We start from the raw sequence: 72,089 nt of genomic DNA, 5'->3' as shown, positions 1-72,089 counted from the left end.
TTTACAAATAAATCTGAAAAGGCAGATACATGATTTAATGACCAGTGCTATGTGACTGTAGTTCTTACTAGTGAAATTTTAGAGGTGGGATGTCATTTCTGCCTGGTAGATTGAACCTGATTTTATGGGGAAGAACATTTCCCTCTAACAGGGGGTGTGGGGGGAATGTTAAAACAACAAAAGAATAGCTGAGATTCTGGACCCATTATGGTTTTCTAAAATTATTTTTATTATTATTATTTTTTAAGCCAAGTAAATTTATCTGTTTTACAGAAATGGAAATAATTTTAATAACTTTGTGTTTGAAGAACACGACAACATTAAAGTTTATAATTTCAAATAAGCAGACATATGGTTCATTCTGAAGTTTAAATCTCTTCTAATAAACATAGACCTATATATTTCAAATCCTTTTGTATGTTTTCATGTGGCCTTTGGAGATTAGAATAAGGTTTAAGATAATTAAAATCAGTGTAGAAGGAGTAAAGAATTAGGACTTTGCGCCACATGGTTGCCTATATTGTGTTGGTTGGCAACATATGGCAATATACTCAGTTGGGCTGTCATGTGCCTAGGTAACACTTGCTCTTCCAAGGTCAGCTCTGCTGTTTTTGCCGAACATTGTCATGGTCAAACATATCTGTGATTATCTCCCAGGCCCTGCCCTGTAAGTTGGAATGCAGATATACTATACTGTAACTCTTGGTGCATAAGATTTCTTAGGACTACTTCTCAATTCTTTCCTGTTTGTATGGATCTTTGTACTTTTCATGTTCATTTAATATTCAGCCTACACAGGGCTGTAATAATATTATTTAATAGATAAGAACAAAGGCTCAGGTTGCATAGCTGCAGGGTGAAATATGGAAACTGTCACACCCAGGTCTGTTTGAATACAGAATCTGAACTTATAACTCCAGTACTATCTTTATGCATTGAGAAAAATTACTTTCAAACACTATTTTAAACAACTAAAGTTAGTTCTTAAAAAAATAGACATTTAAAAATAATAACAAATATATTTAAAAAAAATAACATTTGTTTCTCTTAACACTCTCCCCAGACTTTCTACCCATGGAAGAAGACCTTAGGGAAGGCTAGGGTGGGAAGTGCACATCAGCACCACTGAAAGTGGTGAGGGTTGTATCTTAAGCAGGAAGAATAGCCATGCAGGAACATCCAGCTATAGAGGCAGGCCAGTCCTCTTGAAGAACCACCAAAGGTGTATGCCAGAGGGGCAGACAGCAAGATTGGTGAGGTTTGAAGTAGGAGAGGCACTGGGGAAATAGATCATGGAAGTTCTATATTGTGGAATAGGATACCCAGATACATGCTCTGGAGAGATTGTGTAAGTGTAAATATCTCTGTTATTTCCTCTGATGAAGGGGTGAGATGAGACCAGAGCATTTCCTTCTCTATTCTAACTATTCCTGGGCCCAGGCCTGGAGGCTGCTAGTCTCTGTACAATCTAATCTTCTGTAAACCTACACCTTGAAGGTTTCAGCTTTTAGCCTCCATCTGTTAACCTAAGCCTAGAATGTTTCAGCTTCCCAGATTTACTGCTAAATACTCACACTTTCCAGCTCTTTCTGAATTCTGGCTGGCTGTTTAACTCAGTTGTTCTGGCTTAAACTCCTTTCCAAGTTGACTGGTTCAAAGTGGCTTCTCTAAACTTCTGACTGAATTGTTTTGCTTGGAAAGACTCTCTGAACTCTCTGAACTGAAGAACTGCTCTGATCTGACCTGAGCTCAACTGCAGTCAATCAAACTGCACCAAACTGACTGGAAGGGACTGAATTGTACTGAACTGCCTCTCTCCCTCACTATTCTCTTTCCTGTCTGCTCTCATGAGTGTTGGGCATAGCTTATCTCTGATTCATTCTGTCAAATATTTCTCTGATTCATCACTTTGTGTGTCTCTCAATTCATTTGGGATCAAAGGTATGCACTAAAGGTATGTCTATATTCCAGCCAGAGGGATTAAAGGTGTGTGTCATATATGTATTCCAGCCAGATCATATTTTTGGATGTGATCCCTTGTCAGAGCAGCCATTTGCTGGATTGAAATTTCTCTATAAGTTCTCATTGATTAGGCTATGCTGCCATTGGTTAAATTGTGCAGCCATTGCTTAGACTGGATGGTCTTTGGATAGGCTGTTGTTATGGAGAAGTAAAGAAAAGAATGAAGGCCAATAGCAAAGGTGCAGTACAGATACAGTCTCAGTTAACCCACTCAGTTAACCAAACTTTAAATGGCCTGTTTCATGGTGATTCTGATTAGAATAAGGCATTTGGATCTCCACATATTCTTATGTTATCTTGGGAAGAATAGTTTGAAGATGGTGATGGTTGTGATCTATCTTCATTCACAACTGCCTAGTGATAAAATCATTCCAAACTTATCTGGGCAGATCATCCACAACATTTCAGGCTTCTGAAAACATTTTGGCTCTTTCCTCTGCTGAAATGGAGAATTACTCAATGGTTCTAAAGTAGAGGGGTAGACTAATATTATTGCTTGTCAGGATTGCTCATCCTGGTTTTCTGAGAATTGGATGTCAGACAATCTGGGAGCTTTAGTATCCATGAAGCAGAGGATAGCAGGACATGGGGAGGGTGAGATTGGCCAGCTCTATCTGTACCCTGAAACAATAGGCAGCAGGTAGAGTGTAGAATATGAGCAAGGAAGGGCTGACTGAAGTTTTCCTGTGAGCTATGAGGACATAAACTCAGCCATTTGTTCAGAGATACCAAGTCCTCTCACAGAGCAAGAGAAATTAAAAGGACAGATTCACTGGCATTAGGTGTCAAACAGGCACATTTTCAGATTTTCTTTGAAGTTATGTTCCCTTCCTCAAGTGTAGTAATATATATGGATTCTGAAAAATATGAGTTTAATGCCACAGGCTTCTAGAATCTGTCTTTAGAGCTGCAAATTCCTTTAAATTATCTGAGCAGAATCCAGAGGTCTGAATATCACAAGCCTGGTAGCAAGGATATTGGTATAATAAGTGGAGGGTAAACCCCCCCCCCCAAAAAAAAACCCCAAACTCACCCAACTCTTATGTTAAAAATGTGTTTGAATATCATTGTGAAAGTTATTTTTAAATAGAGCATATAAAGTGTCCTTTCAAAGACTGTTGGGACCAAACCAACCATATGGTTCTTTAAAGTTCTTCTTTCTCTTGTGTCACCCTGTCAAACACAACTGTTCCATATCCATTGTCTCATTCTGTTTATAGCTTTCACTTGAGAATTCTTACACCACCCCCGCACAGGATGCTTCTTTCCTTTCCTTTTATTCTCTGTGTTGTTTCTCTCTCTTTCTTTCTTTCTTTCTTTCTTTCTTTCTTTCTTTCTTTCTTTCTTTCTTTCTTTCTTTCTTTCTTTCTTTCTTTCTTTCTTCCTTCCTTCCTTCCTTCCTTCCTGTCTTCCTCCCTCCATCCCTTCCTCCCTTTCCTTCTTTCTTTCTCTGCATCTTCTCTGTTTTTCTAGATTTAATTTCACATCAATTCAGTTTCAAAAGATGCAACTTGATGAGGCCTTTTCTACCACACAACCCTTCTTTTAAAAGTGGGTAGAAATTGATTTTTTGGCTTCAATATAAACAACTCACTTGTGAAATTTTGCTCCTTTGCATTTGGCTTTTAGACAAGTAAGACCATATTTTAAAAAACCTTGATGCAATTTTTGCAGCAGCTTTCCAGATTTCCAATTAAATGGACTTCTGGCCATCAAGATTTTAATACAGGGGTTGGTAGAATAATTATTACCCAGAGATGACAAACCAACATATAAGTAATGTTCTTACACACTTTAAAATGACACACTGATAATTATAGAAGTGGCTTCCCAGATGCTACCAACTTTAAATACTACATGAAAATCTGGTTTTAGAATTTAATGATACATGTTTTGTACCTTTTTTTTTTTTTTTGCTAGAATACTGAAAACATTTGATATTCATGCTCTATTTTCTCTCTTTTTGTGGTGATTACAAATGGGTGGCATTGAACAACCTCTTAACATTTTCAGCAAATAGAGTGAATTTATTGTTTTAGAAAGTAGAACATTTCTTGTTTTGTGGTTTTCTTTAAAGCCTGAAATCACAGGAAGAGGGCATTTATGAGGATGCCCTATTTTAGAGACTATGTCTAACTGACTTTAAGCAGTTGCATTTACATATAAGCAAGTAATTTCCAAATAGCCCTTAGAAGTGAAATGCACCCACTGGGTGGGATTTAGATACAAGAAGAGATTTGCATGTAGTAATGAAAGACTCTGTTGAGGAGCCTCTCACTCAGGCCTCGGGACAATAGCGGACACCCAAGAACTCACAAGAGACCAAGCTTGATGCAAACCACATGAGGCTTTATTTGGGGAAAGCCAGAGCTCTGGGGACGACTCATATCTCGCACAGGGGTAGAGGAGTCGACCACGAGGGGGAAGGGGTCTCAGTTTTTATAGGCCCTCAGAGGGGAAAGGAGGAGAGGGGAGTAGAGGATTTCCAGATCTAAACAATGTCTATTCTCAAGAAATGGGTATGGGAGGGGTACAAGGAAAGAGTCTGGTGCAGGTGTAGCAACTCAGGATTGGCCGGACTGTGGTTGCTGGGGAGATTTTCTGACTCTTCCCCAGCAACCAATATCACAAACACCTGTCAATGGGCTTCATCAGTGGGCACACACCTGGGTTCAAGGAACGGTCAAAACATTGGCAGACACACGGGTTCAAGGAGTGGCCAGAGCATTGTGCACCTCGATTTTTCTAAATCAGTGAAGCTAGTTCTGCTAACAGTGAAATCTATTTTGTCAATTTTAGGGCTTCTGTGACCTTTTACATTCTGTCAGGATCTTTCAGTAGCTTTGAAAATAAAACTGGGGGTGGTGGTGGTGGTGGTGGTGGTGGTGGAGAGATTGCTCAGCAGTTAAGAGCACTGACTGATCTTCCAGAGGTCCTGAGTTCAAATCCCAGCAACCACATGGTGGCTCACAACCATCTGTAATGAAATCTGATGCCCTCTTCTGGAGAGTCTGAAGAAAGCTACATTATACTTCCATAAATAAATAAAAATTAAAAAAAAAAAGAAAAGAAAAGAAAACTGGGCTTGGGGTTGGAAAACCCCACACCTAAACCCATGTTCAGTAATCTACAACAGCAGGCCATGTCATCATTAACCACCAAAATAAGATACATTTCCATTGTCACATAGGGAGTCATATATCACCCCTATGCACATGTGCTATTCCCCCTTATAAAATAACAGTGCCTTCTCTTCTTGCCTTTTTTCTCTTTCCACTGTCACTTAGAAGCATCTTTTGCATACTGTCCCCCTACACCCCACTAATAAATTTCTCTCTTGAGATCTGTTGCATGGTATGACTCTATGGTGTCTGCAACTTAAATCATAATAGTTGAGCTCATGTGTGAGCCACTTCTACAGTTCCAAGCTTTGCAGAGTATGTATAAGGAACCAAGGCCACACATGTGCACACACACCCATGTACAGGCAAAAATGTCTGTGGTTTTACATTTCTATTGCCTGATCTTATAGTGATTTTGTTTCCTGTGACTGCCTTATAACTTGCCTAAAAGTGTATATAATTGACAATGCTCATCTCCTGTTATATTAACTTTCTTAATCATACCAATAAACTCACTTGTCCGACTTACTTAAAATGGCTTGTCTTTCTATGAAATCCAATCAAGCTTCAGAATTTGCACTGACCGACCATCAAGGAATTTTAAGGGTTCATTAAAAAATGAAAACAGATGTCCAGGGTGTTTATGATGGCAGAAAAATAATTAGAAAAAATATTGGACACTGGTTGCCTAGCAATAACTACTAAAACTATTGCTTGGATATTTGAAAATATGTAGCCGGGTGTGGTGGTGCATGCCTTTAATCCCAGCACTTGGGAGGCAGAGGCAGGCAGATTTCTAAGTTTGAGGCCAGCCTGGTCTACAAAGTGAGTTCCAGGACATCCAGGGCTATACAGAGAAATCCTGTCTCTAAAATCCAAAAAACAAAAAACAAAACAAACAAAAAAATACCCAAAACTATAGCAAGATGCTATTTCATAATGTCACAAACAAAAGATGAAGGTGTTGGAAAATTATGCAGTTGGCAGCTGTTAGACCCTGTGGTTTAAACTTTGAATTTTCCTTTTTTTACCCCTCTCATTTAAATTATGAGTCAACTTCTTACCTTCACTTTAAATTTTATTTTGGGTGTGTGTTGTGATTTAATTTGTTCTTCCTCATGTAGTACTATGATTTGATTTGTTTCTTATCTCTTTCTGTGTTTCTTTTGTTGCTAGAGTGTAATTTGTAATTGGAAAGGTTGTTTCTTTGTCACAAACCACCATAACTAAGTCCCAAGGATAAACCATAAAAATTAAAAAATGTCCTTTGGAGAAGGGTGCAGAGAGGAGAGAGAGGCTGCAGGCGTGATCTGCTACAGAGTTGGGATGGGACTGGGAATTGGACTTGGAAAAGAGAAGGGAGCAGATTGTCTCTCCTCTCTGCACCCTTCTCCAGCTACTGATACACACATATTCTCACAACCTTTTCCCACACTCATCCTGTTATCCAAGCCCTGATGCCAGCAGTCATTCTCTGAGAATCCCAGCCAAATCTGCTCATCACCCCCTTCTCCAAATTCAATTCTGCAGTCTCGTCCCCAGATCTTTAGCAGACTACCTGTTGTAGCCTCTTTTCACTCTCTTCCCTTAGTGAACCTAGTGGAACATTTGTTTCCTCCTCTCTTGTGAACCCACTCAGTCCCACCTTATAGCTCATCCCATGCCCATTTAAATTCTAATACCTCAGAAATACATTTTATTCAGAACTTTCAGTAGCCACATATAGTAAGATCTTAGGAGAATTCCCTATCAGGCAACAGCCAACACACCCTTCTAAGAACCAGAGAGGGAAACAGAAAACAAGGAGATACCCACCAATAAAGACAAGAGCAGATATCAGCACCTAAAATTACAATGATTCCAAACCCAAATGTGGAGATGCTAGCATAAAAAATTAATAAGATCCAGGAATATATCTCTACTAGAACCCAGCAAACCCACCACAACAAGACTTGAGGATTGTAACATAGCTAAAGCACAAGAAAAAGACCTTGAACTAGCCTTTATGAATATGAAAGAGGTTCTTTTTTTTTTTCTTTTTTTTTGAGACAGGGTTTCTCTGTATAGCCCTGGCTGTCCTGGAACTCACTTTGTAGACCAGGCTGGCCTCAAACTCAGAAATCCGCCTGCCTCTGCCTTTGAGTGCTGGGATTAAAGGCATGCACCATGATGCTTGGTTATGAGAGAGGTTCTTAAAGAAGAAATGAATAAATCTTTTAGAGAAATCTATGAAAAAGCAAACAAACAATAAAAATAAATGGAGAAAACAGTTTATGATCTGAAAGTAAAGATAGAATCAGTAAAGAAAACCCAAACTTGAGGAAATCTGAAAATGAAAAAATTAAGAACTTGATCAGGAACCTTAGAGGAAAGCTTTACCAACAAATTCAAGAGATGCAAAAGAGAATCTCAGGTGCTGAAGACACAATAGAAGAAATGGATTCCTTGGTAAAGAAAATGCTAAATTAAAAAATCTTGTCATAAAACAAGCTCAGAAAACAGGGGACACTATGAAAAGGCCAAGTATAAAAATAATAGGAATAGAAGAATGTGAAGTAACCTAGGTCAAAGATACAGAAAATATCTTCAACCAAACCATAAAAGAAAATTTTCCTATCCTAAAGAAGGAGATATTTATCAAAGTTCAAGAAACACACAGAACACCAAATAGATTAGACCAAAAAGAAAGCCTCATTGCCACAAAATGATCAAAACACTAAATGCACAGAACAGAAAAATCTTAAGAGGTGCAAGGGAAAAGACTTAGTAATATAAAGGCAGACCGAATAGAATAACTCCTGATTTCTCAATGGAGAGTCTAAATGCTAGAAGGGTCTGAAAAGATGTTCTACAAATTCTAAAAGACCACAGATGCCAGCTCAGAATACTATCTTCAACAAAACTTTCAAATACAAAAGATGGAAATAATAAGATATTAGATGATTTAAAAATTTTAAAGGAATATCCATCTATAAACCCAGTCCTACAGAAGGTGCTACAAACGTTCAATATCCTTAGTCATGAGGCAAATGCAAATCAAAACTACTTTGAGATTTCATCTTACTTCCCTCAGATGGATAAAATAAATAACACAAATGATATCTCATGCTGGCAAGGACATGGGATAAGGGAAACACTTGCCCATTCTTGGTAGAACAGCAAACTTGTACTGCCACAGTGGAAACCAGTGTGGTGGTTCCTCAGGATGATGGGGATCGATCTACTTCAAGATGCAGTTATATCACCCTTTGGTATATACCCAAAAGGAGCTTCATCCTACCACAGAGACACTCAGCATGTCCATTGCTGCTCTATAAACAATAGCTAGAAATTGGAAACAATCTAGATGTCCCTCAACAGATGAATGGATAAAGAAAATGATTAAAAAATCCACACACACATCATGAGAACCACAGGTAAATTCATGGAACTAGAAAAAAATATGACCCGGAGTAAGAAAACCCAGACTAAAAATTACATGCATGTTATATATTTGTTTATATATGGATATTAGTTGTTAATGAGTGATAAAAATTACAACCACAGAAGTTAGAGTAAGGTAATAGGGTGCACAGATAGATCTATGTAGAAAAAGGAAATATAATAGATAGTTATGGATGGATGATGGGGGTACTAGAACAAAAAGACCAAGTGGGAGTGGTCGGTGCACAAGGCAGGGAATATGAGAAGAGACAGCTAAAATTAGGGGTCATTTGAAGGGCAGTTTGGAAACCTTAAATAGTAAATGCTTCCTAGAATATTCTTAAAATATATAAAAATATTTGAAGGAGTTATAAATAAAATTGCCAAATAACGAAGAAGACAAAGCCCCAACTGGGCATCTCTTGTCACCAAATGAAGCTTCCAGTATCGGTACTGGGTTACATCTAATTGAATTATTGGTCAAAGGAACCCCCAAGGAATTACCAAACAATCCAGCTGTTGCCAAAACTATAGGTTGCTCTCCAGAAGCTGATGGCAAGACCCTATTGCCAAAGACAACATAGACATAACTCATTGAAGGTGGGGAGGTTGAGCTATGTATAGAGTCTTTACTCCTATGTGCTAGCATCTTTGGTACAGGAAGGCATTCTGCATACCACCTAAGGGAAAACATGAATACAATCCCAGACATAAACCTTTTGATTTATAATGGTGTCCTACCTGCAAGATGTGCTACTGCAGTGGTGGCACAAAGCTTTGGGATTAAACGACCAATCTCTGATTTGAGTTAAGGCTTACTCCATGAAATAGAACCGATACCAGACACTGCTTAAGTGACCAAGAACATAAGACCAGATAGCCCAAGGACCTAGGAGAAAGCCAAATACTATTGTCCTACTAAAGAAATTTATCAATAAAATAATTCATAATGACATTTTTCTATACTCATAGATTAATGTTCAGTTATCATCATAGAAGTTTCCTCCAGTAGCAGATGAAAACATGTACAGGGACTTAGAGCTAGACAATAAACAGAGTTAAGAGACCTTTGAATACTAATCCCTAACTTGGGTGCCCCCATCAAATTCCTTCCCTCAGTGCTCAGGGAACCCTGTGGAAGAGGAGACAGAAAAATTGTAAGAGCAAGAAGGAATGGAGGGCACCAAGGAAACAAGATCCTATTAATCAAGAGGATCAATGCACATATGAAGTCAGAGACTGAAGAAGCACGCACTGGGCCTGCAACTGTTTGCATCAGATGGCGTCCTAGAGCAGAAAGGAGAAGGGCACACATGTTTCCATCCCTAATCCAGAAGCTAACCATTTGCAAGTGAAAAATTAGTTTTCTCCAAAGGAATATCATGGGGGAAACAAACTATTATTTTTTATTGTTAAATAAATAAATAAACGAATAATTTATTTTTATTAGATATTTTCTTTATTTACATTTCTTTTTCTTTTTTAAATTTAGTTTTATTTATAATTCATTTTTTACACTCCATATTCCATTCCCATCCCTCCCCATCCTCCCTCAAACTGCTCCTCATCCCACACCTCCTTCCCACCAGACCCCCTTCTCCCTTAATTTACATTTCAAATGTTATCCCTTTTCCTGGTTTCCCCTCCTAAAGCCCCTTATCCCCTTTCCCCTCACTCTGCTCACCAATCCACCCACTCCCATTTTCTGGCCCTGGCATTCCCCTACACTGGGGCATCGAGCCTTCACAGGACCAAGGGCCTCTCCTCCCATTGATGTCTGAAGAGGCCATCCTCTGCTACATATGGGTCTGCTACATACAGACATGGGCCCCTCCATGTGTACTCTTCGGTTGATGGTTTAGTCCCTGGGAACTCTGGGGGTACTGGTTGGTTCATATTGTTGTTCCTCTTATGGGGCTGCAAACACCTTTAGCTCCGTAGGTCCTTTCTCTAGCTCCGCCACTGGTGACTCTGTACTCAGTCCAATGGTTGGCTGAGAGCATTCACTTGTGTTTTTGTCAGGCACTAGCAGAGCCTCTCAGGAGACAGCTATATCAGGCTCCTGTCAGCAAGCACTTGTTAGCATTCATAATAGTACACTTACTCACTTTACATACCACTCACTGCCCCCCCTCCCGGTCTCCCCCTCCCACAATCCTTCCCCTCCCCCTCCCATTATCCTCTGAGCAGGTGGGGATCCCCCTAGATAGCACTCCCCCCCCGCCCCCCCCCCCCCCCGCACACCCTGGCAAGTCAATTTTTTGCAAGGCTAGGCACTTCCGAGGCACTTGAGGTCAGACAAAGCAGCCCAGCTAGTAGAACATATCCCACGCACAGACAACAGCTTTTGAGATAGCTCCATCTCCAGTTGTTCAGGACCTACATGAAGACCAAGCTGCACATCTGCTTCATATGAGCGGGGAGGCCTAGGTTCACCCTGTGTATGTTTTTTTGGTTGGTGGTTCTGAGAAATAAACTACTCTTAAGAATATGCGGCATTCCCAGCAACAGTTGGCCAACAGAAAAGAAACTCAACAGCATCTTTGAAGGTTCTTTGTTTCATAATGTACTGTCAGTTATTAAAATTTTATTGTATTTCTATTTTTTATTTAATTTATTTATAATTCTTAACTTTATCCATGTTTCTTTCTCTTTTTATCTTATATGTTCTTTATGTATATATTATGACTCACAGTTTAATGCTTTTATAGGATTTCTGAGTGTTCAGAGGGTCTTGGAGCCTTATGCCTTTTCTAGTTCTCTTTTATTTGATTGCTTTGTTCTGTTTCAATTCGTTTTTGTCTTATTTTCATTTTATTATTATTCCTTAGAAGCCTGTTTATTTTCTAATGAGAGACAGAAAGGAGATGAATCTGAATGGGAGAAGTGGGGAGGAACTACAGGAAGTACAGGAATATATTATGTGAAAAAAGAATCAATTTTTAATAAAAGAACAAAAAAGAAACAAAATAATATAAAAAAACACAAGTAATGCTTCTGCCCACCTGCTGTTAAGGGGGAAAGTACAGTTTGCTACTAGTAAATTATTAACATTTTAACCCAAAGATTAACCCTAGTGTTTCTGTGACTAATAGGTGATTTATTTAAGAATTAGAAGAATGTCAAACAGGGTTTTACAGTTACACACTGGAGAGAGGAGTGAGAAAAAATTCCATGAGATATCTTTGGGTTAAGGGAGCAAAGACAAAAGGCTTCTTGGAACAGGCTCCACTCCATTTTTAAAGAGAAGTAACTGAAGGAGACTGAAAGGTGATTACAAGAATGCCAAATAATAAATATAACTAACTCTCACTTTTCTTGTCGTTCAGCTTTTATTCTTTAGAGGGCTGTCTCATTGTTGTCATTCATTCACCCATCTGTTCATTTACTACTCATTTGTTAATTTATCACTTATTAAAAACCCACAATGTGTCACCCAAAGGCTGCAGACACAGAAGGGGAAAAAGTAGTCAGGGATCATTCTCTGGGAGACTTAGATGATTAGAAATCGACTGAGACAGAAATGCCAGTGGCAGAGGAAGGGGAGGAGTGGAAGCAAGGAGGACCCTAACAGCAGGATACAATGTACTCCACAGACAGGGAAGAGTAAAAGTGACTGAGCAGCAACTCATAGTTGGGCAAAGAAGGTGAAGGTCAAGGGCAGAAAGGAGAAAGGATAGATTTCAGTGCAGGATCAGTGTGTGCTGTGCTGTAGAAGCAGAGGAGAGTACCATGCTTAAATCACTCACTGGAAAAATTATCACTTCTGCTAACTCATGCTGAATAGTATCTGTCATCAGTGGAATACCCACTGCTTTAGGGTGTTGGTTAGAGATTACCCACATAGTATGTCACAGATTCTTTCCAATATCCCTAAAGGCATTTGTTCAATTTACATGGAAAGGCATTGAGACCCAGTAGATATGGCCGTCTTTCCCAAGATTACACAGATGTCATCACTGGGATGGGAACTTTGGCCTCTGCAGTCATGGAGCCTGTGTTCTTTCAGGCTTTTTCTTTTCTTCAGAGCCTTTGAGCTCTGTAAGAAAATCCAGAATTTGAATTACATTCCTATTAATAGGCTATCAGTTTTGTGGGTATTGTGTTTGCCTCCTGAGCACAAACTAGCTTAAATTAGATACTTCTGAGACATACCTGGAAGGACAAGTCCTTATTCATAAAAGCATGATTATAACAGGTGTATAGACCTACCAAAGTGTCCAAATGGAAAATATACTTCTGGTTTTAAGAAATATTAGATACAGGTTGGAATAATCAATTTAAAGACACATGGTGATAATGCAGCCATTGAAAGAAATAATATTTTTGTATAAAGGAGGCTCTAAGAATGAATGGAAGTGAAAGGTGGCTGGGAAAGAGTGATGTGAATGCAGTGTACAGTGACCTTAGATGGCATTTTATCAGAGAAGGCCAGTGAGGTGGAGCTGAACTTTAAAACATCACCTGATATGTTAGTGAATGATGTTAGTGTTTGTTGCCTGGTTGCAAGGCGGGGACACTCACTGAATCAGCAGAGCAGAACAGAGCTGTGGGGTGAGGTGAGGACAGCAGCTCTTGGAAACCACCTTCTAGTCAAGGATAAAGACAGAGGTGCCCGGAAGAGCAGACAAGAACCTGTTGCAGTGAAATGGTTTACATGGAAAGGACACCCAGGGTCTGTTAGCCTGAGAGCCATCTGATGTCAGGAGCCGTTTTTTGGTTTTTGTTTTTTTGTTTTCATTGAAAGTCAACTTCACTTGCTGCTTGAAACCCTCTGACATGTGACAGTCACTAGTTAGTGCAGCAGTGGGTGGCTCTGTATGTTTTCATGATATCAGAGAAGCAGATTTTGGGGGATGGTGCTAATATTTATGCAGAGTGTGGCCAGGCCAGGTAGCAATAAAATGTTCTAGTCTTGAGAGTGAAAGAGGAAAAACTGAACTTTTCCTGAACTCTCTTACCCCTCCCATCCAGAGATTGTTCCCGGAACACACCTGAACTTTTTACCCCAGAGTACTCTTCACCCCAGAAGTCCGACCCCCTCCCAAATGAAAACTGTTCCAGGAACATTTTTTAGATAAGGGTCTCCTGGAACGAACAAACCTAGTCCTACCCCTCCTAACTGAAGATTGTTCCAAGAACATTTTTGAGATAGGGGCCTCCTGGTACTACCCCAGAATGTTCCAATAGATCGGGTACATTGCCAAAATATAGGACACGACCCCTTGGTTATGTAAAGCCCCTTGGCAGGACCCCTTAGTGACGTAAATTTGTACTTTCTCCACCCTGTTCCCCCCTTGCCCTTTTCTTATAAAAGCCTGTGAAAATTTGGGCTGGGTGCCGATTCTCCTCTGCACCATGCCTGGTGTATGAGATTCGACCCCAGAGTCTCTGGTATATGTGCTTTTTATGTGCTTTCTTGTCGTTGCTGTATTAAATCTTACTCTCTATACATCTTAAGTTCGGTCTCAGTGTCTTCTTGGGTGCGCGGCTGTCCCGAGGCTTGAGTGAGTGTCTCCCTTTGGGAGTCTTAGAGTCTTTCATTAGGAGAGATTTTATTAAAAGATTTACTTATTTTATATATGTGAGTACACTGTTGCTGTCTTTAGACACACCAGAAGGGGGCATTGGATCTCATTACAGATGGTTGTGAGCCACCATGTTGTCTCTAGGAATTGATCTCAGGCCCTCTGGAAGAGCAGTCATTTTTCTTAACCACCGAGCCATCTTGAGGATCTGAGAGGAGAGGTTTTTTTTTGTTTTGTTTTGTTTGTTTGATTTTGTTTTTTGTTTGGTTTATAGAAAGTATATTTATTATAGCATTTGAATGGATAATCTTTCTTCTTTTTCTTGGATATTTTCTTTATTTACATTTCAAATGTTTTCCCCTTTCCAGGTCTTCCCTTCAGAAGTCCTCCTATCCCATTCCCCTCCCCCTGCCTCTATGTAGGTGCTCCCCCACCTACCCACTCCTATCCTCCTGCTGTGGCATTCCTCTACATTGGGGCATTGCACACCTTCAGTACCGAGGTCCTCTCCTCCCACTAATGTCCAACAAAGCCATCTTCTGCCACATATGTGGCCAGTGCCATGTGTCCCTCCATGTGTATTCTTTGATTGGTGATCCAGACCCAGGCGTCTTGGAGGGGGGGGGGGCTGGCATGTTGACACCATTGTTCCCTCCATGGGGCTGCAAAGCCTTTCAGCTCCTTCAGTCTCTTCTCTACCTCCTCCATCGGGGACCTCCAAGCTCAGTCCAATAGTTGACTGCAAGTTTCCTCCTCTGTTGTCAGACTCTGGCAGAACCTCTCAGGAGACAGCCATATCAGGCTTCTATCAGCAAGCACTTTCCATTCTACAAGTTGTCCCCCTTCCTGATCTCCATTCCTTGAATTCATCATTCCATCTCCCCATTCCCTTTCCACCTCTTAGAAGGTGCTCTTCCACCTGCTCACCCACCCTCACCTCACTTCCATCACCATCCCTCTTCCCTGGGGCATCCAGTTTCCACAGGATGAAGTGCTTCCTTGAGGAGAGACTTTTTTTTTTAAGCTGCTGGTGTGAAATGGCTATGTTGGATACTTAGCACTTCCAAGACAGGATAGGAGGAACATGAAATTTCTGACAATATTCTTTTTTCCTTTTGAAATTTTTTTATGTGTTTGCCCCTATGTGTGTGTGTGCACCACAGTGTTTTTAAGATGTATTTATTTTATGTATATGTATATACAGCATATATATATATATATATATATATATATATATATATATATGCTGTCTTCATGCACACTAGAAGAAGAGGGCATCAGATTCCATTACAGATGGCTGAGAGACACCATGTCGTTGCTGAGAATTGAACTCAGGATCACTGGAAGAGCAGCTAGTGTTCTTAACCTGCTGAACCATCTCTCCAGCCTGACAATACTCTTTTTTTTAAAAAAATTTTAATATTTTTTATTACGTATTTTCCTCAATTACATTTCCAATGCTATCCCAAAAGTCCCCCATACCCTCCCCCCCACTTCCCTACCCACCCATTCCCAGTTTTTGGCCCTGGCGTTCCCCTGTACTGGGGCATATAAACTTTGCAAGTCCAATGGGCCTCTCTTTCCAGTGATGGCCGACTAGGCCATCTTTTGATACATATGCAGCTAGAGTCAAGAGCTCCGGGGTACTGGTTAGTTCATTATGTTGTTCCACCTATAGGGTTGCAGATTCCTTTAGCTCCTTGGGTACTTTCTCTAGCTCCTCCATTGGGAGCCCTGTGATCCATCCAATAGCTGACTGTGAGCATCCACTTCTGTGTTTGCTAGGCCTCGGCATAGTCTCACAAGAGACAGCTATATCAGGGTCCTTTCAGAAAAATATTGCTAGTGTATGCAATGTTATCAGCGTTTGGAAGCTGATTATGGGGTGGATCCCTGGATATGGCAGTCTCTAGATGGTCCATCCTTTCATCACAGCTCCAAACTTTGTCTCTGTAACTCCTTCCAAGGGTGTTTTGTTCCCAATTCTAAGAAGGGGCAAAGTGTCCACACTTTGGTCTTCATTCTTCTTGAGTTTTATGTGTTTAGCAAATTGTATCTTATATCTTGGGTATCCTAAGTTTTGGGCTAATATCCACTTATCAGTGAGTACATATTGTGTGAGTTCCTTTGTGATTGTGTTACCTCACTCAGGATGATGCCCTCCAGGTCCATCCATTTGCCTAGGAATTTCATAAATTCATTCTTTTTAATAGCTGAGTAGTACTCCATTGTGTAAATGTACCACATTTTCTGTATCCATTCCTCTGTTGAGGGTCATCTGAGTTCTTTGCAGCTTCTGGCTATTATAAATAAGGCTGCTATGAACATAGTGGAGCATGGGTCCTTCTTACCGGTTGGGACATCTTCTGGATATATGCCCAGGAGAGGTATTGCTGGATCCTCCGGTAGTACTATGTCCAATTTTCTAAGGAACCACCAGACTGATTTCCAGAGTGGTTGTACAAGCTTGCAATCCTACCAACAATGGAGGAGTGTTTCTCTTTCTCCACATCCTTGCCAGCATCTGCTGTCACCTGAATTTTTGATCTTAGCCATTCTGACTGTGCATGTTTTCAGTCAGTTTTTAAGTTGACATGTAGAACTTGAACGCTGTAGAGTACTGTCTCTACCAAACAAGAACTACATCTGGAGTTGATAAATGTAAGAGGTTGAAGCCAACATCTGGAGAGATTTCAGCTTGGATGTGCTTCAGAACATTCTTGTTTTGATTCTCTCTCTCTCTCTCTCTCTCTCTCTCTCTCTCTCTCTCTCTCTCTCTCCTTCCCTTCCACTCCTCCCTACCTCCCTTCCCCCTTCCCTTCCTCCCTCTCTTCCTCCATCCAAACTATGAATTTGAATATCGTTTCTCCAAAGTTAGCTCTGAAGATAAGTTGAATTGGAATTACAAATGTTTGGCAGTAACCTGCAGAATGAACTTGCCCTTCCAAATAAACCAATGACAATAAATGAAACATTACTTAAATAAGTGAATTGAATTATGAAAGATTTATGCAAATTTACCCCAGTAAAGAGTAAATATCCAACAGTATAACCTGATAGATACACAATGTCATCTTCTTTAATCAGGAATTAAAAAATTTTTTCCCTTATTCTCAGTCCATATATACACTACAAAATAAATGATCCAAGAAATGAGAAAATAAAGACTGGTTTTCAGTTTGTTAATTGATTGCATGTGAGTGACTGTGTGTGTGTGTGTGTGTGTGTGTGTATGTTTGTCTAATAGTAAAACATTAGTGAGTGCCCAGAGAGTTAAGGATAAAAGGATATGTATGACAGGAGGGACCAAGGCAGAGACTTGGCTGGGATGGGAAGCAGGCTTTGCATCTAAAAGCATGACAGGGTAAGTTTGTGTGTGTGTGTGTGTGTGTGTGTGTGTGTGTGTGTGTGTGTGTGTGTGTGTTTGTATACATGAGTGAAAACTGGAGGTTGACTTTGACTACTTCTTTTATCACTTTTTACCTTATATTTTTGAGACTAGATATGTCAGTGAGCCTGGAGCTCACTATTTAGCTAGACCTGTTAAATAACAGGCCTCAGGATCTTCCTGGTTTTGCCCCTCTGGACATAGCCTCCCATCATACACACATTGGACATACACTGAAGTGCTTGGCTTTTATGTATAGGAGATTTTGGGGATTCAAACTCAGGACCTCATATTTTCACAATAAGCACTCCACCCATGGGTCCATCTCTCCAGTCCTTGACTTCACTTCACTTATTTATTACCTATTCTTTCTTTCTTTTTATCTATCTATCTATCTATCTATCTATCTATCTATCTATCTATCTATGACCTAGTCATTTTCATCTGGGAGCAGGTATCAGAAAAACTGGAGAATTTTTTAAAACCCAATTTGCTGAGTCCTAGTCTAGGGTTTCTTACTTATTGGGTTTAGAACAGATTATTTGTACTAAGTTCACATGTGATGCTAATTCTGCCAGCCCCAGATCTCACTCTGAGACCCACTGTTAACAGGCTTCTCACATCAACTCAAAGCAGGAATCACTAGAAACTGGGGTATTTTGGTACAGAGATAGATGTGGATAGATCCACATTGCCTCTCTGTTCATTCCTCTACTCATTGAATCTGCTCCATCTGAAATTCAATCTCTTACTGTGCATCTTTCTCCCTATAGTGAATACTCTTACCCAAAGGCCTTCCTGAAGTGCCTGAGTAATTAGTGCCTTGACATTTTACCTTTTCCAAGTTTCTGGGGAGACCACTTTAGTTTACATTCTATAATATGGACAGACTGTTTTTACTTGTACTTAATAGTCTCCTATATTTTGTGCTATTTATGTCTATTTGAGCTTCATACTTTTAGCATGATTGCAAACAACCTCTGAAGAGGGAGTAAGAAAAATCTTGCAAAGATGACTTTATAGATAAAGGCTAATGGGTATATTTCTTGAAATTCTAGTTCAAGGACTCTGAATTTTTTTTTTAAAAAATGCTTGTATGCTATTAAAGGACAGATACTGACAATATTTAATTTTATTTCTACAGTGTATAATGGCTTCATATAGTTAGACATAGTCTTAGTTTAAAAATGTATTGATAATTCTCATCCTAGCAATGTAATTCCCAACCTGTACATTGTCTTTAGAAGGAAAGATATGATATATACAGATAGTACAGTTCTGAGTCTAGACTTTTTAGGGGTAGTAGGAAGTCTGTCATGGCTGGAGTGGAACTGAAAGAAACTCACTAAGGAGATTCATTAGTTTCTACACTATAGAAATGTACTTTGGCATTATTTTGTGTGTCATTCAACTGCTCCATTGTCTGTATGAACTGAATGACCATTTTAAGTCATTGTTATAGTATAACATTTTTGTATCAGGCTACTATGCTTTTTTCCTCTTCAAATTTGTGATGAATTAGAACCATGTTTTTTCTTTTGTTTTGTTTTATGAAATGTTATTGTAATATGTCCAACTAATTCCCATGAAGCAATTTGAAAAACAAAAATTTATTATCATTGTCAGAAGTCATTTTAACACTAGGAGCTCAGGAAACTCTGGAGGTAAGATGTAGCAATGTATTAATTTTCTCTTTCTTTATACAACCACATGGTCATCATGTTGGATTGTACTAGCCAGTATTGATTTTACTACATGACTTTTCCTGGGGAGACATAAAGAAATGTTTATCCACTACAGATAGGAATTCTGAAAGGAGAATTCTACCCAAGTTCAACTTAGTGAGCCAATGATTTTATTGGAGTTAGTTATATAACTCACAAGCAGCTATAGTAGCAATAAGTTCCCTAGGCATCCTGCAGACAATGATATCATGGAAAAATCCCACCCACAATAAGGTATACAACTGAAGAATCATATCTGAGGCAATTGTTTACCTCATACAAAGTGGAAGAGGATCTTTTGGGATCTTGTGAGGATCTCTTGACTGTCTAATCATTAGTCTCCTGATCCTGTTTCACTTCTTCCCAGGCAATGTTAACAGTTCTGATTTTGTTAAGGTCTCATTCAGGTCCTTACAGATGCTTTTCTTCAAGACAGTGGTGCTCATTTTCACTCAGAAGAAAAAAGCTATCCTCCAGACTTAAATCTGGACTCTCCTGTGGAACTTGAAAAAAAGGGCAGGGGGTTGAAATACATGCAATTAAATGTAGACATCCATGTGTTTTTTACACTCCCCACAGATTGTTGATTTGCCTTGGTATACATAACTAATCATGTACAGACTTTTCTCCTGCTCTTATTGCACTTTACATGGTTGATGATTTGCTGAGCCACTTATGAACTCCAAGTTTTCTCTATGCATGTAACTGCTAGAGAATTTTCTACATGAAAGACTTCAACTATATTGAAACAAACATCAGCCACATCATAGGATACAGGTTCCTTGGACCTTAGTCAATACAGAGGAGTTGTTCTTGGAGGAAAAAAAACTTTTACTTCTCCCCAGCCCTGGGATGTGTATTAATCTAATCAACCGAATTTGTGTTAAACATGAACTGCATGCTAAGCCCAATGAGTCACACCTCTGCCCTCTTCTAGGTCCTTAAAATGTCAATCTCATACAACAGGTCTCTCTAAAAGAAGTGGGTAACTGTTAGCTAGGAGAGTCAACAGGGAGAGAGAGTGAGTCAAGCTAAAGTACAAAAAGGAACAACTGCACAGGGGGACCTCCTCCAGGGTCTCAGTGCCATCACTGGTAGGTCAGCCAAGCAGTCCTTACTTTCAGTTATTGTCCTTATTCAGAAAGTAGGTAGAGGACAAAGAACTGAAAGCATATGTAGTGGTTTGAATATGCTTAGCTCTTGGAAAGGGACTCTATTTGGAGGTGTGGCCTTGTCAGAAAAAGTGTGTCACTGCATTGGAGAGTTTTGAGGTCCTATGCACAAGCTCTGCCCAGTGCAGAAGAGAGTGGCCTGGTTGCCTTCAGATCAAGATGTAAAATTCTTGGTTCCTCCAAAAGCTTGTCTGCCTGGATGATGCATTGCTTTCTATCATAATAATGGACTGAATTTCTGAAACTGTAAGACAGCCCCAGTGAATGTTTGCCTTTATAAAAGTTGCCTAGGTCATGGTGTCTCTTCACAGCAATACAACTTTAACTAAGACAGCATACCTAGCTATATAAAAACAAAGAACTACATAGAAAGATGTATAATGAGGTTAATGAATTATTTGCATTGTTTATTGAAACTAGAATTATTGAAAACATATAGAGTTGTGTGTATGTCCAGAAATAATTGGAGATTATACATGTAAAAAGTTGTGTTCCTCCCCATTCTCTTTCACACACACACACACACACACACACACACACACACACACACACACACACACACACACGTGTGTGTGTATGTAAGGTACATAAAGAAAATATTCAAACAGTATAGAGAAGAACACTTCCTGGGTTCAGGTGTTGGGTGATGCAGGGCATGATGATCTGTCAAGTAAGCTGTCCTGTTTCATGGCTTTAAGTGGGCACTTGGCTGAACGCTTCACAGTCACTGTTATATTTATTCCTTAAATTGGCTTGCAAAACAGATATCCAGATGGGAGCAATTTGTCCCATTCTACAGTATAAGGGGCTTGCTTAGGCCACAAATGGTTGTAAGTAGAAAAGGAGGGATTTGAACCAAAGTCTAACCGTGAGCTTTACAGGTCTACTTCCAACCCAATCAATAAGACAATAGGAGTTTCATCTGCCACCAAATCACACATGCTTTATTCTTGTGGTACTTTAGAAGAAGCTCCTTGACTTGGAAATGTTTCAGAAATCCCATGCAGACTTCAAAGTACTATTCAAATTAGCCATTAGGAATTTAAAAATTTGGAAATGAGAAGCCCAATCTTTTCTTTTCTTTTCTTTTCTTTTCTTTTCTTTTCTTTTCTTTTCTTTTCTTTTCTTTTCTTTTCTTTTCTTTTCTTTTCTTTCTTTCTTTCTGTGGTCTCCCTTTCCCCATCTGCTTGAACCTGCTTGCTCAAGGGTGGAGCTTCCTGCTCATTCGTCCTGCCACGCCTACTGCTGGACCCTGTCGCTTTGTTGCCTGGAGGCACACACGTGTTCCTCCTGCTACTGGACCCTGAGTTACTTGGCGGGAAATCGGTTCCCTCCCCCTTCCTTTATAACTGAGTGTCTGGAAATAGTAAAATTGAGCTTTGATCAGAATCTTGTCTTAGCTTCATTCCCTTCTCTCGCCGCCTAGCCCCTCTTCTCTTCCAGGTTTCCAAAATGCCTTTCCAGGCTAGAACCCAGGCTGTGATCTGCTGGCCAGACACAACATTTGGTGAACCAACGCGGGACTGAGAAACGGCAAAGGATTTTTGGAAGAGACACTGCTGGTTTGGAGCTCCATGGAATAATTAAAGGATAAAGGAAATTCATACTGGAGAAGGTATGGGCTAAGCTGAGACAGCGTTAAGCCCGAGCGCTGGTTCACTTAGGTTCAGCAGTGAAGCTTAAGAGGAGCTAGGCACAGGCGGTAGGCCATGGCTCGAAAAAGCTACATTGTTAGGTATGAGAAAGGAAAGGGTTTATTAAAAGGAAATTAATACAGGCGGATTGCCGCAGTTATAAAAACTGCATCATGAGGGAGGAAATTGTCCCAAATAGCAGGAGTACTCTGCCCCCATTTTGTGTCTTGTTTAATGTCTGGTGCACCAATCTGTTCTCGTGTTCAATTCATGTATGTTCGTGTCCAGTCTGTATGAATGAATGTTCTATGTTTTATGTTGGATAATAAAGATGGTATAAAAAACTTTATCTGCTAAGCCAAGAGCTGCCACGTGTTTCAGCCAAGAACCAGACACGTGGCAGGAGGGACCCTGATGGAAAAAATGTTCGTTTTAAGAAAAAGCAGCGAGTGCACAGCCTCTTAGTTTCGAATTTGATAAATGGTTCATAATTAATGTGTTTGACAATGGTAAAGTGCTTTTGTATTCTATGATTGTAGCTACAAAAATTAATATTCTCTGATTGGTCTAAAATTAACTGCTTCATTTGGTTCTTTTTTTATTGAAAATGTGCTCTGCATGTTTTCACATTCAGCTCACAAGTTGTTGGTTAAGATTAATAATTGTTACATTGCTACAGATGGTTAATGTTAAATTTGATAACTCAAGTTTAGAGTCCTTCCGACACGTGGCCTAAGGCAGCCCTAGAGGCTGGGTCTCTAAAGATATTTCTAGTTTAGATAATGATTAATGTGGTTCCTATCCTAAATAGTAAAATTTAAGATAAGATTTAAAGCAATGCCTCTTTATTAAAGCGTTAAAGCTTGCTTTAATAGGTATTCATAGGTATTAATTGACATCCAAACTTCGTAATATGATAGTAATGCTTCTAATATTGATTTTAAAGGTGATAAATTGTTTTAAACTTAGTTTTTGCTTTCCCAAAGTTATAGGTATTATCCTAACCTTGCACAAGAAACTTAAAAATTATGGTTAAAACTGCCATTGTTCCATTGACTGCAGCTTGCAGTTTGATTGCAAATTTAAGATTGATGCTCAGATTAAAAAGTATTTTACCTTTGAGTCAATTCAGGGCTCTGGGCAGCCCCAGAGGGGCTTGTGGACTTTCTTTTGTTTTGCAAACAATGCCTAAAAAAAGTTTTTCGCTGTGTTCAAGAAAATTTCTTTTTAACAGTGTTACAGATCTATTCAGATGTTTAAAATAATGCTTAAATTCAAAGATTTTTGCTTCTAGTAAACTGGTAATCACTAGAAAATTTTGCCTCTACGTATGGCTAATATAGCTCTACATTATGTAAGAAAAATTTTTATTGTTTCTGCTTCTTTACAAGAAGCCAAAAGTTTTAATCTTTCAGTATATATTGTTTCCTAAGTGGAAAGTATTTTATTAACTAATGTTTCTCAAGAGAAGTTTACCTTAAATCCTTGCTCTCACCCAAAAGATTCAGACAGTATCCTTTTATTACTTAGTGTTTTAGTTTACTACAAAAGGTTTTTACAAAAAATAAAGAAAGCTTTTATAATTGTTGTTAATTGGTAATTAAAAATTAGTTGTGCCCAAGACAATTCTTTGGCCAGAAAAAACATTATTGTAAAGTCATTTTTCTCATCCTCCCAGCCAATCGTTGGCCCACGTGGGCCCAACTAGCTGCTGTGGGCGAAGTCTTAAGACACACAGTTGCCCCTATTCCCAGCACAAATAATCTGGTTGTGTGCTGTAGATGGTGTTTTAAAATGCTGAACAATCAAACCTTAATTTATATATTAATAGTCAATGCTATATCTCTGAGCTCATAATTACTTAAAATTGTTCGTCCCTCAGATACTATTAATTCTCAAATTTACAATTGCTTATACATATTTCTAGTTAATAAATAAATAAATTATGCACGTGTGACTCTTAATAACTTTTCAAGCTTTCTAGTTACAACCGTTCCTTAAGAAAAATAATTGAAAGTACAATTAGTCACTGCCCCTTTACAGCCAAATATTTAAAATGTTTTGTCCAAAAAGTTATTAATTCAAAAGGTTAGATATTGTAAAATTTTAAACTTTAATCTCTTAAAAGACAAAAGAGAGAAATTGTATCCCAATATATACTATTTAGTGCATTTCCATGCACACTATTTAAAACTTACCTTTATTTTCAAAATTTGAGATTAAAATGTCAAATTTAATAAATGTTTTTTAGTATCTTAAAAGGATCTACTTATTGGCTTATAGATTGATCCTAAAACAGCTACCTTATTAGAAAAGGAAAAAACAGGTTCTTTCCACAGAACGCTACAGAAGCTTATTAGTAATTCGTGTGCTGAGCTGACAGGTAAGTTAACTCAGTGTCCTGATTAAAAGGACTAAAAGATTAAATTCATGTTTTAGATCCATCCTTGCTTGTCATTTTTCCAGTTTAGACTAGCTTCTAGCCTTTTAACTTTATGGCAATAGTACATCAGAGACTGTATATTCAGACTTAGTAAAATTAGTCATTTAATAGAGTCATAATGATTTTTCACTTTTCTTCAGTGTGACTGAAAGACTCCAAAACTCCCAAAGGGAGACACCCACTCAAGCCTCGGGACAGCCGCGCACCCAAGAAGACACTGAGACCGAACTTAAGATGTATAGAGAGTAAGATTTAATACAGCAATGACAAGAAAGCACATAAAAAGCACATATACCAGATATCTGGGGTCGAAACTCATGCAGCCAGCAAGGTGCAGAGGAGATTCGGCCATTGGCCCAAACTTTTCACAGGCTTTTATAGGAAATAGCCAGGGGAAAAGTACAAGTTTTACGTCACCAAGGTGTTCTGCCAAGGGGCTTTACATAACCAAGGGGTCGTGTCCTATATTTTGGCAATGTACTCGATCTATTGGAACATTCTGGGGTAGTACCAGGAGGCCCCTATCTCAAAAATGTTCTTGGCATAGTCTTCAGTTAGGAGGGGTTGGACTAGGTTTGTTCCAGGAGACCCCTTATCTAAAAAATGTTCCTGGAGCTGTTTCCAATTGGGAGGGGGTACCTTGGGGTAAAAAGTTCAGGAGTGCTCCGGGAACAGTCTCTGGATGGGAGGGGTAAGAGAGTTCAGGAAAAGTTCAGGTGTTCAGTAATTTTCCTCTTTCATTCCCCCCTTCTTTTAGTGAATAATTCTAATCTTAGAATTTCAGATACTGCATTTACTCTATTTTAACATGGGAACAAAAACAGAACAAGAAGCATTAGTAAACAGAACTAGGCAGGGGCCTTTTGAGCGAGGCTTGAGGGTCTGGGCATGATGTAGGTGCATGTAGATCAGATCTCTGGCTGGAACTGGTGAGATGTCCATGGGGTACCCAGCTCATTCACTGTCTCGGCTGTTGGGATCCCTGGCGCGATGTCGTCCGCGTACTCAGTCCAATCCTTTTCAGTTGTGACCAGACCACCTGCAAGCCTTTTAACTTAGCATACAGATCATTATTATAACAACATAGGTGTAAACACATCATTTGAGACTATGATGGGCATAGGAGTTTCATAAAGGATCTTAAACAGAGTAAAACTGAATCAAGAAATAGGGCATAGGGAAGGAACACCAAGTCCATGCCAGTCTCCACGATTAATTTTGTCAAGGTCTGTCTTAAAGTTTTAAACTAATTTTTATCTATCCTGAGCTCTGAGGTCTATACACACAATGTAATTTTTGACCTCTGAATACTTGGCCACACCCTGACTTACCTGGGCAACATTATCTGACACTATTGCTTTTGGCACTCTTGGAAAAATTTTTTTTAATAATCTTCTTGATGACTATGTGAGCAGTCTCATTTATCTATATTGAGAACGTCTTTTTCTGCAGATGTCAACAGCTTTCTTTGTTTGTATTGTTCCATACAGTGGCAAAAGCATACCTGATGTCAGTGTCATTTATAAAGCTTGTATCAAAACCACAAATTCAGCTTTCTGGGCTGAAGTCTCTTTAGGGAGGCTGCTGGCCTAGATCACCTGCTTTTTGTCCACTGCTGCACTGCTGTCCCCGCCTTCCGCTTACCTTTAACCATGAGGCTACTGCCATCCGTGTACCAGTTCAGCATATAGGGTAAAAGGCTTAGTCAGATCTGGCAAAGCCAGAGCGGGGGCTGCAAGCAGGGCTGCCTTTATGCTGTCAAAGGCTTTTTGGTGTTCCTCAGTCCAGGTGAATGGGACTTTTTCTTTAGTCCAGAGTCTGCAAAAGCCCACCGTCCCCAGAAACTCACGTACTTGGCACGGGGTGGTGGGGGTTGGGATCAGCATCACAGTCTTTTTCTTGGCTTCGGTGAGCCACCGCTTTGCGACTTAGCTGAGCTTTCTTAGCCGATACCCGGTACCCCAACTCACCCGGCTCATTCAGGAGCTTCTAGGAGGGCCAGAATTCTTCTTTGTTTTGATGTCTCTGCCTTCAGCCAACCGCAGGGCTTGGGTTAGCGCCAAGAGTTCAGCCTTCTGAGCCAAAGTTCCTTCTGCCAGAATGTCAGTGATGAGTAGGTGAAGACTCAGCAGGTTAGCAGGGGAAGCGAAGGTCACTTGTTCTGTCAACAAAAAGCTCTAATAATGTGTCCATCAGTCAGGGAAACAACTGAATCATGTGTCCCTGACCAAAAGCCATCATGTGCAGACAAGCAGGCCATCCCTCAGTCACCAGGTCTAATTTTTCAAGTGCCACTGGTCTTTTAGGGTCCCAATTTCTGAGTAAGAACCTCTTTGGCAATACTTTTGTTCTCAGTCACATTTAGGAGTCCCAAAGTTGGGGACAACATTAGGGCAGTCTCAATAGCATCTAAGGCCATCCAAGGTTGTTCTTTATTTCTTATACGAGGGGCTGTTTATCTTTTTAATGCAGCAAAACCTGGAATCCACAGTTTGCAAAGACCTGTAGTGTCCAGGGACCTTTTAAACTTGCTTTGCATTGGTCAGTGGAGGAATATGAAAACACAGTCTCTTTTTAGCTGCTTCAACAGGTAGACCACCGGTCTCTTTTAAGGACTCAGCTTCTGTGTTAGCACCCCTTCTGCTATCTCTTTATTTTTAGCCACGAACAGGTGAAGGGTTTGGTCATGAGGGGGGCTCTTCTTCTTTTTGTTAGGGAAGACTTTAATCTTTAGCCAAAGGCTTGCTTTTGTTGCCAGGTACTAGGTTTTCTAGTCTCCCTGACTTTTGTGACCAGCATTTCATTTCTCTTATCTTTTTTAGAAAATTTTCTGGCTCCTTATTTCTTTACAGATCATCTCTAAGTGCTAGTATTATTAGCAAGTGTCACTTTGCTAAGTTCTAGTCTTTGTCAGTTATCTTTCTTTACTCCTGTTTTTAACTGCAATGGAGATCTCATATAATGTCTTTCTTTCTATCTATATATATCTCTTTCTTGTCTTTGCTTACTTTGAATGTTATCTAATTATTACATCTATATTCTGTCACTTAACTTTTTTAATAGTTTACCTCTTTTTACTGTTAACCTATTTCTTTTGAGTCTGCTGAAGCTTTGCTCTCAGTTCTTCTTTTTTCAGACCTCTATCCTTTTCTTAACTTCTATAACTTTTTATTACCTATTACCTAGGTCAGATTGATGGGACACTTACTAGTCCCACAGACATGAGACCTTTATCTGAGCCTGGCAGTTAGACCCGCAGGTGTTCCTTACCTTGGACAGAAGAAGCCCCAAGTGAGTGGTCTCCCTCACCGGAGCTTAGAACAAACTCACACAGCTCAGGGCAGTGCCTGAGAAGAGAAAACACATGGGGCAGAGAAGGGAGTGTAGCTCTTACATCTGGCTGCACACTGTTATCTCAAAATGAACACAATTTTTTCTGTTAACAGTTAACAAGAGACAGGATACAGGGGACAGGGAAATGAGAAGCAACCAGGGAACCTTGTGGCGTCCTCAGATCAGACGCGGCAACCCGCTGAACTCAAGCATACTAGTCAGCGGAGGGAAAGAAACTAACCAGGATTTTCTCAGTAACGGCGAATGGACAGGGAGGAGCCAAGCGCCGAGTCTCCCGCGCCACGGCGCGGGAAATGTGGGAGTGGCAAACAAACACTGGCAGGGAGGGGGAATTTAACCACTTGTTTTTCCGCATGGCTTGGAGGCGGCGGCGGGCCCGGCGGAGCGCAGACAGCAGCCTCCTCCTGCGAAACGGCCCCGCCGCCGGTCGGGGCGGCAGCGGCTGCGGTGGGGGCAGCAGCGGCGGCGGCGCGGGTGGCGGACACAAGGGAGGGAGTGTGGGCGGGCACCTGTGCGCAGACCCCGGGAGGAGCCAAATGAGGGGCAATTTAACCACTTGTTTTCCGGCATGGCTTGAGCCCCCGGAGGCGGCGGCGTCCGCCACCCCACACACAGGCATCCACGGAGCTCTCTTGGCCGGAGGCAACGGCGGCCTCCCGGCCTCCCGAGCTTTTGGAAACGCAAGGCGCCAACGCGGCAGGGCGGGGGACAACGACTACACTTCTCTGTGTGCCCCGCGGTGGGCGCGCAGACACAAGGAAGTGCGGGCAGACTCCAGGGGGAAGCCAAAGGAGGGACGGCGGCCGCAGTCGGCCCCTCCCCAGCTGTGGCAAGCTTCACGGCCACTCCAGGGCGCCAGGCGGAACCGGCAGGCCGCCGCACTCGCCACCAGCATAACTGCGCCGCCAAAGCCGGCTCTGCATCTAGGTTCTCTTTTGAACAGCCTGGGGCTCCCCAGCCGAGTGCGGACCGTGCGCTGCCTTTGTCGGCCGGTGGCAGCTGGTCTCGCCCCACGATGGCCCCGCAGCAAGGCCGGCCGGCACTGCCTGCCCGCTGCGAGCCGCTGGCACTGCCTCGCCGAGAGCGCGGCGGGCAAGACCGGCCTGATGGTTCTTTTTTCCTTTTTCCTTTTTTTTTTAAAACCATTGCTGACAAATTCTGTCCTGACGTCAGTCCAAGTCTACAGTCGACAAAGGGTTAACACACACACACACACACACACACACACACACACACAGTCTTGTCACGTGACCAAAACACAACCAGCCAAACGCCACTTTCTGACGGGGTCGGATTCCACATTGACTCTTTTTCCTGATAGGGGTGGGATTCCACATCCACTCCCGCTCTGGCAGAGAGAACACTCTCTCTCTCTCCTTCACTCTGCCAGGCAACAGCCAGGTCTTTTTGACTGTTCTGTACCCTGGGCACTCCTTCCAGGGTCTCCCTTGGAACATCTTTTTTGGGGTGCAGACTGTGAGGCCATAGACAGTCGTCCTCTCACAGCCACTAGGGTCCTTACGGTCCACAGTGGCAGCTGCCAGAATAAACCCACAATCTCAGAATACACAAATGCAGCAGTTCCACACCTACACACCCAGCAGATTGTCCCATTTCTAGAATAATAGCAAACACAACAAGAGCAGACACAAGACTTGAGACAAAAAGAAAAAACCAAAGCACGAGGTGGGACTCGAACCCACGATCTCGCAACCCGAGGCACGAGGTGGGACTCGAACCCACGATCTCGCAACCTGCCAGAGGGGTCCACTAAGCGTCCTTAGTCCTCCCCTTGTCCTCCTGGGACGTCTCCCAGGGCGCACAGACGGTGGACACCTGGACACGTCTGTCTATCCACACCCTGCGCTCCTACCCGGAGCGCGGTCTCACTGTGCACATTGCACACTGAGCGTCTGCAAAACTGAAACTGCGATCGCACCAGATACAGAATAGCCTACCTGGCCTCTCAGAAACTAACAGAACACAGACACCAGACCAAAGCAGAACAGTAAATCTTACTTCTGAGTGGGTCCAGGACTTCTGGGTAGTCGCGCTGATTCCCGGCCAATGCACCAAATGAAAGACTCCAAAACTCCCAAAGGGAGACACCCACTCAAGCCTCGGGACAGCCGCGCACCCAAGAAGACACTGAGACCGAACTTAAGATGTATAGAGAGTAAGATTTAATACAGCAATGACAAGAAAGCACATAAAAAGCACATATACCAGATATCTGGGGTCGAAACTCATGCAGCCAGCAAGGTGCAGAGGAGATTCGGCCATTGGCCCAAACTTTTCACAGGCTTTTATAGGAAATAGCCAGGGGAAAAGTACAAGTTTTACGTCACCAAGGTGTTCTGCCAAGGGGCTTTACATAACCAAGGGGTCGTGTCCTATATTTTGGCAATGTACTCGATCTATTGGAACATTCTGGGGTAGTACCAGGAGGCCCCTATCTCAAAAATGTTCTTGGCATAGTCTTCAGTTAGGAGGGGTTGGACTAGGTTTGTTCCAGGAGACCCCTTATCTAAAAAATGTTCCTGGAGCTGTTTCCAATTGGGAGGGGGTACCTTGGGGTAAAAAGTTCAGGAGTGCTCCGGGAACAGTCTCTGGATGGGAGGGGTAAGAGAGTTCAGGAAAAGTTCAGGTGTTCAGTAATTTTCCTCTTTCATGACCAGCCATTCTAACTCAATCTTAGACTGGTCTAATATTCAGTCCAATTATTAGAGATTCCTATATTCTAAATTACCTAGCAAAGTTAATTCAGAGCATATCCCCCAAGGTCACCAAAGGCTCATCTTGCCTTCACCTTATTTGTCCTAAACTTTTTGCAAACTGATATTAAAGGTCAGTCTGCAACAGATCGCCATTGGCATCCAGTTACTTCTAATTCTTATTGATTAATAAATTGGAAAAACCCCCTAACTACGAATAAAAGGATCCGGTTCTAATCTGGGGAAAGGGCTCGGTTTGTGTTTTTTCGAGAGATTAATTAGTCAGATGAACACACATTCCAAATCTTCTTATAAGTATCACCTTGAGGACTAAAATTCCTCTTTTGCTTAAAATTCAGCTGGAAACTGAAGCTCCTAAAAAAGCTGTTTTCCTGCTACTCTCTGAGCCAGCTCCCCCAGCAGAGGCCGGAGAATAGCTTTAGCTTTAAATTTTGCAACTGAATAAAGTACCTTGACTTCTCCAAAAAGAAAATTTGCATTGCTACTCTCTCATTGTCTAGATCTCTTTTTTTCAAGTAGGTCAATCTACGTTCTCCAGCCGGACCTGCAGGCATGCCTTCTCCTCCCCTAAGAGCAAACAGGTGGTACTGCTAATCTCCCTTCCAAGGACATTCCAGCCCGTGGCTTTCAGTCTGAGATAGGATTTAGATTTACCAAGAGAACTAGGGAACTAGAAATTTCAAATATTTACAGAGATTAGTTCTTATTTTAATAGACGGGCTTAGTCCCATAGCTGGCCTCTGGCTTTTCACCCTTGCTGTTACTGCAAGGTGTCCTTAGTTCCTCAGGCTAGAGAATAACAGGGATGAGGAGAAAAGACTTCCAGCTCCTATTTTAACCACAATTAGTGGTGTTAATAATGACATAATTCTTGTCTAGGCCTTGCTAAATCTGAGGTTGACAAGTCTCCACTAGAGACCACGCAGGACTCAGACCTGCGCTACTGATTCGTGATCAGACGAATACAGTATGGGTACCGCTTGGTGCAGGAGATTACTGCGGCGGAAGGTCCAGCTTGACCGTTTCTGAGTTCCCTGTGCGACACACCTGATTTAAAAGAGGTTGGTATCTGACTCCAGCTAAAAACCAAAAATACCTAAGGCTCTGCCTCCCCTCCCCAAAAGATACCAAGAGCCACAGATGTGGGTTGTTATAACGCCCACGGGAGGAATCAGGTCAATGTCCATCCAAGTCAAGGTTAAAGGCCCACTCATCTACGGATGAGAAAATCATTTGATCACCTCAATTAAGCGTTGCCTATTTTAACTTAATTATTAGGGGGGAGAGAGGTTGGAGACCTTACTGTCGAAAGGGCAAGCCCTTCACTACCTCCCACCCAAATAAAAAAGCCAACTGGCCTTGTACTAAAGAGCTGGTCTTACCCCTTCTCCCTGTTTCCTTGCCTGTCATCCAAAATTGCGGAGGAATATCAACTCAGTGCTATTCTAAATTTGTTGAGTCAAACTTAGCCAGGGTTCCAACGCCCTACTTAAAATGCAACCAGGAAGTTACCTATTCAGCACTAATTAGCATTATAAAGTCAGAGCCTATTCTGTTAGTGGTTTACTAGGATAATAAGGACAGTCTTAGCCAGATACAGTTTATCATTAGAAAAGTTAGGGAATCCCACAGAAACAGGTTTTTTCTTTAGCCCTAAGAACTCAGACAGAACTATTGCACATAGATAATTTTTCTGCCTCAGGCCAGCCTTTTCTTTCTTTATTTTTTTTGTTAACTAATGGGAGGATATGTGGTCTCCCTTTCCCCATCTGCTTGAACCTGCTTGCTCAAGGGTGGAGCTTCCTGCTCATTCGTCCTGCCACGCCTACTGCTGGACCCTGTCGCTTTGTTGCCTGGAGGCACACACATGTTCCTCCTGCTACTGGACCCTGAGTTACTTGGCGGGAAATCGGGTTCCCTCCCCCTTCCTTTATAACTGAGTGTTTGGAAATAGTAAAATTGAGCTTTGATCAGAATCTTGTCTTAGCTTCATTCCCTTCTCTCGCCGCCTAGCCCCTCTTCTCTTCCAGGTTTCCAAAATGCCTTTCCAGGCTAGAACCCAGGCTGTGATCTGCTGGCCGGACACAACACTTTCTTTCTTTCTTTCTTTCTTTCTTTCTTTCTTTCTTTCTTTCTTTCTTTCTTTCTTTCTTTCTTTCTTCTTCCTTCCTTCCTTCCTTCCTTCCTTCCTTCCTTCCTTCCTTCCTTCCTTCCTTCCTTCCTCCCTCCCTCCCTCCCTCCCTCCCCCTCCCTCCCTCCCTCCCTCTCCCTCCCTCCTTCCCTCCCTCCCTCCCTCCCCCTCCCTCCCTCCCTCCCTCCCTCCCTCCCTCCCTCCCTCCCTCCCTCCCTCCCTCCCTTCCTTCCTTCCTTCCTTCCTTCCTTTTGGTTTTTCGAGACAGGGTTTCTCTGTATAGCCCTGGCTGTCCTGGACCTCAGTTTGTAGACCAGGCTGGCCTTGAACTCAGAAATCCGCCTGCCCCACTCCAGCTATGGCAGGACAAGTGAAGAGAACTTCAGAATATGGAGACACAGAAGCTCTGAAGTCAAAAGAGTCTCCAGTGAAAAGAGAGAAAGTAAATTGGATTGTGGATTTGAACCAAGTGGGATTTAAGACAATTTGCCTTAAGGTAGAATTTTCCCAAGGTTTTTTGTATTTAAACACAATGTCTACTATTACTTATGTGATTGATTTGTTTAAGATGTAGACCCTCTCCCTATAAAATAGCTTATTTTAGAAGGAAATTAACAACCTAAACAGCAATATCAGTGTCATGGGCTGGTTATGTTTTTTCCTTTCCTCATATACATTAAAATAAACATTTTAAAAAATGGAATCACTAAAAAAAAGAAGAAGAAAAAGAAAAAAAAAAGAAATCCGCCTGGCTCTGCCTCCCAAGTGCTGGGAATTAAAGGCGTGCGCCACACGCCCAGTGGTCCAATCTTTTATGTAGTACAAAAGATTGCTAATAAATGACAGATTAGAATCCCTTCAAGCCAGAATCCAGTCTCTGATAACAAACATGTTAGCCATGAGAACATAATTCCTTATAAGGAATAGAAACATGATTCTCTTTTGTAATTAATAAATGACAAATATTTCCTATATTTTCTATGCAAAATGAAGGTTTTTCCCCTCCAATATTGACAAAGAAAAAGTATCATGCTCCCCTTACAAACCCCAGAACAATCATATCCAATTGTTTGTCAATCATTTGTCATTGGTATTACTTTCCAAGCCTTCATATTACTCTTTGGACACAGTTAACATTGTCTCTGAAGTCACGGTCTCCAGAACTTAAAGCAGTGATATACAAATGGTCTAACCAAGATGCGGACTATTCTTTCTAGATGTGCTTGATACTTTGGTACTTGGACCCGGTAATTCATAGATAGTATAGCAACCAAGAGACATTCTTCCTGCCTCTTACAAGAGAGAATCCTATTTCTATTCCTTATAAGGAAGTATGTTCTCATTCTGACTGCCACTGGTCACTTTGAAATGGAATATTAGATCACAATGATGATATGGGTCCCCCATGTAGGATACAATCAGTGGTATTTCCCGTGGATATCCCTGTGATCTATAAACTCAAAAGTCTTATTTTGTGGCAAGTTCAGAGTCCAATGCTTCACTTTTATAACTTGAAATTACTCAAAGCCATGCAACAGTGAAGCAATAGGTACAAGGTGGGTCCTTCACAAGTTGCTGGAGAATTTTACATACTCACCTGAACTTGACGTCTAGTAGGAAGATCAGAATGGGACAGAGCCTTTGTCTTTTGCGTTAGACATTTATTTTTCTATATATTAACCCAAGAAATTTGAAGGCTGCATTCAATTATTAAAAAAAAAAAAAACAGTTATATGTTCTCCTGAAAGCTTGGCTTCAGTCATGGTAAATAACTCACTTTGGAGTTTTACTTTTTAAAAGAAATCTTTCTACCAACTCAGACCATTTGCTTCAAAACAGCACAGAGCCAATGGCTGCTTTGCTGCCTTTAGAACTAGTGTATTTGTGTTCATCTTTTACTAAAGGTGAATTTCCTAACTTTGTTTATATTCCATGATTGGAACATATGTGAACCACAATGCTGGCATAAAAATATTATACATCTCACTTTTTTGATATTCATAGAAAATTTGTATGTTATACTTTTCCAGGCTATCAGAGCTCTCTGCTCTGTTCAAGAGCTCTGGAGACTTACTTGGTCTTTAAGACTATTTCAGAAGATCCTTTATACAGGACAACTGATAGTGTCACTAGAGGAGGCACTGTTATTTCACTATATGCAGAGTTCTTGATCTCATTATAGACTGAGAGAAATCCTACTTATGAGGTTATGAAACCCTTGTCAAGGCTTTTAGGGGCTGTGCCACAGGTTGCATATACCTCTTATGTTAATAAATTTCTCAGTTGTGTGACAAAATACCTGACAGAAATGACTGAGGAAGACTCAGGTTGTCTCATGGTTTCAGAGAGCACACAGCAGTTTAGCAATGATGCTCATGGTAGTGGCTGTGAGCTGTGGAGTTTGTTCAGATGCCGTGCAACAGGAAGAAGAAAGAATTAGACAGGAAACACTTTTATTTTTGACTTTAATTCTACTGAAGGAAATGAATTCTATTTATAGATTACTTCCCTATATTATCCTTGTTTTAAACTATTTCAACTTCTTCACAGAAACAGACAAATATAGGTGTCAAACTTCAAACCTTACTTGTTTTTCTCAACATTAAGTATTGTCAAGAGAAAATAGTCACTTTGGCAAGAAATCTTTAGTAGACATGGCTCCTTTTGCTTTCTTTTGGCTAATATTTCCATTATGTTTAATTATGTAATAAAATAGTATCTTTTGAGACAGAGTCTTACTACATACTCCTGGCTATCCTTGAACTCACTATGTAAACTAGCCTGTCCTCAAAGCCACAGAGATCCATCTTCCTATGCTTTTTTTGTTTTTGTTTATTAAATAAAGGTAAAACGTTTAATGTTATTTCAGCCTTAATTTTGACTTAAGTTCTTTTTAAAGAGTTTGTTTTTTTATAGGTTATTTTATTTATTGACATTTCAAATGTTATCCCCCTTCCCAGTCTCCCTTCCCTAAACATTCTGCCTCTATGAGGGTGCTCCCTGCCCCCACTCCTACCTCAGTGCCCCAGCATTCCCCTACCCTGGGTCATCAAGCCTCCTCTGGACCAAGGGTCTTCCCTCCCAATGATGCCCAATAAGGCAATCCTCTGCTACATACCCAGCTGAAGCCATGTGTTTCCCCGATGTGTACTCTTTGGTTGGTGGTTTAGTCCCTGGGAGCTTTGGGGGGTCTGGTTGGCTGATATTGTTGTTCTTCCTATGGGGTTGCAAACCCCTTCAGCTCCTTCAGTCCTTGCCCTAACTTCTTCTTTGGGGTCCCTGTGCTCAGTCCTGTGTTTGGCTGTGTGTATCCACATTTTTATTGGTCAGGCTCTGGCAGAACCTCTCAGTGGACAGTTATATCATGCTCCTGTCAGCAAGCGTTTCTTGGCATCAACAATAGTGTCTGAGTTTGTTATCTGCAGATGGGATGAATCCCTAGGAGGGCCTGTTTCTGGCTGGGCTCTTCTTCAGTCTCTACTCCACTCTTTGTTCCTGAATTTCCTTTTGACAGGAGGAATTCTGTATTAATATTTTTTGAGGTGGTTGAGTGGCCACATCCCTCAACTGGGGGCTGTGCCTATCCACTAGATATGGTGTCTGGAACTAGATATGGCATCTGGAACTTTCTAGTGGCTACTGCCTAAGCTTCTTAAACAGTGGAATTAAAGATGTGTATCATTATGCATTGCTGGTGTTTTACTTGATTATGAAGGAGGCTTTTTTGTTGTCTGGAATGACCCTCTTGGTTTAACTTTTCTCTCATTTTACAGAAATTTAAAGATCTCTCTCTCTCTCTCTCTCTCTCTCTCTCTCTCTCTCTCTCTCTCCACCCCTTATTGTTTTGGTGGCTTCTTTGTAATTGTTTAAAAAGGGGATGTCTGGTGGAATATTGTTTTAGTTACTTGAATAAGTACAAAAGACTAATAATCTGCTGTAGAATTTGAAAAGACTAATAACAACACAGGTAGCTGTGTCAAGGAATCTGCTGTATTGGAAGTATGAGGCTAAAAGTTTTTTTAAAAATTTATTTATATATTCACTTTACATTCCAACTGCATCAGTCTCCTCTTCTCCCAATATCCTCTCACTCAAACTCTCTCCCCAATTCCCCTTTCCATTCTCCTCTGAGAAGGGAGAGGCCTGCCTTTAGCACCCTACCCTGGCACATCAAGTCAGTGCAGGACTGGGCATATCTTCTCTAACTGAGGCCAGAAAATGCAGCCCAGTTAGGGGAACAGAATCCACAGGCAGGAACAGAGTCAGTAATGGTTCCTGCTCCAGTTGTTGGGGGACCTGCTACATATGTGCGGGGGTGGGAGGTGAGGGTTAGTGTGGGGTTAGCTCCAGCCTGTGTTCACTCTTTGGTTGGTAGTTCAGTCTCTGGGAGCTCCCAAAGGTCCAGGTTAGTTGAATCTGTTGTCTTCTTGTGGAGTCCCAATTCCCTCTGTGTCCCTCAATCTTTTCACCAACTCTTCCACAAGACTCTCCAAGCTTTGTCTAATGTTTGGCTGTGGGTCTCTGCATCTGTTTCAGTAAGTTGCAGGGTGGAGTTTCTCAGAGGACAGTTGCAAGCATATCATTAATAGGGTCAGGGATTGGGTTTTGCTCATGGGATATGTCTCAAGTTGGGTCACTCATTGGTTGGCCATTCCCTGATGGGAACCTGCTTAGCCTTAGAGGAGCAGAGGTGAGGTAGGACATAGCAGTGGATGAGGGCCAAGCTGGAAACAACCCAGACATCCCTCAGCCAAATAATTGATACAGAAAAATGTTGTTCATTTATACAATGGAATACTATTCAGCTATTAAAAACAAGGGTATCATGAATTTTGCAGGTAAATGGATGGAACTAGAAAATATCATCCTGAGTAAGGTAACCTAGACTCAAAAGGACGTGAATGGGTATGTATTCACTGTAAATGAATATGAGCCAAAGAATACCAAATACCCATGATACGACAGTAAGAAGTTTAACAAGAAGGAAGACCCAAGTGAAGATGCTTCTATCCTACTTAGAAGAGGAAACAAAATAATTATAGGAGGCAGATGGAGGGAGGGTCCTGAGTGGGAGGGGGTAGGGGAAAAGGGGGTGCAGGATCAGGTATTGGGGGAGACAGGAAAGAAGCCCAGAGGGCCAGGAGAATGAATGGAAATATGCAGCCGTGGGGGCTGGGGATGGAAGGAACCTTTAGAAAGTCCCAGAGACCTGGGAGGTGAGACATTCCCAGGGCTTAATTGAGATGACCTTAGCTGAACTGTCCAACAGTGGGGAGAAGGAACCAGAAGAGACCACCTCCAGTAGATAAACAGGGCCCCAAGTGGAAGGATGGGGTTACCAACCTACCTTCAACATTTTTGACCCAGAATTGTTCCTGTCTAAAAGAAATACAGGGTCAAAAATGGAGCACAGACAGCCCAACTTGGGATCCATCCCATGGGCAGGGCACCAAACTCTGACACTTTATTAATGCCATATTATTCTTGCAGACAGTACCTTCTAGGTCTCTGGGGCTTTCTAAAGGTTCTCTCCATCCCCACCCCCGAAGCATAAATGTTGCTTCTCAACATTTATGATATATTTCTCCTAGTAAGTTTTAATTAATTAATTAATTAATTAATTAAGTTTTGAGACATGTTCTTCTTCTGTAATTCAGATTGGCCTAGTGTTCATGGCAATTCTCTTACCTCAGCCTCCTGCGTGCATGGATTTTTGATATCAGTTACCACTCCCAGATCTTCTAATAAATTGAAAAGACTTTTAAAAACAATTTTTTTTGGGGGGGCAGAGTACATTTTGAATCTGTGCTACTGTCATGAGAGCTGTTATAAAGAAATACAAGAGGGCTGGGTGTGGTGACTTATGCCTTTAACCCCAGCACTAGGGAGTCAGAGGTAGATGCAGGCAGAATTCAGTGAGTTCTAGGCCAGCCTGGTCTATTTAATGAGTTCTAGGGAATCCAGGGATATATAAAGAAACTCTGTCTCAAATAAAACAATAAATAAATGAAGTTATTATAAAATACAAAGGGAAAAATTAAACTCTTTATGGGTTTGTTACATGGTAAACAATGAATAATTTCCTTTATTTGGATTATATATTCATATCATCAAAGGTAAAAATGAAAGCTGTCTTTGTAATAAAAGAATTTTCATAAACATTCATTTCTCACTAAGCTATAGATGTGGGAATATACAGCTCATGTGCTTTTACAGAATAGAGTAGATGAATTACAATGTGCATGAGGACCTAACTCAAATGTTTTCTAACCTTCTTGTATTTACATTTGTAATTTGAACATTGTTACTACACATTTTATCCTTAATTTCCTGGGTTGGTGAGAGGAAAGAGAGAATAAAGATGCACAATAAAGCCTTTGCTAGAACACGTTAGGAAGTGGTAACATTTTTACTGTCTAATTTTAATACAGATTAAAACTTTGATGAAACAGTTTACTAACATATCTGAGCTGCTTGAAAACTACTTTTTACTCTGGAGAGAGTTCTTGCATAGGATAGTACTTGCTAACTTCAGTGTAAAACTGGGAAAAATAAATAAAAATAAAAAAACAGCAAACTAACAAAAAACTCCAAATCCAAACCAAAACAACTCTATTTGGTTACAAGTGTTGAAAGTGCCCAAGGGTAGGCTTGGGACAATGTGATTTTTCAGGCATATTTTGTAGCAGGAAGGTTAGTGACTATTAGCATACCTCTGTCCATCCATATGTCCATGTGCTTAACCTAGGGGCTCTGGATTCTTAAAGTAAGATAAACAATGCACAGATCAGGATCACAGAGCCAAGGCCCTGGAATTGAAATCTCTAAGACCAAGAGTGAGGGAGGGACAGGTTGCCCACTGAAACATAGCACCTCAAAGTCATAGAAAGTGGGGTTCACATTGTTGTCACTGCTCTGCATTTGAGCCCCAGGAATCCAAGCTTTCTAAGAGAACTTTGAGCTTACTCGGCTTAAGTGAGATAAAATTGAAATTGCATTAAAATCAGAACTTAGGAGTAGATAAAGCAAGGCTTTCCTGAAATGCACTTTCATCCTCAGTGCTAGTGTTGTCTTTGCTTTCTTATACATATACAGCACAGGTACAAAGAACACAGACAGCGCCTTTGCGAAATTAGAATATTGTATGATAATACTCTCTCTGAGCTCACAGAGCCTCCTTTAGATTAAGGTATTTCTTGTCATTTTCTGACACAGAAAAATGTGCTACATGCACAAATCTTCAGGCATGAATTTTATCAATGTTGTGATGAGAAAATTGAGACCATTTTAAGGGTCAAGTGTCTCTTTTATGGTGTAAAATCAGAGTACAGACTATAGCAATGGAATGCAATACTGTTTTGGTGGGGCATATTTTAATGTACGTTAGACCTCTTAGAGCTTTCTGTGTACCCAAGAATAACCCTGAATGTCTCATCACCCTGCTTCTACCTCTTGAGTGGTAGAATTGCATGAATTTACCACTGTGCCCAGTTTTATGTCTTGTTGGTGATCTAACCTAGGACTTCTTGCATGCTAGTAAGCACTCTACCAACTGAGCCACATCCCATCTCCGGCAATAAATCTTTTGAACTTGTTCCTCTTATTTAACTTAATTTTTGTGCTCCAGTGTAAGCATTTCTTCAAACCTTGGCATCTCCCTGGGTCTAGGAACTTGGAGCTTCCAGAATGGCCATGTAGAAAGGAATAGGGAACAAGAAATGTGTTTTGATGACCAGAATGGGAAGTCTTCCCAGACAATCTGACCAAGTGACTCTCCCATCTAATTCTCTTCCATGGCAGTTACCTGCTGGTTGGATCCAAACTTATGTTCTAAGTGGAAGAGAGGTCAAGGTACAACCATCTTATTTAGGCTTTCTTAGCTTCTTATCTATCACTTTTGTCTTCCTCTCCTTCTACTTCTTTCTTTTCTAGTGAGTATTTCCTTTTCTTTATATACCCATTACCACTCATCTTCTCCTTCTTCTTCAAGTCCTCTTCATCCAGCCCATTTCTACTCTGAACCAAAGGCGCCCTTCTCCTTCCCATTGTGGTCCCCAATCATGCTACAAAGATTGAATTTAGATGCATTCCTCCTACACATCTTATAATCTTATGATACAACAAGGATAGCAGTTTCAAATAGCTGCCTCTATTTGCAGTCTCAACTAATCCTTATCTCTTACTGAGGCAGTCTTAATTAGAGTTTCAATTGCTGCAATGAAATGCTATTACCAAAAACAAAGTTGTGGAGGAAAGGGTTTATTGCTGTTCATCACCAAAGGAAGTCAGGGCAGAAACTCAAACAGGGCAGGAACCTGGAGGCAGGAGCTGATGCAAAGGCCATAGAGGGGTATTGCTTATTGGCTTGCTTCAAATTGCTTGACCAGACTGTCTTATTATAAACCCAGGATTACCAGCTCAGGGATGGCACCACCCACAATGGACTGGGCCTTCTTCTATTGATCACTAATTGAGAAAATGGTTTGCTGCTGGATCTAACAGAGGCATTTCCTTAACTGAGGCTTCTTCCTTTCTGATGACTCTGGCCTTGTCAAGTTGACAACAAAACCAGCAAGTACAAACAGCTAATGTTTTATATCCTTGTCCCAGGATAGGGCTTAGGGTGCCACTGGTGTCAGTGACTGTCCGTCTACAGAGTAAATGAAGATGTATTATTTCTCCAGCTAATAGTATACATTTTTGTTTGTTTGTTTGTTTGTTTCACTCCAGGCATTTGATTTTGGACTTCAGCAAAGAGCATTTATTCCTTAGGCTGAATGGAGTAGACTCAATTCTAGAAAGCTTGCTGTTTTATTAGTGGCCTTTAAAGGACCATTTATTTACCTATCCCCTGACTCGTGTGTGTGTGTGTGTGTGTGTGTGTGTGTGTTTATGTGTGTAAGTCTATCCTTGCACCTTGTGCTTTGGAGACAATCTCTCATAGGCCTGGAGTTTGCTAATTAGGTGAGACTAGCTTGCCAGAGAACCCCAAAGATCCACCTGTTCTTGGCTCCCCTGTGCTGTGAAGCACTGCCATGTCCAGCTTTTTACAGAGCTGCTAAAATGAGAACTCAGGTTCTTATGCTTGTGAGGCAAGCCTTGACTGACTCATCTATCTCCTTAGCTCTCTTTTCTTTTGTGATGAGCTGTGGCTGAGTATTTTCTACTGTTAAATGTTGAATATGTATTCATTGAGAATAAAAAGATGCAGAGACTGGACAGCTCATCGACTTGCCATGGACTCTTCTAGGATGTGAAGGGGGAAACTAAAGAAAGCAGATTCATTCCAGACTGCTCAATACAATGTTTCTCCTTCTGGAAGTTTCATTTCTGGGTTAAATATTTCCATTCCAACAAAATCTCTAGTAAAGTTAGGGCAGGGCTAGGTGACATATTGATCTAGTTATAAATGGTCCTAAAAGGCCCCTTTTGGTTTTGGCTAATGCCTGGGTTCATCCAGCTCTCAGGGCTGAATTATTTCTAGGTCAACCATTTCTAGCTTCTAGTCTCCCAAAGGGAGGCTTAAAACTCAGATAAACAGTATTTTCTAAGTCATGCAAAATGGAATCTGAATGCTCTTTGTTTAGTTTCAAGTTTACTGCTCTTCCTAGGTAGATAGAAGGGCTCTTCCTGGCTGATGTGATGCCATGACTTACTTATTGGGAGTTAGTTAGATGCCCACTCCTTTCTGATTCCTCCCTTCTCAGCCTGCAGAAAAGTTCTGAATAAAGTGAAAGGAAGAGAGAGAGGGGAGGGAGAGAGGGAGGGAGGGAGGGAGGAAGGGAGGGAGGGAGGGAGGGAGAGAGAGAGAGAGAGAGAGAGAGAGAGAGAGAGAGAGAGAGAGAGAGAGAGAGAGAGAGAGAGAGAGAGAGAGAGAGAGTTAGTTTTGCAAGGGGGCAGAATGCTGTATTCTGTTGATTTTTGGTGTCCCCTGAATGATGCTAAGTCATCTCTGCTAGCTACTTATAGCAGAGAAAATGATTACTAAGTGTTTCCTGATAAAGCCTGCAAGGTGCTCCCCACAACTCCAACTTAAAGTAGCCATGACAAAGATGTTAGAATTACAAACATAGCCACTTAGCAAAATTAATATTCTGCAAAAATTAAGGTTCACATCAGTCTTTTAAAACATATTTTCAATGGTACTCAGCTCTTGTGAAGTAGGTAGGGCAGATTTCTAGAGAGACAGCAAAGTCAATGGTATCCCTTTGTAGCTCCTGGGTGTCTCCGTTGCAAAGCATTTGAGTATAAACAGTGTGCACTCTGAAGCAAAGGAGATAAAAATGGTGATATAACACTAACTTCGATTTGACTTATGATATTGTATTGGTGGAAAAGTCAAATGTGGACTAAGGACATAGGAAGGGGTGCAGTGATGTGGGGGTGGTAAAAGGAGGCTTGCAAGACATACTGCCGTGCATTCTTACTTAACCACTCTGCATTGTCCATGTGGTGAACTGACCTTCTTCAGTGGTCATATCTGACTGCCTCAAAAGATAATTCCACCTTAATCTACCTCCCGAGCCCAGCCCAGATATGACAGGAACATAGCAGTTCCATATAGAACCAATGAGTTCATTTCTAGAAGCAGAAGGGTAATTCATTTTGCTTGTTCCCTCCATCACTGACCTTACAGTTTGACAGGTACCCAGGGTACCAATTAGGGCTAATTGCTGCTGCTAGTGGTGAAAGATTCTGAGACAAGTCTGCAAAAAGGAGAGCTGTGACCTCTCACTCATTTCATGTAGACTAGACCTATGAGACTGGGCGCTTTAGGATAACACGACAAGTGGCAGAGCTGGTAAGAGGTCGTTAGATGCACAGGGACCTGTCTCATTAGGGCCTACTATGATACCTAAAACCACACTGTAATTAGTTTTCCCAGAAAGAGGAATTTCACCTTTGCATCTCCAAATCTTACTTTAATATGGAAGAATACAAAAGTGTCCCCAAAGTAAGGTCATTCTAATTACATAGGTAATAGAAAGTCATTGCTTCTGCCCTGCCTACCTAAAGCAGCAGGAGAAAGTTATGCTCAGTGTAAAAGAATTTTAACACACTTCTGTAATGTGAAAATTTCCTGAATAAAGTTGGGTGAGTAAGCGTTGCTTTTAAGATCTTTTAATCTGATGGACAAGAAGCACTGGGTGAAGAGTACTCCCTTTATAACTGTGTAATTTGCCACTGTACAGAAAGTAGAAAACCTTCTCAGAAGGATTGGTGCCCTTTATCATATATTTTTAAAAAAGAGCAGGACTGGAGTGGTCATTATATCCAACCAGAGGTTTTTTGTTTTGTTTTGTTTTTTTTTGTTTTTTGTTTCGAATTGTCTTTTTTTTCTTTTATTGGATATTTTCTTTATTTACATTTAAAATGCTATCCTCTTTCCAGGTCTCCCTTCTGCTGCTGCTAGTGGTGAAAGATTCTGAGACAAGTCTGCAAAAAGGAGAGCTGTGACCTCTCTCTCATTTCATGTAGACTAGACCTATGAGACTGGGCGCTTTAGGATAACCCGACAAGTGGTTATCCCTTTCCCTTCCCCTCTTAAGATGGTGGTCCAGTCCTCGGGAGCCCCTGGGGGGTCTAGCTGCCAACCAGACTCTTGGAACAGGTATTTCATGTACCTGAAGTTATAAATGGTATTCCTTTTGAAACCAAACCTCCTCCTTCAAATTGCTACTTTTTTTTAAAAAGAAAAACAAAAACAAAAACAAAAAACCAAAAAAAGCCAACTTTGTTCAGGTCTCACCAGATGGTCTGATTTAAAGTGAGGACCTGATTCTGAGCTAAAAATATAATACACGGGAACATGGCTTTCAACCTCTTTAGTAAAGAGCATCATAATAATGCATTTACCCATTGCTTACATTCTAGAAAAGTTTAAAAGTGGGTTTTAAATGACAGATAGCTGGTTGCTCACTTTTCCATAAATTTATTAGAATAAAGAATAAATTTCACCCATGAGATATAACCTAGTCCAGACAGCCCACTCTAGATTTTAAATTATATAAGGAACAATTTTATTGTTTTATTACTTATAAAACAAATAGAAAATAATTGAATTCAATTTAATATAGTTTAAAAAATGGGCTTGGAAGAATTTGGTTAGGACTTAGGATTTTTGGGAGAAAAAGTGGCTCTTTGTAGAGGATCTGAATCAAGCAGTTCTTATCATCATCACCAGATGGCACCATAGGATTAGGTTTTTGTGTGTGGATGTGACAGCTGTACCGGTGGCAGAGGTAATTGAGGTGGGGGAGGTGCAGCAGCAGTAGTTTACAGGCTTGTCCAGCTTTCATTTTCCTTTTGCTATATTTCTCAAATATTTACCAGACAATGTGATATTTTTTCTTCCCTCTATGCCGTCTCTCTCTCTCTCTCTCTCTCTCTCTCTCTCTCTCTCTCTCTCTCTGTGTGTGTGTGTGTGTGTGCTTGATCTTGTGTGTACATATGAAGGCCAGAGGTTGACTTCAGGTATTTTCTTGAATGTCCCACACTTTATATTTTGGAAAGATGCCTGTTAGTAAACCTAGAACTTGACATCATGACTAGACTGGGTGGCCAGTGAGCCCCAAGATTCACCTGTCATTACTTTCTCAGAACTAGGGTTACAGAGATGTACCACCATTCCTGGATTTTTTTTTTTTTTTTGGATGCTTGAAATACAAATTTAGGTCCTCATGTTGTCCAAGAAGGGCTTTATAAAATGATGAATTTTTATGATGGATTTTAAAATTTAAGTTAATATCCCTTTAATAACCCTTTGCATGACCCCTTCAATCTTGGGTCATCAATTGCAACTGAGGCTGGACCTTCACCAATAGTCTTCTTTGGCCTCTCACAGTGCTGAGCCTTAGCTGCTCTTCATGACCCCTTCATGCCTTCAAAACCTGTACCACCTGGGTGACTCTTACACATTACCACGTCTAGCAACAGCACAAGGTACAACCTTGGCTATCTCTGGAACACAGCTCCTGTGCACTCAGAAAACACTTCCCAGATGTCACCTCAATGAAGCTGGTTTCTTAATCATCGCTAATTTCTTATCTCCAGCTAACCAGTATCAATAGTTCCAGTAATGCAAAGGTTTTGGTTTAGTAGTTCTAGTATCTTGTTATTCACAGATAATTCTTTAGCTCCAGTAGCCAAAACTACAGAATCTTCACAATCAAAACAGCAATGGCCCTGATAAGAGTCTTTAATCTTTCCTCTGAAATTTCACAAGTCAGGTCTCCATTTTCTTAACTGTTCTCAACATAATCTTCCAAGCCTCTACAGAACATCCCACAGCTCTCTTAACACAGAATGGATCTTCTAGCCCAAAGTTCCAAAGTTCTTCCACAGTCTTCCCCAAAACATGGTCAGGTTGTCATAGGAATACTCCACTATGCTGGTACCAATTTGTCTTAGTCAGGGTTTCTATTCCTGCACAAAACATCATGATCAAGAAGCAAGTTGGGGAGGAAAGGGTTTATTCAGCTTATACTTCCATACTGCTATTCATCACCAAAGGAAGTCAGGATTGGAACTCCAGCAGGTCAGGAAGCAGGAGCTGATGCAGAGGCCATGGAGGGATGTTCCTTACTGGATTGCTTCCCCTGGCTTGCTCAGCATGCTCTCATTTAGAACCCAAGACTACCAGCCCAGAGATGGTCCCACCCACAAGGGGCCCTCCTCCCCCACCTTGATCACTAATTGACAAAATGCCTTACAGCTGGATCTCATGGAGGCATTTCCCCAACTGAAGCTCCTTTCTCTGTGATAACTCCAGCTTGTGTCAAGTTGACACAAAACCATCTAGTATAATATATTAAAATGGTACATCAAATAACAAACATTATATATACTAATTGGTTGCCATGTTAGATTTGATATGCATGTACATTGATTGGGTCATGCTCAAATCAGGCTAGGCATATTTATTTCTTCAAACATCGTGGACGTCTCTGTGATGAATATATTTCAGATATTTTATTCCACATTCTTCTGGTGTTAGTACATTACTGTCATTTATCTTCACTACTGTGGCACTTCTTACTCTTATCTAACTTAATAGTACCTGTTGATCTACTACATTGTTGCTCTCTCCACAGTCTATGCGATCTCCATTCTATTCTATGAGAATGACAGAGATGAATGAGATCAGGGAGTATATGTCTTTCTGACCTTTGTTTGTTCTTCTTAACATAATGATATTTATATTATTTATTTATTTTTTTACACTACAGATTTTATTCCCTCCCCATCCACCTTCCGACTGTTCCACATCCCATACCTCTTCCATACCTCCTTATGCATCATTTCTGAATGAACACAGACCTGGATGTCCTCTACTGTATGTTTTTTTGGGAGCCTCATATCAGCTGGTGTATGCTGCCTGTTTGGTGGTCCAGTGTTTGAGAGATCTCAGGGGTCCAGATTAATTGAGACTGCTGGTCCTCCTATAGGGTTGCCCTCCTCCTCAGCTTCTTTCTGCCTTTCTCTAATTTAATTACAGGGGTCAGCAGCTTCTGTCCATTGGTTGGGTGCAAATATCTGCATCTGACTCTTTCAGCTGCTTGTTGGGTCTTCCAGAGTGCAGTCATGATAGGTCCCTTTTTGTGAGTACCCCAGAGCCTAAGTAATAGTGTCAGGCCTTGGGACCTCCCCTTGAGCTGGATCTCACTTTGGGCCTGTCACTGGACCTTCTTTTCCTCAGGCTCTTCTCCATTCCCATTCCTGTAGTTCTTTTAGACAGGAACAATTATGGGTCAGAGTTTTGACTGTGGGAGGGCCACCCCCTTCCTCATTTGATGTCCTGTCTTCCTGTTTGAAGTGAGCTCTATAAGTTTCCTCTCCCTACTGTCAGGCATTCATCTAAGGTCCCTCCCTTTGAGTCTCTCACCTCCCAGATCTCTGGTGCATTCTGCCGTGTCCCCCAACCTCCTACCTCCCAAGGTTACCTGCTTCAATTCTTTCTGCTGACCCTCAGGGCTTCAGTCCTTTTCCCTCACCCAGTACAAGATCAGCTTCCCCTCTCCCTCCCCATCACAGTCCACTTTGCTTCCCAAGTCCCTCCCTCCCTCCCCACTTGTGATGTGATTGCTTTTTTTCTCTAAAGTGGGGCAGAAAAATCCTCACTTGGGCCCTTCAACTTGTTGAGCCTTTTGAATTCTGTGGACTGTATCTAGTGTATTCTGTATGGGGTTTTTCTTGTTTCTTTTTCTTTTTGGCTAATATCCACTTATTAGTGAGTACATACCATTCATGTCCTTTTGGGTCTGAGTTACCTCACTCAGGATGATATTTTCTAGTCCCATCCATTTGCCTGCAAAAGTCAGAATGTCCTCATTCTTAATAGCTGAGAAATATTCCCTTGTGTAAATGAACCACATTTTCTGTATCCATTCTTCTGTCATGGAACATTTAGGTTGTTTCCAGCTACTGGCTATCACAAATAAGGCCACTATGAACATAGTGGAACAGGTGCCCCCGTGGCATGGTAAGACACACCTTTTTGGGTATATTTCCAAGAGTGGTATGGCTGGGTCTTCAGGTAGATTTATTTCTAATTTTCTAAGGAACCTCCAGATTGATATCCAGAGTGGTTGTACCAGTTTGCAATCCCACCAGCAATGAAAGAGTGTTCCTCTTTCTCCACATCCTCTCCAACACATGTTGTCACCTGAGGTTTTGATCTTAGCCATTCTGATTAGTGTAAGGTGGAATCTCAGGGTTGTCTTGATTTGCATTTCTCTGATTACTAAGGACTTTGAATATTTCTTTAGGTGTTTTTTAGCCATTCAAGATTCCTCAGTTGTGAATTTTTGGTTTAGTTCTATAATATATATATAGTTTTTGATAGGGTTGTTTGGCTTTTTGATGATTAACTTTTTGAGTTCTTTATATATTTTGGATATTAGCTCTATTGGACGTGGGGTTAGTCAACATTTTTTCCAACCTGTAGGTTGCCAATTTGTCTTATTGACTATGTCCTTTGCCTTATAGAAACTTTCCAGTTATATGAGGTCCCATTTATCAATTCTTGATCTTAGAGCATGAGCCATTGGAGTTCTGTTTAGGAAATTCCCCCCTTTGTTGATGACTTCAAGGCTCTTTCCCACTTTCTCTTCAATTAGATTCAGTGTATAGGGTTTTATGTTCAGGTTCTTGATCCACTTGGACTTGAGCTTTGTACAAGGTGAAAAATATGTCTATTTTCATTCTTCTATATGTAGACAGCCAGTTAGGCCAGCACCATTTATTGAAGATGCTTTCTTTTTTCCATTGTATATTTTTTGGCATCTTTATTAAAGATCAAGTGATGGTAAGTATGAGGTTTTATTTCTCAGTCTTCAATTCTATTCCATTGATCAATGTGCCTGTCTCTGTACCAATACCATGCAATTTTTATCACTATTGCTCTGCAGTAAAACTTGAGGCCTGGGATGGTGATTCCCCCAGCTGTTCTTTTAATGTTAAGAATTGTTTTCAATATTGTGGGGTTTTTTGCCTTTCCAGATGAATTTGAGAATTGCTCTTTCCATGTCTTTGAAGAATTGTGTTGAGATTTTGATGGGGATTGTATTGAATCTATAGATTGCCTTTGGTAGGATGGCCATTTTTACTATGTTAATTCTGCAAATCCATGAGCATGGGAGATCTCTCCATTTTCTGAGATCTTCAATTTCTTGAGAGACTTAAAGTTATTGTAATACAGGTCTTTCACTTGTTGGGTTAGCGTTACCCCAAGAAATTATATACTATTTGTGGCTATTGTGAGGGGGTTTGTTTCCATAATTTCTTTCTCAGCCGTTTATCATTTGTATAAAGGAAGGCTACTGATTTATTTGAGTTAATTTTATATCCGGCCACTTTGCTGAAGTTGTTTATCAGCTGGAGAAGTTGTCTGGTAGAAGTTTTTGGGTCGCTTATGTATACTATCATATCATCTGCAAATAGTGATACCTTTATTTCTTCATTACCAATTTGTATCCCTTTGATCTCTTTTTGTTGTCTTATTGTTATAGCTAACACTTGGAGTACTACATTGAATAGATATGGGGAGAGTGGGCATCCTTGTCTTGTCCCCAATTTCAGTGGGATTGCTTCAAGGATGTCTCCATTTAACTTGATATTGGCTGTTGGTTTGCAGTAAATTGCTTTTATTATGTTTAGGTATGGGCCTTGAATTTCTGATCTCTCCAATATTTTTAGCATGAATTGGTGTTGTATTTTATCAAATGCTTTTTCTTCATATAAGGAGATGATCATATGATTTTTTTTCTTTGAGTTTGTTTATATAGTAGATTACATTAATGGATTTTCATATATTGAACCAACCTTGCATCCCTGGGATGAAGCCTACTTGATTGTGTTGAATCATGGTTTTGATGTGTTCTTGGATTCATTTCGCAAGAATTTTATTGAGTATTTTTGCATCATTATTCATAAGGGAGATTGGTCTGAAATTCTCTTTTTTTGTTGGGTCTTTGTGTAGTTTAGGTATCAGAGTAATTGTGACTTCATAGAACGAGCTAGGTAGTGCTCCTTCTGTTTCTATTTTATGGAATAGTTTGAGGAACATTGGTATCAGGTCTTCTTTGAAGGTCTGGTAGAATTCTGTACAAAATACATCTGGCTCTGGGCTTTTTTTGTTGTTGTTTTTGTTTGTTTGTTTGTTTTGTTTTGGTTGGGAGGTTCTTAATGACTTCTATTTCCTTGTGCGATATGGGCCTGTTTATATAGTTTACCTGCTCTTGATTTAACTTTGGTATGTGGCATCTGTCTAGAAAACTAACCATTTAATCTAGATTTTCCAGTTTTGTTGAGTATAGGCTTTTATAGTAGGATCGGATAATTTTTTGGATTTCCTCAGTTTCTGTTGTTATATCTCCCTTTTTATTTCTGATTTTGTTAATTTGGATTCTGCCTCTGGGCCCTTTAGTTGTTTTGGCTAGGGGTTTATCTATCTTGTTGATTCTTTCAAAGAGCCAGCTTTTGGTTTTGTTGATTCTTTGTATAGTTTTCTTTGTTTCCATTTGGTTGACTTCTATTTGGCCCTGAGGTTGACTATTTTCTGCCTTCTACTCCTCTTGGGTGAGTTTGCTTCTGTTTGTTCTCTAGAGTTCTCAGATGTGCTGTTAAGTTCATAGTGTAAGATCTCTCCAGTTTCTTTACCAGGGCACTTAGTGCTTTGAATTTTCCTCTTAGCACTGCTTGCATTGTGTTTTAGAAATTTGGGTATGATGTGTCAACATTTTCATTAAATTCCAGGAAGTCTTTTATTTCTTTATTTCTTCACCAGCCAAATTATCATTGAGTAGATAGTTGTTCAGTTTCCATGTGTATGTGGGCTTTCTGTTGTTTTTGCTATTATTGAAGACCAGCCTAAAGCCATGATCTGATAGGATGCATGGTATCATTTCAAACTTCTTGTATCTGTTGAGGATTGTTTTGTGACCAATCATATGGTCAATTTTGGAGAAGGTACCATGAGGTTCTGAGAAGGTGGTTTAGGGTGAAATGTTCTGTAGATATCTGTTAAATCCATTTGGCTCATAACCTCTACTAGTTTCACTGTGTCTCTGTTTAGTTTCTGTTTCAATGTCCATTGGTGAGAGTGGGGTGTTGAAGTCTCCCACTATTATTGTGTGTGGGTTCAGTATGTGTTTTGAGCTTTAGTAAAGTTTCTTTTATGAATGTGGGTGCTCTTGCATTTGGGGCATAGATGTTCAGAATTGAGACTTTCTCTTGGTAGATTTTCCTTTTGATGAATATGAAGTGTCTTTTCTCATCACACTCGATAACTTTTGGTTAAAAAATCTATTTTGTTGGATATTAGGATGGCAACTCCTATATGTTTCCTGGGACCATATAGGAGGACCCAGGAAGACCTTTTTCCATCATTTTACTCTGAGATAGTGCCTGTCTTTGTTACTGAGGTGTGTTTCTTGTATGCAGCAAAAGGCTGGGTTTTGTTTGCCTATCCAGTCTGTTAGCTTATGTCTTTTTATAGGTGAGCTGAGTCCATTAATATTGAGAGATATTAAAGAGATATGAGTGATGGTTCTTGATAAGTTTGTTTTTGTATTTGGCTCTATGTGCTTGTGGTTCTTTCCTTCTCGCTTTGTTGTGAGAAGCTTAGTATCTTGTCCTTTCTTTGGTCCAGGTACCTTCCTTGTGTTAGAGTTTTTCTTCTAGGTTCCTCCATAGGGCTGGATTGGTAGATAGATACTGTTTGAATTTATTTATTTTTTTTCCTGTAATGTTTTGGTTTCTCCGTCTATGTTGATTGAGAGTTTTGCTGGGTATAGTAGCCTAGGCTGGCAGTCTGCATGACCTCTGATCAGAGTCTTCTGGCTTTCATAGTCTCTTTTGAGAAGTCTGGTGTAATTCTGATGGGTCTTCCATTGTATGTTACTTGGCCCCTTTCCCTTGCAGCTTTAATATTCTTTCTTTGTTCTGTGCATTTAGTATTTTGATTATTATGCAATGAGAGGATTTTCTTTTCTGGTCCCATTTATTTGGAACCTTTTTTTTGTACCTTTATGACCATCTCTTTCTTTAGGTTGGGCAAGTTTTCCTCTATGATTTTGTTGAAGATATTTTTAGGTCCTTTGAGCTGGGAATCTTTGTTCTCCTCTATTCCTATTATTCTTAGATTTGGTCTTTTCATTGTGTCCTGAATTTCTTGGATGCTTTGGGTTGGTAGTCTTTTACATTTTGAATTTCCTTGACAGTTGTGTCAATCTCTTCTACGGTATCTTCTACACTTAAGATTCTTTCTTCAATGTCTTGTGTTCTGTTGTTGTGTTCTGTTACTTACATCTGTAATTCCTGACCTCTTTCCTAGGTTTTCCATTTCCACGTTTGCCTCCATTTTTGTTTTTGTTTTTTATTGTTTCTACTTTCACTTTTAGGTCTTGGATCTCTTTATTCAATTCCTTTACCTGTGCTTTCCTTTATTTCTTTCAGTGAGTTATCGATATCCTCCCTAAAGGACTCTATTATCTTTACGAGATAGAATTTTAGGGCAGATTCCTGTTTTCAGATGTGTTGCTTTATTCAGAGTTTGCTGTGGTGGGTGAACTGGGTTCCTGATGATGCCCACGTGTATTGGCTTCTGTTGCTTACTATCTTGTACTTGCCTCTCATCATCTGGATATCCCTGGTGTTTTTTGGTCTGGGTGACTCTGTCTGGAGTCTGTCTCTTTTGTCCCTGGGTTGCTTCAGTTCCCCTGGTAGGCCTGTCATCCGGCCTGTAGCAGACAACCTGCGGGGCCTTCCAATTGGGGACTCTTCAGAGGGCCAGAGAAGCTGCTGATCTGTTGTCCTTGCTGCAGTAGATCTCCTGGGAGACCTTCAGGCTGTTGTGTTTTCAGTGGAGCTGTCAAGCTGTTGTTCTGTGTGAAGATGTTCTTGGGGTGGGGGTAGGGTGGGGAGTGTAGGGCGTGTGGGGGTGGGTCTATGGTCCATGGTTTCTGTTTCCCTATGTGCAGCAGAACTCCAGGGAGGCTTTTAATGTGTTGGTTCTGTTGTCCTGCATGCCTTTAAGAGGTGGTATATACTGCTCTGGGTGTAGCAGATCCTCTAGGATGGGTCAGGATATGTCTTCACTGGAGCAGACCAGCTAGGAATCTGCCCCAACAGAAAGGACTGGGCAGAAGGGGCAGAAGGGGAGTGGTGTTCAAGAGGGTGGGAGTTTTGGTAGGTTATGAGTCTTGAGTTCACTGGATTCACAGAGGCAACTCTTGGACTTGAGTCGGAGGTGGGGTGAGGGAGAAGGTTCTTACAGCTCTGAATATAGTATATCCTCTAGGATGGGTCAGGATATGGTGTCTTCTCTGGAGCAGACCAGCTGGCAATCTGACCCAGCAGAAAGAACCCATGTGGAAGGGGTAGAAGGAGCAGAAGGGGCAGAAGGGGTGTAAGGGGCGATATTTATTTTAATTCATGTTGTAAATTATGGAATCTTGTTCTTTGTAATAGCCAAATCGTATTCCATTATATATAGAGAGATACACCATACTGTCAATTAGCCCCTTCTTAGCTGATGGGCACTCCAGTTACTTTTATCTTTTGGATATTATGAATTATAATTTAGTTTACATAAGAATATTGATGATATCTATGATAGGTAGATCTTATTTCTATTATGTTTGTGTATGTGCAATGTGCAGGTGTACATGTATATGTATGTGTGCATGCATGTAAAGGCTGGAGGAAAACGTTTAGTGCTATTCCTCAGGTGCTACTTACATTTTTTTTTTTGTTTTAAATATGGTCACTGTTCTTTCTTTCTCTCTCTCTTTCTTTCTTTCTTTCTTTCTTTCTTTCTTTCTTTCTTTCTTTCTCTCTCTCTCTCTTTCTTTCCTTCTCTCTCTCTCTTTCCTTCCTTCTTTTTTTTTCTCTTTTTATAGATGGTCTCTCACTGGCATGAAGCTTGCTAATTAAGCTAGGCTAGCTGTCCAGCAAGATCCATAGACCCAGCTATCCCAGCAAGAATTACAAGTGCATGCCATCATGCCTGGTTTTATAATCTGTTAAGAATCTATCTGTTCTCCTACCTTACCCTCTCCCCTCCTTCCCTTCTCCATGTTTTCATTCTTTTGTTCCTTTTCTTTACTCTTCTTGTTATCTGTCTACACACCTAGCTATCTAGATCAACCAGTGATAACACTACTGGAAAGGAATGCTTTAATTTAAGTCCTTTGAGGTCCTAAGGTAGAGACACTTTATGAATTTAAAATATGATTTTAGTGTGCTGACATAGTAAATAAACCTTAGAGTTTCTTGTCTAATTTCTGAAGTCTAAGTTTTAGTTCTGTGACCCTACTCTTTTTAACATGAGTGCTGTACACACTGCTACTGAAATTAAAATGGAAGATCATATGGTTCAAGGATGGCCAGCTTCACCTGGAGGACATCACTTATATCTTCATCCTTTTCTGGATACTATTTTTTTTTTAAAGAAAACACTTCAATCATATTGTTTTGTGCTTCATTTTTTAAAAAAATGATTTATTTATTTATTTTATGTATATGAGTACACACTGTAGCTGTACGGATAGTTGTGAGCCTTCATCTGGTTGTTGGGAATTGACTTTAGGACTTCTGCTCGATCCCGTCAGTTCCACTCAACCCTGCTTGCTCTAGTAAATCCTGCTCGCTCTGGCCCAAAGATTTATTTATTATTGTAAATAAGTACACTGTAGCTTCAGATGCACCAGAAGAGGGCATCAGATCTCATTATGGGTGGTTGTGAGCCATCATGTGGTTGCTGGGATTTGAAATCCGGACCTTTCGAAGACCAGTTGGTGCTCTTACCCTCTGAGCTATCTCACCAGCCCCCTGGGTACTATTCTTATCACTTGCTCTTACTACCACTATTGCCACAACCTCTTCCTCTTTGCTTCAATGAGCTATATGATTACACAGCTAAGAGATGATCGAAAATTGAAGACTAGAGAAAGATTATCAGATAAATACTAATCATAAGAAGGTAAGTCTACCTTTTCACCTAGCAGCAGTATGGGTGTTATGCAAAACACACATGCACAAGCAGGCACATGCACACACACACACACACACACACACACACACACACACACACACACACCTCTACTGAAACTGAAGAGAATTTCTACATTTTGATAAAAAAGAATAATCTTGAATTCTCAAGGAAATTGAGAATATAACAATTATAACCTTGAAATTATCTAATAATAACAACCAAACCTGACTTAGGACATGGCAAAGCTGATACATTCATTATCCTAGTAAGATTTTATAAAAGCAGACTTTTGTTAGTAATTGGTTGATAGTACAAAATTAAAATTAGTTGGACTACAGTGATTTCTTAAATATTGACTATGTGTGATGAGAAAGGCAACTGTATGGCTGAAATGGACTAAAACTGGCCGTGTATATAATGATATAATGAACTGTGGGAACAGAAAGGAACAAGAATGCCTTTGGGTGGAATGGTGAAGAACACAATTCAGGTGGGTAATTTTGGGTTTCAAGGTCATTTCAAAAAGGAAGATAACATTCACTTTCCTGAGCTTGGTTCATGTTAGTAGATTTCTAGGTCTTCCACACATAACTCTTTAACAGTGGTCTTGCTGATGAATCTTAATTAGTAGATAGCTATTGTTGGATATGCTATTTGGTCAGCCTGGAAATTCTGAGGGGTGAATATCAAAGCATTTACTTTTATTGTTCTCTACTACTACTGATTATAGCACTTCAATAGGGAAGAGCTTTCCCATTCCAGTGCCTTCTAGAAGAAGCTAGCTATTGCTTAAAGGTGATCTCTATGATGTATCAGGTAGAAATAATAACTACAATTTGTGAGGATTTAAAAGCTTACAAATAACTTTTGTGATTTTCATACAATTTCAGGAGGAAGAGAGGGTCATATTTATATTGCACATATTTTTCAGATAACAAGAATGAACAAGTGAACAGGGGAAGATATTTGAATCTTGAGATGTGGCTGTGTGGATGGTGAGTAGGAAGTCTCAATGTGGTCTTTCAATGAACTCCTGGAAATATAGCTCCCACTAGCTATCTTGATTCTCTTCCTCTCGCTTTAGTTTTCCCTCTCCATACATCTGAATACAAGAAACTCTGTCCATTATAAAGAGTGTGCTGACTATAAAATCACAGTCATTCAACAGCCATATTTCCTGTCCAAAAGGCTCTACAACCTTCCCCCAACACCATCATCAGCTGGGGACCAAATGTTCAAGCAGATGTGGTGGTGAGGAACATTCACATGACAACCATGATAAAGGAAAAAACTTACAGTAAGCCAGTAAACTGTGAAGGGGACAGTAGCAGGAACTTTACATAGCTAAAATCCTAGGCTTTCTGATCAGAGATAATTGGTAAATAGTTCATTTTGGCTACTTCTGTTTGAATGTGAACCTAAAACTCAAACTTGAAGTTTAAAAGCACTAGTTATGGGTAAAGTTTTTGAATAAGGATTGTATGTATGCTACACTTAGATTATAGCCTTTTTTATTAGAGTTTGATTATTTTCCCTTTGAAAGAATTGCTACAGCAGCATCAACCACTTTATTGGATTGAAACAATTTTGATTGTATTGTGTAAGATCCATGAAATAAATGGTTCTTGGGTTTGTTTGTGAAGCACAATATCTGAGGGTTTAAAGAACTTTTTAAAGGAAAATAGGAGCTGAAGAGATGATATTAATGCTCTGTGCTATAGACTTTTTTTTGTAGAAAGTATTATTATTATTTTTATTTTATTGGATATTTTCTTTATTTATATTTCAAATGTGACTCCCTTTCCCGGTTTCCCCTCCAGAAGCTCCCATCCCATCTCCCTCCCCCCGTTTCTGTGAGGGTGCTCCCACACCCACCCACCCACCCATCCCTGCCTCTGCGCCCTGGCATTCCCCTACACTGGGGCATTGAGACTTCACAAAACCAAGAGTCTCTCCTGTCATTAGTGCCTGACAAGGCCATCCTCTGCTACATATGTGGCTGGAGCTATGGGTTGCTCCATGTGTACTCTTTGGTTGGTGGTTTAGTCCCTGGGAGCTCTGGGGGTGGGGGTCTGGTTGGTTGATATTGTTGTTCTTCCTATGGGGTTGCAAACCCCTTCAGCTCCTTCAGCCCTTTCTCTAACTCCTCCATTGGGGACCCCACTGGGGACCCTGTGCTCAATTCAAAGGTTGGCTGTGAGCATCAGCCTCTGTATTCGTCAAGCTCTGGCAGAGCCTCTCAGGAGACAGCCATATCAAGCTCCTGTCAGGAAGCAATTCTTTGCATCAGCAATAGTGTCTGGGTTTGGTGACTGTATATGGGATGGATCTCCAAGTGGGGCAGTCTCTGGATGGACTTTCCTTCAGTCTCTGTCCCACACTTTGTCTCTGTATTTCTTCTTGTGAGTATTTTTTCCCCTTTTAAGAAGGACTGAAGTATACATACTTTTGTCTACCTTCTTGAGCTTCATGTGGCATGTGAATTGTATATTGGGCTATAGATTATTAAATGAAAATATTTTGAGTAAGAAATTTTAAAACAGCAGTATTATGAATAAATTTCTATTAAGGCATCTCAAACACTCAGATTTTCAGCAAATTCTAGGTATAGGAGATGTTTTCTGGGCAGCCAATAGTCTACTCTATAAGCCCCAGATTCAGTGAGAGACCTGATCTCTAAAAACAAGGTGGATGGACACTGAGTAACTACAGCTGAGACTGCTTTCTGGACTCTACATACATGCATATATACTAGCATACAATACCCATACATGATATCTCTCTCTTTCTCTCACACATACACATACACATACACATACACATACACATACACATACACATACACATACACATACACACACACACACACACACACACACACACACACAAAGAGAGAGAGAGAGAGAATATTGACATAGTTTTAAGTTAGAGATGGATTATTTTTGTGAATGTTAGAGTCATAGTTTGCTGGAAGTATCAACGTTGGTAGGTATGTAAGCTTTTGAGATTAAAAGAAGTTTTTATTTGGGTGGTGGTTTGGAAAAAAAATGCCTCCAATGTGCTTATAGGGAGTGGCATATTAGGCAGTATAGCCATTTTGGAATAGTATAGTGTTGTTGGAGGAAGTGTGTCACTGAGGGAGGGCTTTGAGGTCTCAGATGTTTAAGTTAGGCCCAGTGTGGTAATCTTTTCCTGCTGTCTGTGGATCCAGATGTAGAACTCTTAGCTCCTCAGCATGTCTGCCTACCTGTCAACATGCTTCCCATATGGCAACAATGGACTAAGCCTTTGAAACTGTAAACTAGCCCAAATTAAATGTTTTCCTTTACAGGAGTTGCCATGATCATGTTGTCTCTTCACAGCAATAAAACTTTAATTAACATAAACTTCAATCTTCAAATCCAAATTCACATCTAGGGGGAAAAAGGCTTCCTGTGTTGCTCTTGCAATGATACTAGCAGGTTTGATGTGGCTTTAGGCAGAGTTTGGGATCTAAACCTTGACAAGCATGTGGGAAGGACTTCAGTAGGGGCAGGGTGTGGCATGAAGGAGATTACATTAGGAAAGATTAATAACTTTGATAAGGAATTACTTTGAATTGGGATCTGTTATCCAGGGCAATTTAGATATGCTTAGCTGGCTCTGTTCCAAATAAAAGATTATTGGTACTAAAAGGGTTCTTGCCATTTGGAGTCTGAGGGACTCCAGTTCTTTTAAAGGGACAGGCTTCTTATTCAGCTGTACTTCAGTGAGTAAGCCAGAGAAAGGAGCAGACAACTATCTTCCCTCTCCCATCTTCCTGTTGTATTTGAGGGTCTTAGTATAGTGTTTATTTTATTTTGGGAGTGAGATTAACTATTAGATCTGGGACAAGGGGGAGAGGGTGGCCTTAATAGAGAACAATTTCACATTTTTTCTCTCTCTGAGAACAAGCATCATGTGATAGCAAGTGAGATGTTTCCCACCTACAGCATTATCACTTTTTAGTTTTCCACATTCCATCTTACCCATAAAAGTCTGTGTTGTACTTTTAGATAAGTGAATGTGTTTTTCATCATCCCAAGAATGGTGTATGGCTTCCTATTGACTATATTATAAGTTCCACATTCCCCATGCCAACACTGAAGAACCCTTATTACGTCATTACCCACAAGATACAGATTTCACCAAGGGAGGCAAGTACTCAGTGTTCAATGAACATACCTCAGCAATTCCATTCCTAGTGGTTCTGTCCATTGTACCATTTCTCACTTAGGATCTATCTTCACTCCCTTCCACTTATGTAGAAAGTGCAAACATGCTCAAACTCTCATGTCCTAAGCCTGACCTCGCTGAAATTGCTTGGTTTCTTGCTGTTCTTTTCATCCTACTGAACTAAGTCTGGTGATTTCTTGATAGAGTGATTGAGTGGAAAGAAAGCAAAATATAAATAATTGATGTGTATGGACTTCATTTTCCAGAAGCAAATTGTTTAAACTCTCTCCAAGAAATAAATGCCTTTAGGATATGCATCTTTTAGTTTGCTCTTTGAAGTATAAAATCTCTGTCTCTCTCAACATGGCACTTATTCAAAATCCACAGGATATTGTTGCACCATTGACTCTACAGCCTTTGAGGGGTTCATGTGGTGAAACAGTATTACGATACACTCAATGTCTTGAGTCCAGGATACTCTCAGTGACACACAACTATCTTTTTTTTTTTTTCTTCAAAATTTCAGAGAGGGTTTATAGAAGTCTGGTAAGAGAGGTGTTTCCAGGACACAACTATAATCAAAAGTGGGATAATTAACACTTGGCTGACCAGTACTGCTAAGATAAATGTGGGCATATCCTATTCTTCAGATTCTGAAAGTGCATCCTTGGAAAGGACCCAAAACAAATTGCTAGAGGTGTGGACCAGGAAAACTATGTTAGCATGGAGGTACAAATTCCTCCTGAAAACACACAGACATACCTTAGATCTCTAGGTGTTTGTATAAAAACTATTACTGTCAAACCATGTGAATGGTGAGAACTGACCAGTTTTCCACAAAGTTAGGACAGATAGACTTTGGTCTCAGGGGATCAAAACACCCACATGCCCTACAAAATTCTGTGGTACTGTATCAATGTGTGTTCTAACGTAGCAAATGTTCTGTGGATAATATCTTCTCCCAGAGCTGCATTAGATGGAAAGTGAGCTGCATATTTGCTCAGCATCTTAGGTTACAGGCTCCTGTATGTTTAACCCAGAGTTCTTCCAGCTGCAGTGGACTACTCTTAATGGATCATTTGGCATATATGGCAATGCTTACAATGAAACAAGCTTCTGAAAAATTTAAACTAAACCTTTTAGAACTTCCCAGGATGAAACAGGGTTGTGTTGAAAGGCAATATAACTCATGAGACCAGAAGCCTTTTGTCAGTCTCTGTAGAAAACATTCTATTTTTCATTTTCCTGAATTTATTCTTTTCTTTTTGTTAAAATATACTGTTTCATTAAATTAAGCATTTTAGGAAGGGTTAGATATTTTTTTCAGAAATTGTATATGAATGTAATAGACCCATGATTTCTATCCAGAAAGAGCTAGATTTTATATGGATCTCCTCATTCATTGTTTTTATAGATAAATTTATACTTAGATAGGAGTGACAGTTTCATGTGTGAAGCACATGCTGAGACATTAAAATTAATTTTTGTTTAAAATAAATGAATAGTGTCTAAATTGCAAACATTTAAAAGATGTTTTAAGTGAAGTAAGCTGTGATAACTAGTCTTTGATAAACTTTTATCCATATTTTTGATTAAATTGACTGAATTTAACAGTAAGCCCACATATATCCATATGCTTATTTAATTAATGGGATTGATAGAGTTCTCCTTGTCTTTGTTTTTTTGTTTTTGGTGGAGAGAAGTCAGTAGTCTATAGTGTAAAATCTAAAAATTTTAGCCAGTAAATTGTCCAGTATAAAATCATCTTTCTAGTTGTACAAATGAAGTTGGATGACCCTTGAGGCACATACACTTAAACTGAATACAAAGTACATTCTGATGTGTTCCTATAAAAATTTTAATGATCTATTTGGGTGATTGTAGCTGCAATTATAAAGAATATTGTGGTTTATTTTTCATCTCTTCATATATACACAGCAATTTGTTTTATATACAGTCTAGATGCATAACTCAGTGATTATGACATAGTTATCCAAAGATATCTGGGCTATGTGAATTAAAACTGGTCTTAATAACATTGTATTTCTTTCTGAAACACCTATAAAAAGGGTAGATTCATTTCAGAGAGGCAAAGGGTAATTAGAGAGCTCTAAGAGTGGGGAGAAATCTCTCTTTTTTGGTTTTGCTCTGTTGCATCCATCTGTTGCATTTGTTCCCCCCCCCCTTTTTAATTAGATATTTTCTTTATTTACATTTCAAATGTTATCCTCATTCCTGGTTTCCACTCTGAAAATCCCTTATCCCCTCCCCCTGCTTCTGTTGTATTTGTTAGGAACTATTTACTAAAGCAACAACAACAACAACAAACAAACAAAAAACAAAATAAAACAAAACAACCAAAACAATAACAGACTCCCAATTGATTTCTACAGGGGAGTCTGGTACTTATAGGATGAACCCCATGCCTTCTTACACAAGGTTTAGGTCAGTTAATACTGGAGCCAAAACTAGAGTTCTTCCTTGGAACAAGTTACTAGGTTAAGATCTAGAGGGATGAGGCAGGAATGAGTGAATGGGTGGAGGAGCACCCTCATACAGGTAAAGGGTGAAGAAGGATGGGATGGGGGTGGGTTGGTGGAGTGGTAACCAGGAACGGGGATATCATTTGAAATGTAAATAAAATGATTAATAAAATAAGAATAATAAAAAAGATCTCTAGTTATAGACTTCAGTTATCCTTTGTGTACCCTTCTCTTTAAAAGAAAGGATTCTTCAAGTCTGAAACCCAGAACAAGTATTCTTGGTAGATTCATGATATTTAGCTAAAACAACCACTAATCTGTTTACTAATGATTTAAGTATGGCTTACCCATTTTCAGATTTATGTACAACCCATTATAAATAATTAACTCCTTTAATCCTCCCAATGACCTTAAGGTAGTACTGTGGCTTTTTCTATTTCATGGATGAGTGTGCCACATGCCTAAGGTCACAGAGACAGAGAAAGAAGAGCAGTGATGTGAATACAAGTAATAGGTTCCAAAGTCCTTGTGTCAGTGGCCATGGCATCTGTTGCTAATAACCTGGTATATGGATCATCCTTTTGTACCTTACACCTTCCACTAGTATTTTTGTGCTAGTTCTAGAGAACATTGGTTAGAAACACTCTCTAAAGCAAAGTCACATAAATATATATTATGCCAACAGCTCCTTCCTCCTACACTGTGGATTCTCCATGTACTGTGCCAGATATTTGTATTTCAGCATTATACTCATTCCTGGCAATAGTGACTTTTCTTGTCATTGTGATTATAATGCCCAAGTATGTAAATTAGTTTTTATTAATTTGACACAAACTAGAGTCACTTTGTAAGAGTAAATACTTGCCTTTATGTCTTGTGAGCACGTTTGTAGGGGCATTTTCTTGTTTAATGCTTGATATTGGAGGACCCACTGCTGGGCAAGTGGCCCTAAGTTATGTAAGATAATAAGCTGAGCAAGTCATGGAAAGCAAGCCAGTGGGCATCACTATATCATGGTTTCTGCTTTCCAAGATCCTTAAGTTCCCCAACCAGCTCAACAAGCTGGGGGCCAGATATTTAAGCCTGAAACCATAATACTCCTTGTTAAAAGATGCCTATTATCTCCTCATCTATAAGACCTTCTACAAATTACTTTTCAAAATATAGCTTTAATGCCATTTTTTCTGCCCATTGCCTCCTGGTGGACTATGCACAGGGCTTCTAAGGTACACCCTTAAATATTTCCCATTTGACTCTGACCCTTTAGTGTCAGCGTTTGATTTGATTTGGAGTTTCTTGGACTAAGTCAAGAGTTCTCAGAGCCTGATGATTCTGGACATAAAGAGGATTAGGGGTGCAGGTCTTATATGCTCTCCCAATGAGAACTTATCAAATTTTAAAAAATAAGACTTTTGAGAATAAATAAAAACCTTAGGTGGAATGGCTGATCTTTTGAAGTAACTGTCATACTTACCATAAATTGTCCTGGAACACAACCTTCAAAATATAGGTGTACCAATGGAAAGGCTTAATTTTGAAAACTATTCAAATTACGGGACTTTGGCCAAGATGCTAAAAGTATAAATAAATCCCTAAACAGGACAAGAAGAAACTGCTAACTTATTGCTAAATATGTGTATCATAACCTCATGAACACACAGATTTGGTATTTTCATATGGTCTGAAAACACTTAAAAGTTCATACGTTCCTTAACAATTTGGTTTTTGTTATGATACCTCCACTAATCTGCAATAGTTTTGTCAAGGTGAAATAAGAAAAGAGGGCATCAGATCCTATGACAGATAGTTATGAATCACCATGTGGTTTCTGGGAATTGAACTCAGGACCTCTGGAAGAGTAGTCAGTGCTCTTAACTGCCAAGCCATCTCTCCAGCCCCAAGAATATATTGTTAAAAACATAAAAGTCTATAGTAATATTAAGTCAGCCTGGTGTTGATACTGGAGAAATAGATGTATTAATTTCATATGAAATGGAGTATGAGAAAATGGAAATGCTATCTGTTTGGTGGTCCAGTGTTTGAGAGATCTCGGGGGTCCAGATTAATTGAGACTGCTGGTCCTCCTACAAGATCATCCTTGTCCTCAACTTCTTTAAGCTTTCCCTAATTCAACAATAGGGTTTAGCTGCTTTTGTCTATTGGTTGGGTGAAAATATCTGCATCTGACTCTTTCAGCTGCTTGTTGGGTCTTTTGGAGGGCAGTCATGATAGGTCCCTTTTTGTGAGTGCTCCATAGCCTCAGTAAGCAGTCGGAGTGTGGATGTGGGGGTGGGGGGAGGGGAATGGCATATGGAGTGTAAAAAACAAACTAATTAAAAAAAAAGAAAATAGAACTGCACAGCAGCTGATTATAAGTCAAACAGGTGCTATATGACAGTTTGCAATGTTGATAAAAGCTTTTAGTCAAGTTTAAGTACACCTGGTGTCTAATTGCTATATCTTCAATATGATACAGTCATTTTTCAGTGGGAAGTCTATTTTGGTTCAAGCAAGTTCCCAAGATGGAAAATTTTCACTGTAAGTGAATCCAGCTCTCTGAATTCTTCATCTATACCAGACTTTTTAGGTCAAGCAGACACAAATGGTACTCAGACCCAGGAAGGAACTTGCATGTCAACGTAAAAGTTTCTGTCATGTGGATGCCTGTGTGTGTGTGTGTGTGTGTGTGTGTTGTCATCTCTAAAGGTGGTTTCAGAAGCACTACAAATAGTAAAATGTTTCCCTTTTTCCTTTAAGCAGAGTAGGGCTATATAGAATAAGTAAATGATCTATTCCCAAAATTTAAGGACTGTGTTGAGGTAAATCTCCAACCCAAATATGAAAACATGACTCATTTAATATGAATACATGCTGTGCACCTAGATTGGGCATGTCTACCGCTACACTAACATCTTCTCCATCTATGAGACCCCTTAGAACTTGTGGTTTCTCTAGGCCATGTGCTTCTGCTCCATTTTTCTTCTTCCACCTCCTCTGCATTCTCTCCCTCTTCCATTTTCTCCTTCTTCTCTCTCTTACCTTCCACTGTTCCACCTTCCCTTTTATCTGCCCAATCATCAGCTCTCCTTTATTTTACAAATTAAGGTGGGAAGCAAGTTTATAGGAAATCACCCGAGTGCTGACTCATTCCTTGTTTGCAGCCACTCACAGGAGAACAGAATTAACATCAATTATAATTAGCCCCAGGGCTCTCCACAACATACTGTGTATCAGAGTTTCTATGGCCAGTCCAAGGAGAATCAGATTTTATTTGCCACTTGATAAATGCTGTTCAGCAAAATTATGCTTTCTCTTTGTTCACTTTTAGTGTTTATTTGTGAATTCTGTTGATTTTTTGATAGGCTACATTTTTACAGTAATTTGAAAATGGAGAAACATTCTTTTAAGATGAGTCTGCCAAAACTGGTTCTCTGGTTCCCTGGTTCTCTCCTCTCTGTCTTGCACGTGCACGTGTTACCATGATCTAGCATCCCCACTGTTGTAGATCAGCTTTTTACATTTCACCACTGAATCCAACATGAATTTCTTATGTCACCAGACAAAAGTGGAGAAACTTCTTTAAGAAAGAGAAGAAAGGATCTTGGGTCCCGGGTCCCTCAGAGACCAATTGGCACAGGTGAGACTATGGACTGCAGAAGCAACACAACTTCTGGGACAGACCCGTTTCAGGCTCCAGACATCTGGGCACCTTCCCTGCCAGAGGAGAGGTGTTCTCCCTGTAGGGCTCTGACTGCTGTGGCAGGTGAGGGAGCCATCTTGGGTCCCGAGTCCCTCAGAGACCAGTCTGTGCAGGTAAGCATGCAGACTGGAGGGGCAATACATCTTCAGGGACAGGCCCTGTTTTGGTTTTTCATCTTCAGCCAGGAGGCAGGTCTGAATGCCAGACCTCTGTGCACCTTCCCTGCAAGAGGAGATCTTGCCTACAGAGAGTACTGTGACCACTGAGACTCAGGAGAGAGCTGGACTCCCAGGACTGCTGACAGAGGCTAACAGAATCACAGGAGGAACAAGCTCCAACTAGAGACAAATATAACAACTAACTCCAGAGATTACCAGATGTCAAAAGACAAACATAAGAATCTTACTAACAGAAACCAAGACCACTCACCATATCAGAACCCAACACTCCAACCTCAGCCAGTCCTGGATACCCTAACATACCCGAAAAGCAAGACTTGGATTTAAAATTATATCTCATGATGCTGATAGAGGACATCAAGAAGGGCATTAATAACTCACTTAAAGAAATACAGGAGAACAGTGCTAAAGAGGTAGAAGACCTTAAAGAATTACAGGAAAACACTGCTAAACAGGTAGAAGTTCTTGAAGAGGAACACAAAATTCCTATAAAGAGCTACAGGAAAACACAACCAAACAGGTAATGGAATTGAACAAAACCATCCAAGACCTAAAAAGGGAAGTAGAAACAATAAAGAAAACTCAAAGTGAGAAAACTCTGGTGGTAGAAACCCTAGGAAAGAAATCAGGAACCATAGATGCGAGCATCAGCAACAGAATACAAGAGATGGAAGAGAAAATCTCAGGTGCAGAAGATTCTATAGAGAACATGGGCACAACAATCAAAGAAAATGCAAAATGCTAAAATATCCTAATTCAAAACATCTAGGAAATCCAGGACACAATGAGAAGACCAAACCTATGGAGAATATGAGTAGATGAGAATGAAGATTTTCAACTTAAAGGGCCAGCAAATATCTTCAACAAAATTATAGAAGAAAACTTCCCAAACCTAAAGAAAGAGATGCCCATGAACATACAAGAAACCTACAGAATTCCAAATAGACTGGACCAGAAAAGAAATTCCTCCCGACATATAATAATCAGAACAACAAATGCTTTAAATAAAGATAGAATACTAAAAGCAGTAAGAGAAAAAGGACAAGTAAAATATAAAGGCAGGCCTATTAGAATTACACCAGACTTCTCACCAGAGACTATGAAAGCCAGAAGATCCTGAAGAGATGTTATGCAGACCCTAAGAGAACACAAATGCCAGCCCAGGCTACTATATCCAGCAAAACTCACAATTAACATAGATGGAGAAACCAAAGTATTCCATGATAAAACCAAATTTACACATCTTCTGGATATATGCCCAGGAGAGGTATTGCTGGATCCTCCAGTAGTACTATGTCCAATTTTCTAAGGAACCGCCAGACTGATTTTCAGAGTGGTTGTAGAAGCTTGCAATCCCACCAACAAATTTTCCCCTGTGCCCATATCTTCAAGGCTTTCCCCCACTTTCTCCTCTATAAGTTTCAGTGTCTCTGTTTTTTTTTGTTTTTTTGTTTTTTTGTTTTTTTTTTTACTTTTTAAAAAAATTTTAATATTTTTTATTACATATTTTCCTCAATTACATTTCCAATGCAATCCCAAAAGTCCCCAATAGCGCCCCCCACTTCCCTACCCACCCATTCCCATTCTTTTGGCCCTGGCATTCCCCTATATTGGGGCATATAAAGTTTGCAAGTCCAATGGGCCTCTCTTTCCAGTGATGGCCGACTAGGCCATCTTTTGATACATATGCAGCTAGAGACAAGAGCTCTGGGGTACTGGTTAGTTCATCATGTTGTTCCAACTATAGGGTTGCAGATCCCTTTAGCTCCTTGGGTACTTTCTCTAGCTTCTCCATTGGGAGCCCTGTGATACATCCAATAGCTGACTGTGAGGATCCACTCCTGTATTTGCTAGGCCCCGGCATCGTCTCACAAGAGACAGCTATATTTGGGTCCTTTCAGCAAAATCTTGCTAGTGTATGCAATGGTGTCAGCGTTTAGAAGCTGATTATAGGATGGATCCCTGGATACAGCAGTCTCTAGATGGTTCATCCTTTCATCACAGCTCCAAACTTTGTCTCTGTAACTCCTTCCATGGGTGTTTTGTTCCCAATTCTAAGAAGGGGCACAGTGTCCACACTTTGGTCTTCATTCTTCTTGAGTTTCATGCGTTTAGCAAATTGAATCTTATATCTTGGGTATCCTAAGTTTTGGGCTAATATCCACTTATCAGTGAATACATATTGTGTGAGTTATTTTGTGATTGTGTTACCTCACTCAAGATGATGCCCTCCAGGTCCATCCATTTGGCTAGGAATGTCATAAATTCATTCTTTTTAATAGCTGAGCAGTACTCCATTGTGTAAATGTACCATAATTTCTGTATCCATTCCTCTGTTGAGGGACATCTGGGTTCTTTCCAGCTTCTGGCTATTATAAATAGGGCTGCTATGAACATAGTGGAGCATGTGTCCTTCTTACCGGTTGGGACATCTTCTGGATATATGCCCAGGAGAGGTATTGCTGGATCCTCCGGTAGTACTATGTCCAATTTTCTGAGGAACCGCCAGACTGATTTCCAGAGTGGTTGTACAAGCTTGCAATCCCACCAACAATGGAGGAGTGTTCCTCTTTCTCCACATCCTCGCCAGCATCTGCTGTCACCTGAATTTTTGATCTTAGCCATTCTGACTGGTGTGAGGTGGAATCTCAGGGTTGTTTTGATTTGCATTTCCCTGATGATTAAGGATGTTGAACATTATTTCAGGTGCTTCTCTGCCATTCGGTATTCCTCAGGTGAGAATTCTTTGTTCAGTTCTGAACCCCATTTTTTAATGCGGTTATTTGACTTTCTGGAGTCCACCTTCTTGAGTTCTTTATATATATTGGATATTAGTCCCTTATTTGATTTAGGATAGGTAAAGATCCTTTCCCAATCTGTTGGTGGTTTTTTTGTCTTATTGATGGTGTCTTTTGCCTTGCAGAAGCTTTGCAGTTTCATGAGGTCCCACTTGTCAATTCTCGATCTTACAGCACAAGCCATTGCTGTTCTATTCAAGAATTTTTCCCCTGTGCCCATATCTTCAAGGCTTTTCCCCACTTTCTCCTCTATAAGTTTCAGTGTCTCTGGTTTTATGTGAAGTTCCTTGATCCACTTAGATTTGACCTTAGTACAAGGAGATAGGAATGGATCGATTCGAATTCTTCTACATGATAACAACCCGTTGTGCCAGCACAATAGTCTCCCTTCTTTCTTCCACTCGATGGTTTTAGCTTCCTTGTCAAAGATCAAGTGACCATAGGGGTGTGGGTTCATTTCTGGGTCTTCAAATCTATTCCATTGGTCTACTTGTCTGTCAGTATACCTGTACCATGCAGTTTTTATCACAATTGCTCTGTAGTAAAGCTTTAGGTCCGACGTGGTGATTCCTCCAGAGGTTCTTTTATCCTTGAGAAGAGTTTTTGCTATCCTAGGTTTTTTGTTATTCCAGATGAATTTGCAGATTGCTCTTTCTAATTCATTGAAGAATTGAGTTGGAATTTTGATGGGGATTGCATTGAATCTGTGGATTGCTTTTGGCAAGATAGCCATTTTTACAATGATGATCCTGCCAATCCATGAGCTTGAGAGATCTTTCCATCTTCTGAGATCTTCTTTAATTTCTTTCTTCAGAGACTTGAAGTTTTATTATACAGATCTTTCACTTCCTTAGAGTCACACCAAGATATTTTATATTATTTGTGACTATTGAGAAGGGTGTTGTTTCCCTAATTTCTTTCTCAGCCTGTTTATTCTTTGTGTAGAGACAGGCCATTGATTTGTTTGAGTTAATTTTATATCCAGCTACTTCACCGAAGCTGTTTATCAGGTTTAGGAGTTCTCTGGTGGAATTTTTAGTGTCACTTATATATACTATCATATCATCTGCAAAAAGTGATATTTTGACTTCATCTTTTCCAATTTGTATCCCCTTGATCTCCTTTTGTTGTCGAATTGCTGTGGCTAGGACTTCGAGTACAATGTTGAATAGGTATGGGGAGAGTGGACAGCCTTGTCTAGTCCCTGATTTTAGTGGGATTGCTTCAAGCTTCTCAACATTTACTTTGATGTTGGTTACTGTTTGCTGTAGATTGCTTTTTATCATGGTTAGGTATGGGCCTTGAATTCCTGATCTTTCCAAGACTTTTATTATGAATGGGTGTTGGATCTTGTCGAATGCTTTTTTCTGCATCTAAGGAGATGATCATGTGGTTTTTGTCTTTGAGTTTGTTCATATAATGGATTACATTGATGCATTTCCGTATATTAAACCATCCCTGCATCCCTCGAATAAAACCTACTAGGTCAGGATGGATGATTGCTTTAATGTGTTCTTGGATTCGGTTAGCGAGAATTTTATTGAGTATATTTGCATCAATATTCATAAGGGAAATTGGTCTGAAGTTCTCTGTCTTTGTTGGATCTTTCTGTGGTTTAGGTATCAGAGTAATTATGGCTTCATAGAATGAATTGGGTAGAGTTCCTTCTACTTCTATTTTGTGGCATAGTTAATGCAGAACTGGAATTAGATCTTCTTTGAAGATCTGGTAGAACTCTGCACTAAACCCATCTGGTCCTGGGCTTTTTTTTGGTTGGGAGACTATTAATGACTGCTTCTATTTCTTTAGGGGATACGGGACTGTTTAGATCGTTAACATGATCCTGATTTAACTTTGGTACCTGGTATCTGTCTAGAAATTTGTCCATTTCGTCAGGTTTTCCAGTTTTGTTGAGTATAGCCTTTTGTAGAAGGATCTGATGGTGTTTTGGATTTCTTCAGGATCTGTTGTAATGTCTCCCTTTTCATTTCTGATTTTGTTAATTAGGATGTTGTCCCTGTGCCCTCTAGTGAATCTAGGTAAGGGTTTATCTATCTTGTTGATTATCTCAAAGAACCAACTCCTCCTTTGGTCAATTCTTTGAATAGTTCTTCTTGTTTCCACTTGGTTGATTTCACCCCTGAGTTTGATTATTTCCTGCCGTCTACTCCTCTTGGGTGAATTTTCTTCCTGTTTTTTCTAGATCTTTTAGATGTGTTGTTAAGCTGCTAGTGTGTGCTCTCTCCAGTTTCTTTTTGAAGGCACTCAGAGCTATGAGTTTCCCTCTTAGAAATGCTTTCATCGTGTCCCATAGGTTTGGGTATGTTGTGGCTTCATTTACATTAAACTCTAAAAAGTCTTTAATTTCTTTCTTTATTCCGTCCTTGACCAAGGTATCATTGAGAAGGGTGTTATTCAGTTTCCACGTGAATGTTGGCTTTCCATTATTTATGTTGTTATTGAAGATCAGCCTTAGTCCATGGTGGTCTGATAGGATGCATGGGACAATTTCAATATTTTTGTATCTGTTGTGGTCTGTTTTGTTACCAATTATATGGTTAATTTTGGAGAAGGTCCTGTGAGGTGCTGAGAAGAAGGTATATCCTTTTGTTTTAGGATAAAATGTTCTGTAGATATCTGTTACATCTATTTGTTTCATAACTTCTGTTAGTTTCACTATGTCCCTGTTTAGTTTCTGTTTCCACGATCTGTCCATTGGTGAAAGTGGTGTGTTGAAGTCTCCCACTATTATTGTTTGAGGTGCAATGTGTGCTTTGAGCTTTACTAAAGTGTCTTTAATGAATGTGGCTGCCCTTGCATTTGGGCATAGATATTCAGAATTGAGAGTTCCTCTTGGAGGATTTTATCTTTGATGAGTATGAAGTGTACCTCCTTGTCTTTTTTGATAACTTTGGGTTGGAAGTTGATTTTATTCGATATCAGAATGGCTACTCCAGCTTGTTTCTTTAGACCATTTGCTTGGAAAATTGTTTTCCAGCCTTTCTCTCTGAGGTAGTGTCTGTCTTTTTACCTGAGATGGGTTTCCTGTAAGCAGCAGAATGTTGGGTCCTGTTCGTGTAGCCAGTCTCTTAGTCTATGTCTTTTTATTGGGGAATTGTGTCCATTGATATTAAGAGATATTAAGGAAAAGTAATTTTTGCTTCCTTTTATTTTTGTTGTTAGAGTTGGCATTCTGTTCTTGTGGCAGTCTTCTTTTTGGTTCGTTGAGGGATTACTTTCTTGCTTTTTCTAGGACGTGGTTTCTGTCCTTGTATTGGTTTCTTTCTGTTATTATCCTTTGAAGGGCTGGATTCGTGGAAAGATATTGTGTGAATTTGGTTTTGTCGTGGAATACTTTGGTTTCTCCATCTATGGTAATTGAGAGTTTGGCCGGGTATAGTAGCCTGACTTGGCATTTGTGTTCTCTTAGTGTCTGTATAATATCTGTCCAGGATCTTCTGGCTTTCATAGTCTCTGGTAAAAAGTCTGGTGTAATTCTGATAGGCCTGCCTTTATATGTTTCTTGACCTTTCTCCCTTACTGCTTTTAATATTCTATCTTTAT

The 72,089-nt window shown here is 40.2% G+C and overlaps 1 long non-coding RNA gene across 1 annotated transcript; it reads right to left on the bottom strand.

Annotated features, from left to right (window-relative positions):
* Positions 1 to 24,685: 24,685 nt before the first annotated feature.
* On the bottom strand, positions 24,686 to 27,259 carry LOC147002545 (uncharacterized). Its single transcript, XR_015048700.1, has 2 exons — positions 26,101 to 27,259; positions 24,686 to 25,510 (listed from the first exon to the last, which is right to left on the bottom strand). It is a non-coding gene; the product is annotated as an uncharacterized LOC147002545 (long non-coding RNA).
* Positions 27,260 to 72,089: the final 44,830 nt, after the last annotated feature.

Source organism: Mus caroli, unplaced genomic scaffold (assembly GCF_978045245.1).
Source record: "Mus caroli unplaced genomic scaffold, Mus_caroli_1 scaffold_10, whole genome shotgun sequence".
Classification (NCBI taxonomy): Eukaryota; Metazoa; Chordata; class Mammalia; order Rodentia; family Muridae; genus Mus; species Mus caroli.
This window is presented reverse-complemented; position numbering and strand designations above follow the sequence as displayed.